The following is a 70292-nucleotide window of genomic DNA, read 5'->3' as shown; positions in this document are numbered from 1 at the left end:
ATCACCTGAGCCTGGGGAGGTCAAGCCTGCATTGAACTGTGATCGTGCTACTGCACTCCATCCTGGGTGACAGAGTGAGATCCCGCCTCAAAATAAAATAAAATAAATAAATAATAAAAACAAAGATGCTGAAGAGAGGATAAACCAGAGATCTTTGAACTGCTAATAAAAATAATGTTTCTGTCTGCTCAGATTTTTCTTATTCGAAAAAAATCTCAAGCGATCTTCCTGCCTCAGTCTCGCAAGTAGCTGGGACTTACAGGTACATGCCACCACACCCAGTTTTGTAGAGATGGAGTCTTGTTATGTTGCCCATGGTGGTCCTGAACTACTGGCTTCAAACAATCCTCCCACCTCAGCCCTTTAAAGTTTTAGGATTACAGGCGTGAGCCACTGCACCCAATTATACACTTTCAAGTATACTTACCAACAGATGTTTGAAGGGGGGCTCCATCTTTCGAACCAGAAGTTCTTCCCAGTTAATGTGTTTAAAGAATGGATGAGCCTAGGAAAAAAAAAATATATATATATATATATAAAGAAAAGTTGAGGGGAATAGACTTTGCTGGATTGATAAATTAATCACCTTTTTGAAGTTACAGTCACAAAATAAGCTAAAATTATAAGCAATTACATAAAACCCTCAGAAATACATAAAACTAACATTATCTTCCCCACAAAACACCAAACATGCCAATCCCTACTTGAACTTCTCCAGCGTCCCCAGGACCAGCTCCCAGATGAGAAGCAGCATTTGTTTTCAGCAGCTTGGAAGTGATTAAAAATAAAAAAAAAACAGCCTGGATAAAGAACATTAGTCAAACTGATTTTTTCCTTTTTAGACTTTGCATGTCTACTTTGCCTTGAGAAAATATAGTTTATTGGCTGGGCACGGTGGCTCATGCCTGTAATCCCAGCACTTTGGGAGGCTGAGGCAGGTGGAACACCTGAGGTTGGGAGTTCAAGACCAGCATGGCCAACATGGTGAAACCACTTCTCTACTCAAAGTACAAAAATTAGCCTGGCGTGGTGGGGCACGCCTGTAATCCCAGTTACTAGGGAGACTGAGGCAGGAGAATCACTTGAACCTGGGAGGCGGAGGTTGCAGTGAGCCAAGATCATGCCATTGCACTACAGCCTGGACGACAGAGCAAGGGTCTATCTCAGAAAAAAAGAGAAGAGAAGAGAAGAGAAGAGAAGAGAAGAGAAGAGAAGAGAAGAGAAAAGATAGCTCACTAATTACTACTGAATAATTGTTTAAGGGTCTGTAATCCCAGCACTTTAGGAGGCCAAGGCAGGTGGATCACCTGAGGTCAGGAGTTCCAGACCAGCCTGACCAACATGGTGGAATCCTGTCTCTATTAAAAATAGAAAAATTAGCCAGGCGTGGTGGCGGGGGCCTGTAATCCCAGCTACTCGAGAAGCTAAGGCAGGAGAATCGCTTGAACCTGGGGGACTGAGGTTGCAGTGAGCCAAGATCATGCCACTGTACTCCAGCCTGGGTGACAGAGTGAGATCCATCACAAAAAAAAAAAAGAATTAAAAAAAAAGAATATGAAAAGAAAGTCATTAAACAAATCTGTACTTCACCTTCAAAAACTGAAGCCTTTTTTTGTTCAATATATACTATTCAAAATATGCATTAAATTTTATCCAGTTAAATCCTAGTCATTGAATCTTACAGTGTCAGTGACCATTTAAGAACCTTACCTTTTTAAGCAGATCTCTGGCTTCTTGTGTGAGGTAGGGAGGCAAATTGAGTTTACATTTGAGGATGTTGTCAGTTGTTTTCTTTCTATTCTCCCCAGTGAATGGGGGCTAAGAGTAGAAGACAAGTGAAAAATATTAGCAGGGAGTGAAAAATATTAGCATATCAGAAGCAAATTTTAAATAACAATATTATCCATTTCCTGAATTCGTTATGCATGGAGATCAGAAATGTATGCTGTCAAATGGGCTAACTGCTAAAGACCTTTATTTTGTTTTAGAGACAGGATCTCGCTATGTTGTCAAGGCTAGATTCTATTACTAATCCTTAGCTCAAGTGATCCTCCCACCTCAGCCTCCTGAGTAGCTTGGGCTACAGGCACGCACCACTGTGCCCGGCAGACGTGCAGTTTTTAAGCAACAGGACAGAGGAAGTAGCAGTGTCCTGGAAGGAAGCCTGTGTTTCCACCATTAACTTGCTGTGTGATAAGTGAGCTATGTGATTTTATGCTTCAATTTCTCCATTTATAAAATGAGGGCATTATCTGTTCAACATCTATTTCACAGGCCTGCCATGACATAGATCATTTAAATGAAAATGTTTCTGAAAGTATGGGATCCCATATAATCATACAGCATTATTAGTGTTAAACTGCTAATAACAAATCTCTGGGCTTTGCAAACTCCATTGGTAACATTTTCAGAAAGCACAGGACAGGTCTCTTGCTACAGTGACTCAGCACAGACCATAATACACGCAGCTTTTAACTGTGCACCTATGACTCCAGTCAGCATGTCATACATTAATGCTCCCAAACTCCACCAATCCACAGCACGATTGTGGCTCCACTTCTCATCAAGATTTCAGGGGCCCTACAACGAGAAAAATAATATGCTTAAAACTTCACCCATCTGCATATCATCTGAATTAGAATTCTAAAAACAATATACAGAGTCAATGAGGGTACAGAAAACAGATACTATTCCTTAAAACAGGTCAAATTAGCTATTACCTTCAAACCAATTATGTTTAACATGCAGCTCACATGTCTTCTATTGTTCCACAAAATGTGTGTGTGACTGTTCCACCATGAACAGATTCTTTGCATAGCCCGAAGTCTCTTAGTTTCACATGACTTACAGTGAAAGATTACAGCGCGATTATTCTCAGAATTCCAAGTACGTGCACTGTTTGGACATGTCATATAACACCTTAATCTATCCTTTCATTTAACTTTTCTTGCCTCAAACTTTTCTCGCAGATGTCAAGAACAAGGTACCATCCACGAAATGGGACGCTAACTGTTTAAGGTTAGGGTGAAGTCACCTTTTGCCAATGATATAATCTATCTAGTAAAGAGAAAATAAAGATAGAGAAAAAAGTGAAATCACCCGTCTAAGGCTCTAGCTTTAAGTATACACAGAATCCTCTACCATCCTGAAAAAGAAAAATCCTGGGAAAACTGTTTTATGAAGTCTAGTTTAAGTACACAGACACTAATAAACATATTCTGTACCTTTTAAACAAAGGTGTGGGATAGTACTTCAAATATCTAGCTTTTATCACAGTGAACTGTGAAGAGTTCTGAAAATGGTCTCAGAAAGTCACTATAACAAGGTAACTCATTCTGCCCAATGCTACCGATTAGAGGAAAGAAATAAAATTGCCAGACGGTATGAATCAATCATCGCTGACCCAGAAAGTAAAAAGCTTACCACCTTATACAAAGATCATTTCAGTTCAAGTTTAGCTTTCTTTACTGGACTGTCATAACAAGTGGTTCAACAACCTCAGGGACTCTAGTATTTGAGGTTCACTTCACAGAAAAGGCACAATGACCTATTGATTCAAATGTAAATATATACTACACTCTGATACAGAGGAAGTATGGCCTTTATTTTCACAGAACCATCTGATACACTCAACCTTATAAATCAAAGAAGAAGTTAACTATTCCATCGCTCCTCTTTTCTATCCTGTGACTTAGAATTCAGACCAGAATCCAGGTTTTGGGGAGTGACAAGGTGTTGATGAGAGGAAGGAAGAGACACTGATTCCCATGATATATTTAGTTAAGTATATCATTTCTCCTTAAAAAAAAAAAAAGGAGGGTGGAGGAGTATAATCTGGAATGTTTCTATGAGCCTCGATTGTTCATACATCATTTTCTAAGAGTTTGAAGCAATTAACTACCTCATGGATTATTCTGCAGACATCTAAGGATTAGCAGCTGCTACCACCTTCTAGATATCCTGGGTCAGCTGGTTGCTCCTCTGGGGTGTGAATTGCCAAGTCTACCCACAGCCCAGATTAGCGTAAATTGAGCTGTCTGTAGCAGCATGCGGTTGTAGTCAAGGCTCACTGTGCTGGATCTGTAGTTGTATAGATTATCAGTCTCTCTGATGTTTATGTTTGTTGTTGCAAATAAACAGCAAGAATAAACTGATTCTGGTGGGGGGGTGGAGGTGAGTTATGCCTGTAATCCCAGCAATTTGGGAAGCTAAGGCGGGCAGACCAATGTCACTTCAATGGTCCTGCCAAAATTGCATAACCTGAATCTAGTACTAGGGAAATATCAGCTACACCCAAAGCATTCTACAAACGAACTGGCCTGTACTAATCAAAAACGTCAAGATCATGAAAGTTAAAGAAAAACTGAGGAAATGTTCCAGATTAAAGGAAACTAAGGAGAGTTATAATTGCATCAATGTTAATTTCCTATTTCTGATCATTTTAGTATAGTTATGTAAGATACTGTCCTTGAGTTTAGAAAATATACACTGAATAGGCTAGGCACAGTGGCTCATGCCTGTAATCTCAGCACTTTGGGAGGCCGAGGTGGGCTGATTGCCTAAGGTCAGGAGTTTGAGACCAACCTGGCCAATGTGGTGAAACTCCATCTCTACTAAAAATACAAAACTTAGCTGGGCCTGGTGGTGGGTGTCTGTAAGCCCAGCTACTCGGGAGGCAGAGGTTGTAGTGAGCCCGAGATTGCGCCACTGCACTCCAGTCTGGGCAACAGAGTGAGACTCCATCTCAAAAAAAAAAAAAAAAGAAAGAAAGAAAGAAAACATACACTGAAATTTTAGGGGTAAAGGGAAATCATGTCTGTAACACTCTTAAACAGTTCAAAAAAATTGGCCAGGCGTGGTGGCTCATGCCTGTTATCCCAGCACTTTGGGAGGCCGAGGTGGGCAGATCACGAGGTCAGGAGATCGAGACCATCCTGGCTAACACGGTGAAACCCCATTTCTACTAAAAATACAAAAAAATTAGCTGGGCATGATGGTGTGCTCCTGTAGTCTCACCTACTTGGGAGGCTGAGGCAGGAGAATGGCATGAACCTGGGAGGTGGAGCTTGCAGTGAGCCAACATCGGGCCACCTACTCCAGTCTGGGCGGCAGTACAAGACTTTGTCTCAAAAAAAAAAAATTATGTATGCATGCGTATATATATGTATACACATATACACATATAGAAAGAAGGATAAAACAAAATAAATGTGGTGAAATGGCAACATTTGGGGAATCCAGGTGAGAAATATATAGGAATTTATTTTATTTTATTTTTTGTGTGTGTGACTGAGTCTCACTCTGTTGCCCAGGTTGGAGTTTAGTGTCTCCATCTCGGCTCACCACAACCTCCACCTCCCAGGTTCAAGCAGTTCTCCTGCCTCAGCCTCCCGAGTAGCTGGGATTACAGGAGCAGGCCACCATGCTCGGCTAATTTTTCTATTTTTAGTAGAGATGGGGTTTCACTATGTTGGCCAGACTGGTCTCAAACTCCTGACCTCATGATCCACCCGCCTTGGCCTCCCAAAGTGCTGGGATTATAGGCATGAGCCACTGAGCCTGGCATAGGAATTCTTTATACTACTCTTGAAACTGTTTAAGTATGAAATTATGTCAAAATAAAGTTTTTCCGGGCAGGCACAGTGGCTCACACCTGTAATACCAGCCCTTTGAAAGGCCAAGGTGGGCAGATCACCTGAGGTCAGGAGTTCAAGACCAGCCTGGCCAACATGGTGAAAGCCCGGCTCTACTAAAGATACAAAACAATACCCCGATGTGGTGGCGCATACCTGTAGTCCCAGCTACTCGGGAGGCTGAGGCAGGAGAATTGCTTGAACCCGGGAGGCAGAGGTTGCAGTGAGCCAAGATCATACTATTGCACTCCAGCCTGTGTGACACGAGCAAAACTCCATCTCAAAAAAAAAAAAAAAAAAGAAAAAAAGAAATAGATATCTGTGATCTAGAAATGATACGGAAGCAACAAGTTCCTACAAGGTGGTAAGCCCTGGGAAATGTGGATGATCTCCATTGTAAGCTACATACCCCATCACTAAGGCTACATTAAACTAAAAAGTCTTGTTTCAACACTCAATTCCAAAAATAATCAGTATGTTAAATAATCCTCCCAATTATTTAAATTACAGTATCTTACCCCAGTACAATTTGATGGCTCTGCATCACTTAGGTATTTGTTTTTCTGTTAAGTGAATGATTATAAAGGAATTAAAATAAAATTTTACAGATGAGGGAAAAAAATCTTTAGTTTCCTCCATATTTGTCTGCCAATAGAAACATGTGATCACATCTGAGTTATGTCCTTCAGTGTACTCATTAATTTTAAGCACTATTTGCTCATAATGGGAAAAAGTATTTTTCTATTGAAAAATAACCTTTTGACCCAGTTTCTGGAGCAAATGCAAATAATTACACCAAACTCTGTGTACTGACCACTGAGATGCTCAAGGATGAGATAGAGCTTTCCACCAGTCTGAAAGGCATATATTAAATCCACTTTACTTCCTCCAGAATATTCCATTCTGTTTTTGTGAGAGCTCTGTCTTTGGCATTTCTTACTATCATTGCCTAAATGAAAAGAGATAATCTATAAGAACAAAATAGTGAATACTTTTATTCTATAGTAACTGGAAAATCTATTTTGTGTTTTTCTTGCCAATATTGAACTATTAACCATAGTTCCCACTAGAGAGTGAGATGGGGTAATGGAAGACGTTCATTTTATATATGCCTCTGAGCAGCTTGGATTTTTTGCAGTGAACATGTAAATGAATACCTAAAGAGACTTTTTTAAAAAGAAATCTGTAATCAGATCAAGTTTATTCATATATTCACAAACTATTGAGTGTCTGCTATGCTCCAGGCTGTGCTAAGAAAGCAGAACAGAAGGAATGCCCTGTCCATAGGAGCCCAAAAGTCCATAGGAGCCCAAAGTCTCAGGGAAAAAAAGACAAGTCAATGTAGGTAAGCGCAGGATGGTGAGGGTAAACAGGGGAACTACATCTGACCTAGCAAAACGTCTTGGTTGAAACTTATTAAAATGAAATGTGGCCTGGATGCGGTGGCTCATGTCTGTAATCCCAGCACTTAGGTGGGCAGAGGCAGGAGGATCGCTTGAGCCCAGGAGTTCAAGATCTGCCTGGTAACAAGCGTGACTCCATTGTCCACACAAATGGCAAAAAAAAAAAAAAAAAAAAAAGAAAGAAAGAAAGAAAAAAAGAAACAAAGAAAGAAAGAAATGTAGAAGGTAAAAAAGAGGCATTCCAGTGCAAAAGAGGATTGATAGAACAGGATATGTTTGGGGAATCTGCAAGTAGTTCAGTATGGTTAGAAGTAGTTAGAGATGAGGCTAGAGAAGTAGGTAGAGGCCAGGAAATGGAAGGTCTGGGCAAAGGAAGGTCTGGGTGAAATGAACAAACCTTTTGCTTTACGAAAGACACATCTAGTAGCAGTAGGGAGTATTAGGAAAGAAATGAGACTAGTTAGCAGACTAGTATAATAAACCAACTAAGAAGATCTATAAGAAAATGAAGGTAGAATAAAATGAAAGGCTAAGAATGCATAATTTGCATTTGCCGACAAACTACATATGAGAGGAAATGATGATCCCTTTATTTCTGCGTAAGTAATAGGATAGATAATGGTGCCACTCAACATCGGCAAATGAAAGTGAAAAAGTTTTGGGAGGACGATGCCCTGTTTTAGACATGCCAGGTGTAAGTTCCAGAAGTTCCCCCAATGGTACATCTCCATAAGCAACATGGAAAGCAAATACACAGGTTATTGGTTGCAGCATTATCTGTGAAAGTGAAACACTGGAAACAGCCTAAATACTCAGACACAGGATGTTGGCTGAAAACCTATGGAATCTACACAACATGTAACAAAGCTATAAAAATCAGAAACATCTCTATAAAAACAAGATGCAAAAGAATATTTAAAAGTACAACAGCATGGATACTACACTATCTTTTGTACAAGAAAGGGGAAAAGAAAATATATAATACATATATAAAATATGTATCTGCTTATACCTGCAAAAATGAAGACAACTAAGATAAACTAAAAGCTAATGATAATGGAAGGGAAAGACAAGAAATAAGAATTTTGAGTATGACTTCTGGGTAAAATATTTTATCATCCACTTTTTTCTTTCCTACATCAAATATTACTGCAATTATAAAATGTAGATTTTTCTTTTTGAACCATATTAATGTTTAATATATTCCAAAAATAAAATAAAATCAACAAAGATGAAGGGTGGGAAGTACAACTAAATACAGTAGGAATACATCAGTTTAATTGACTATTACACCAATAGCTTTACCACAGAAAGAGAAAGAGAAAAAATACATAAGAGAAAAAGATATATATTTTTTTAGATGAAGTCTCACTCTGTCACCCAGGCTAGAGTGCAGTGGCGTGGTCTTGGCTCACTGCAACCCCCGCCTCCCAGGTTCAAGTGATTCTCCTGCCTCAGCCTCCCAAGTAGCTGGGACTACAGGTGCCCACCACCGCACCTGGCTAATTTTTGTGTATTTAGTAAAGACGGGGTTTCACCATGTTGGCCAGGCTGGTTTCGAACTCTTGACCTCATGATCCACCCACCTTGGCCTCCCAAAGTGCTGGGATTACGGGTGTGAGCCACTGTGCCTGGCGAGAAAAAGATGCTTAAGTAATTTTAGACTGCACGCCCTTAGTGGCCTATGTGTAAGCACACAAGAAATTGCAAAGAAATATTAAATCAAACTTAGTAGGTTTGTAGCTGGAAATACTATTGGTATTAAAATTTTCATTATGCATATACTGTACAACTGAACAAATGAGGGCATTCATTTATGTTGTTACTGGAGTTCTCACTGCAGAATAAAAGGAGATCCAAATATGAACTGAAAGAAGAATGTGGCCGGTACAGTGGTTCACGCCTGTAATCCCAGCACTTTGGGAGGCCGAGGCGGGTGGATCACAAGGTCAGGAGTTCACGACCAGCCTGGCCAAGATGATGAAACTCCATGTCTACTAAAAATACAAAAATTAGCTGGGCATAGTGGCAGGCACCTGTAATCCCAGCTCCTCAGGAGGCGGAGGGAGAGACTTGCTTGAACCCGGGAGGTGGAGGCTGCAGTGATCCGAGATCGCACCACTGCACTCCAGCTTGGGGGACAGATGGAGACTCCGTCTCAAAAATTAAAAAAAATAAAATAAAATAAAGAAGACGAATGCTATGGAATTGGGCTAGAATTAGGGCTAACAATACGAAGCACTTTGGGAAGCCAAGGCAGGCGGATCACCATGTTGGCCAGGAGTTTGAGACCAGCCTGCTCAACATGGTGAAACCTCATCTCTACTAAAAATACAAGAATCATCCAGGTTTGGTGGTGCACACCTGTCCTCCCAGTTACTCCAGAAGCTGAGGCATGAGAATCACTGAAACCCAGGAGGCAGAGGTTGCAGTGAACTGAGGCAGCCTGGGGTCCAATGCTGTGATGAGCCATGATCACGCCACTGCACTCAAGCCTGGGCAGCAGAGGAAGACCTTGTCTCAAAACAAACAAACAAACAAAAAAGGGCAAGGTGCAGTGGCTCACACTCATAATCCCAGCACTTTGGGAGGCTGAGGCAGGCAGATCATGAGGTCAGGAGTTCAAGACCCGCCTGGTTGACATAGTGAAATCCCATCTCTACTAAAAATACAAAAATCAGCCGGGTATGGTGGCACACACCTGTAATTTCAGCTACTTAGGAGGTTGAGGCAGGAGAATTGCTTAAACCTGGGAGGCAGAGGTTGCAGTGAGCCAAGACCGTATCATTACACTCCAGCCTGGGTGAGTGAACCTCCAACTCAAAAAAAAAAAAAAAAAAAAATTAAAAAAGTAGTATAGGGCCAGGTACAGTGGCTCATGCCTGTAATCCCAGCACTTTGGGAGGCCGAGGTGGCCTGATCAATGGGTCAAGAGATCGAGACCATCCTGGCCAACATGGTGAAACTTCGTCTCTACTAAAAATACAAAAAATTAGCTGGGCGCCGTGGCACATGCCTGTAGTCCCAGCTATTCTGGAAGCTGAGACAGGAGGATTGCTTGAACCCGGGAGGCAGAAGTTGCAGTGAGCTGAGATCACACCACTGCACTCCAGCCTGGCAACAAACAAGACTTCATCTTAAAAAAAAAAAAAAAAAGAGTATAAAAAATCTTTACAGAAGAATGACAACATAGAAAAAAAATAGAAAAAATAGGAAAGTCTCCATTTTATAATCACTATAGTAATATTTGATTTGGGCAAGAAGCAATCCAGATGAAACCATTAAGTAAAGATTATTATGCAACCGAATATTCACAATGTTTCTATCATTCTATAGATCACTTGTTAATTACAAAAGGAAAAAGAGGCCAGGAATGGAGGCTCACCTCTGTAATCCCACTTTGGGAGGTCAAGGAGGGCAGATCACCTGAGGTCAGGAGTTTGAGACCAGCCTGGCCAACATGACAAAACCCCATCTCTACTACAATTACAAAAATTAGGCAGGCGTGGTAGCAGGCACCTGTAATTCCAGCTACTTGGGGGGCTGAGGCAGGAGAATTGCTTGAACCCAGGAGATGGAGGTTGCAGTGAGCCAAGATTGCACCACTGCACTCCAGCCTGGGCGACAGACTGAGACTCCTTCTCAAAAAAAAAAAAAAAAATCCCTTATTGTTAGGAGATATATAGAAGAAATTAGGGGTGAAGTGCTGTGAAATCTGCAGTTAACTCTCAAATTGTACAGGAAGAAAATTTATTAAAGTTAAAAAAATGAATATTCATAGATACACATATATGTGGGAACAGGTAGAAAGGGAGGGACACACAGACAAACAAAATATGGCAAAATGGTAACAACTGGTGATCACTGAACTATTCTTGCAACTATTTGAAAAGTTTAAAAAATGTCAAAGGTATATAATTTTTGAACTACTCAGGAGGTTTAAATTTTTGTTTTTAAAATAAGTAATCCATCGTGAGGAAGTCTGAGAAGCCACAGACTGAGATAAGATGAAAAATAAGTAAAGTAGAATCATAGTAATAAAAGGAACAGAGTTTCAAAATGCTGCAGTCAGTAGCTTCAATGCAAAAGAAAGTTAAATTAAGGACGAACTCAGTAAAGACAACTGGATTCAGCAACTGGGAAGTCAGTGATGACCTAGGGTACGGGAGCTTCGCTCAAACAGCAGAGTTGGGCCACGTGCCGTGGCCCACACGTATAATCCAGCACTTTGGGAAGCCAAGGTAGGTGGATCTCTTGAGGCCAGGAATTCAAGACCAGCCCAGCCAACATAGTGAAACTCCATCTCTATTAAAAATACAAAAATTAACCAGATACAGTGGCACGCCCCTGTATTCCCAGCTACTCAGAGGGCTGAGGCATGAGAACTGCTTGAACCTGGAAGGCAGACACTGCAGTGAGCTGAGATAGGGCCACTGCACTCCAGCCTGGGTGATAGGGCAAGACTCTGTCTAAAAATACAAAAAATAGGCCAGGCGTGGTAGCTCATGCCTGTAATCCCAGCACTCTGGGAGGCCATCAGTGCCCTGGCACCATGGTCCTCTGGTGAGAGTGCAGCCTGAGCGATCTACAAACTGCCTTCAAGGTCTCTCTTCCATTGTCCTGGTGAAGAGCACAGCCCTGATCCACACAGGCCTCCTGACCCACACCCTCGTGTTCTCTCCCAAACACACTTTCTTATCTGTTCAATATGGACAGGCTGAGAAGGCTAAAAATTTCCCAAATGTTTAAGTTCTACTTCCCTTTTGATTATAAGTTCTGTCTCTAAATCATTCCTCTTTTCTTTCATTTTCCTAGAAACATTCAAGAGAATGAAGCTGCTCCTTCAATACTTTGCTTAGATATTTCTTCTGCCAAATTTCAGGTTCATCACTCGCAAGCTCTGCCTTCCAGAAAACACTAGGAGCACAATACAGCCAAGTTCTTTGTCACTTTATGACAAGTGTCACCTTTCCTCCAGTTTCCAATAACATGTTCTTCATTGCCATCTGAGACTTCATCTGGATGATTTTACCCTTCCATGTTTCTATTTTTTTAAGAGACTGAGTCTCCCTATGTTGGCCAGGTTGGTCTTGAAGTCTCATCCTCAAGCGATCCTCCCGTCTTGGCCTCCCAAAGTGCTAAGATTCCAGGCATGAGACACCAGGCCTGACCCCCTCCATATGCTACCGACATTCTGTCCAGCTCTCCTCTTCTGAGCCCTCACCAGAGTCACCCTTAACCAAGAGTCACAGGGAGAAGACAGCCACCCACATGCCAAGAGACAGGCCTGGAACAGAGCCTTCCTGCACCGCCTCAGAGGGACCCACCCTGCTGACACCTTGGGGGTGGACTCATGGCCTCCAGGATTGCGAGACAGTAAGATCTGTTGTTGAGGGTGCCCAGTCTGTGGTCCTGTAAAACAGCCCTAGGAAACTAACGCAGCCTGTTAGCCCACAGATAGTGGAGAGGCGGAATGAAATAATACTAGAAATATATGTGAAATAATAATAGAAATAAAGCACACAATGAATGTAATGGGTTTGAATCATCTCCACATCATCCCTTCCCCTTCTCCCGGGTCCATGGAAGAGTTGTCTTCAAGAAACCTGGTCTCTGGTGCCAAAAAGTTTGGGGACCGCTGGTGTAAATGTTTCTAAAAATAGTTAAGCAACATAAGGTTTACCTGCTACAAATAATGCAGATTTAAATGCTAATAAAAATGGGTGCAAATGAAAACACTCTTTCTGTGGTCCAGGGAATCTTAACCATTCTATCAGAAAGACTTGTAGCTTGGAACTGCAGCTGCCTTCTCACATCCTGTCCACTGTAAAGCCCTGCAACACACACACATGCACACACGCACGCACACACATGCACACACGCACGCACACACATGCACACACACGCACACACATACCCTGTGCTTCATGCCCTCACCAGGGTGTCCTGGGAGAGAATGCATGTTTTTAGGAGAAATGAAGACAACTCAGGCCCCTCATTCTCCTGGTGATTGCACAAGTGCCTTCTCTGCAGACCATGCTTCAGTGCCTTTCTTGGTTCTCCCTCTTACTGAAAGAGAGAAGCAGAGACCCCTACCCCTGTCACCCACCACCTCCACCCCTAGGCTGCCCCAGGCCCAGGTTCCAGAAATCTCCCAGGATCCAGGAACTAAGGGCAACCACTGGGTTCCACAGCTGCTAGTCCATGGGTCAGGCGCCTTTCTGCGAGCTGACAAACCTTGGCTCTCATGCCCCACACCAAGCCAGCCACACCGCCGTCCCCCCACCAGCATTATTACTGCCTCCTGATGTTAGCCCTGACAACCCTACTTGCTGATAATCTTGCCCCTCACACGCTGGTCCAGGCAAGCCCAAAGGCTAGTACCCTCCACCCACCCTTCCTGGGGGCCACTCTACTTTCTGCTTGCCCAGATGTCTTCACCTGGCTTTACCAAGCTAGAACAGATAACAGGGATGAGCCCCCGGCCTCTACTAGGAAGATTTACCAAAATGCTCTCCATTTAGAAGAAGGAACAGTGATGGGGCCTACGAATGACCCCAGGATGGTTACCCAAGCAACAAGAAGGGCAAGGAGCCCAGTTTCCTGCCCTTTCCCTGGGAGGATGTGGCCAGGGCACCACAAGGCTCTGGAGACGGGTAGGTAGGAGAGCAGATCCAACCTCCTCTTGAGCTAGCAGCCACCACCCCAGGAAGCAGCAGATGGGGACGCACAGGCAGAGCCCCCAGTGCTGTAGAGAAGGGCCAGCAGATCTGTACTCAGCCTCAGCCCCAGGGAGCTACAAGACAGGCTGAGACCCTGATAGGTTTGGATCTGTGTCCTCACCCAAAACTCATCCCTCCTGTGTCAAGGGAGGAACCTGGTGTGAGGGGATTGGATCTGGAGGCAGTTTCCCCCGTGCTGCTCCCCTGAGAGTGAGGGAGTCCTCAGGAGAGCTGATGGTTTCAAAGTGTGGCACTTCCTCATTCTCCACTCACTCCCTCCTGCCGCCTTGTGAAGAAGGTGCCTGCTTCCCCTTCGCCTTCTGCCATAATTGTAAGTTCCCTGAACTGTGAGTCAATTAAACCTCTTTCCTTTATAAACTACTCAGTCTCAAGTATTTCTTTTTTTTTTTTTTTTTTAACAGAGTTTCAATCTTGTCACCGAGGCTAGAGTGCAATGGCACCATCTAGGCTCACTGCAACCTCTGCCTCCCAGGTTCAAGGGATTCTCCTGCCTCACCCTCCCGAAGTAGGTGGGATGACAGGCGCCCGCCACCACGCCCAGCTAACTTTTTTTGTATTTTTAGTTGAGACAGGGTTTCACCATTTTGGCCAGGCTGGTCTTGAACTCCTGACCTCAGGTGATCCACCCGCCTCGGCCTCCCAAAGTACTGAGATTACAGGTGTGAACCACCATGCCCGGCCTCAAGTATTTCTTTACAGCAGTGTGAAAACAAACTAAAACCCCTTCCCTGAGGTGCCTTCTGCTTAGGCAACCAGCTGCCCCATGCTCCTCCTCTGCCCCCTGGTCTTTCTGTTCCCCTGATGAGGGCCAAGTGATCCACATGGCCAGCCCCAGAGCCATCCTACTGCAGCCCGTGTGGCTGCTGGAGAGGCCGCGCTCCTTTCCTCACCCCAAGGGGCCCTGATACGCTCTTTGGATCCTGGAGGAAACTGATCCCCCATTCTCACACTGGTGCAACTTCTTCCAAGACCTCAAAGCTGGACAACGTGAGCCGGTCTTTTTAAATGTCTCCACTTGCTAGGGCTGTCACTGGGACAGCACTAGAGGGTGGTGCCAATGGATGAATGGACGGATGGATGGATGGACAGTAGTCCAGGGATGATGTCCCTGTCTGAACTGAACTGGGCCCTTCCTCAAATGAGCAGCCTTCCTGAGTGAGTTTATACAATTGTCCCTTGGTATCCATGGAGGATTAGTTCTAGGGTCCCGGGGATGCCAAAATCCATGGATGCTCAAGTCCCTGATATAACATGGCCTAGTATTTACATAAAAGCTATGCACATCCTCCAGTAGACATTAGACCATTACTAGATCATTTATGATATGTAATACAATGCAGATGCTACCTAAATGGTTGTGATACTGTATTCTTTAGGGAATGATGACAAGAACAAAGTCTGCACATGTTCAGTAGAGACATAACCATGCAATTTATTTTCTGAATATTTTCCATCTGCTGTTGCTGAATCCACAGATGCAGAGCTCCCGGATATGAGGGCCAAGTGTGCTTTGAGAGTAGGGTGGGTGAGGTTGCTAATGAGTACAGGGGAGCAGGTGTCGATCAGAGGTCCCTGCATTGAGGCATCTGGACGCCCTATCTTGGGACTTGAGACTCCGTTTGAGTGGCACAGGCAGACTGAGTCCAGGTCAAAGTTCACCCCTTGAAGCTTCATTTTATCCCAAGCTCTTTCTGGACCCTGGAATTTGGCATCCCCTAGGCCCTGGCAGGAAGGACAGATGAACCAGATTTTAGATAACATGTCTGGAATAGAGTGAGGCCCTACTGTGTGCCTGGCACTTTCCCCACAGGATCCTCTAGCTAGAACATTCAAGGGTCATGGTGAGAAATACCCAGTTAAAATATCAGAAATTTAAAAAAAAGATACCATTAGAGACACGAAAATACCATTAAGTAATAGCAGTAGCATTTGTATTCTGAGATTCAACAGTAGTGGTCACTTCCCTCCATCCTTATGTGTATCCCACACCACCCTGGGCGAGGAGGGCTGAGGTTAGGGAACACCCGTGGATGCTCTGATACTGGTCCTGGGCCTCAGGGGTGACAGTGATGAGGAACTGGGTGCACACATGAATGGGGAAGCCAGGCCTGGCCAGAGAAGGCACACACACGTGCACAAATGCGTTTACCCATGTACAGGTGTGCACGCATGCACACAAACACATCGCAGGCAGGCATGTGGCCGCCTCAGGCAGCGGAGGACCCTGACTCTGGGCCCTGCTGACCCGGGCAAGGCCCCACTGTGATGCGTGCCATGACCTCAGAATGTCACTGGTGCTTAGCACCAATCCGCTCTCCCGCCTGCCTCTGTGTTCTACGGCAGTTACCCACGCACAGTGGTATCAGCTACACACGCACGGTGGTATCTGGGACCAGTTTTGTGGACTCAAAGGTTTTCTACCTGAGAGGCATAACGCAGGCCAACTGATTCATCGGAATCAGGTGAGTGCGACCTGCTCTCTTCCCTCCAGGCTGACTTGGGGACAGTGGCTATGCTGTGGGTGGTGTTGGCCTCTGGGCAGCTACCGAGGAGGGTCATCCCTGAGCACTCACCGGTCGCCCGTTCTACACTGCCCGTGTAGACGATTGGCTCTTTTGTCCTCATGGTGGCTTCATAGAGTGAGTGCTGTTCCCTAGTGTACCCATTGGACAGGTGAGACGTCTGGGGTCAGGGAGGCGGTTACCGGCCTGGGAATCCAGACAGGACCCTGGGTTTTGATCTCAGCCCTGCCGTACGCTGTGCTGGAATTCAGGCCTGAACCCTGTGACCTCCCTGCCCTAGATCCCAAGTCTTCCCAGGTTTCCCATCCTGATGGGGCAGAGCCTGGCCCTGGCAGAGCCACTGGGATAGATCCACTGTGGGTGGGGGAATAGGAGGGTCCTCAGAACACCTCTGTGCCCTAAGCTGGGTCCTGATGGTGGCTGTGGGCCTCACTGAACACACATGGTCCCTTGTCCTGGGGAACCTTCTGTCCTTGGGTAGCTGTGGAAAATGAAGGAGCCCTGGAGGGCTGGCTGGGGGGAGACTATCTTCTCTTCTGTTCAAAGGGGTCCGGGCACTGGGGTTCTCTCCACATATTTCTTGCTCTGTCTGGTCCTTTCGAGGCCTCGCCCTCCTTCTGCCCCAAGTGTTCCCAGGAGGGATGGTCCATCCAGGTGTTCTCTGGGGCCAAGGACCCACTGTCCTTCCTCAGCGACCTGGGAAAATGAAGCCCCCTCCTGTAGGGACAGCTCAGAATGGTGGAGTCCAGTCCCTCCCCGAGTGAGGGTTTCCACTAGCACAATAGATCATTTTCATCCCCCAAACCGAACACCCTCCTGCTCAACTGGCATTATTCCTAAAGTGGCTTCACTGTTCAGACTCAACAGCCACGGGAGCCAAAGTGATGAGTGGAGAAGAACAGAGCAGTCAGGAGAGATCTTGTTCCCTGTAGGAAACTGGACATCTCTGTGGTCCTGAGCATCCCAGGAGGCCGATTGTACAGAGACCTCTGGTCGCTGACCCCAGTCTCCCTCCATATCCCTGGAATAGCCCATCATGGGCCCTTCACCCTTGGCAGGTGGACACTATTCAACCTGCTAGGGCAGGTGTGTCCCCATTTCATGGCATTTGGGGATGATGGGACTCTCTGTCGAGGTCGCACTGTCCTCAAGTCCTTGGGACGATGCCCACCCCTGCTTGGGACTGGAGACTGCAGAGACTCATGCATGTGTGGGACACTAGGTCTGGCGCCTTTTTACCTGGGGGCGGTGGTGGAATGGGGGTTACGCAGCCAACCAGCATCTGGGAGCCTGGCGGGAACGGTTCAGGTGTTCTCCGAAGGTCTCAAGTACAATGTAACTTTTAGATGATTTTGTCTCACAGGATGGTAATCGTAGAGGATGCAGATAGTTTGTGGGCACAGGAGCGAGAGAATATCATCATGAACTATGAGAAGGTACAGGTCGGTCTGCTCCTTGGAGGGAGGCCTCTTCCAGTGTGCCCTGGTCAAAGGGTCCTGGGCTCCCTAGGAGCACAGAGTGGGCACGGGTGGCCACTACCCCCAGGCCCTTGCACCCTTTGCCTTGGACCCCTCACCAAGCCTCCCTCTGGGTTACAGGGACACCGAGCCGGGCTGCCAGAGGACATGGGGCCTGAGCCTGTTGGAATCTACAACAACATTGATCGCTTTGGGATTGTGCAGTGAGTCCTCTGTGCTCCCCTCACCCCTGAAGCACCTTTCTCAGCTCAGGGATGGGTTTGCTTTCAGAAAGGCCTTTCTGAGGCAGGACTGCCTCGCCGGGTCAGGCCAACCTCCTTTCCAGGGTCAGAACTCCTCCCTGACTCCCCTGCAGGTCCAGCCCGAGGTTGCTGTTAGGCCAGAGGGGCGGGGCCCATCTAGGGAGCGAGTGGGAATGGAGACTGGCCTAGGTCAGGCCCCTGGACTCTCAGCAGTTCTGTCCCCAAGTTAGCACAAGAGAAGCGGGGTAGCCTGAGGGTCTGGCCATGTCTACTTGGAAACAACGCCAGTGAAATCCAAGGGTTGTGGCTACAGGGTGAGGGGACGCCTGGCCCAGCCTCAGGGCTGTTGTCCAGCAGGTCTCTGAGGGCCCACCTGCCCCTGTCCTCCCTCATTTCCCTAGAGCTACAGCCCTCACTGTCCCCATGGGGAAGGGGGAAAGGTATGGGAACGATGGGAGCGGTGGCCCTAGGAGAATGGGGGAGAAGATGGGCAGGGCCCCGTTCTGGGTATTTCATGGTGAGGCCAGGGAGGCAGCAGGGCTTGTGGCTAGAGACCCTAGGTCTGGTGCTGGGAAAGGACCTGGGGCCATGTAAGAGGAGCCCAGCCAGGAGTCCATCCCTTAGGGTTCATAAGATGGAGGGACAGAGGATCCCGGGGGAGGTAGGGTGGCAGGGAGCTGATGAGCCGTGCCACTTCTGAAAGGCAGGGTGTGTGGGTCAGGTGCAGGGAGAGGCAGGTGGAAACTGGGAGTCAGAACCTGCAAGGGCCTTGGGGCTGTTAAGTGGGATGGGGCCCTGGTACACCAGGAGTACACCGGGAAGGTCTCAGGGCAGGCTCCCTTGACCCTGGTGGTGTGATGTGGTCACTCCCTGAGGGACTCCTGTCAGGGCCCTGTCGCCCACCCTGGGCAGCCCCCATCCCACCTCAGGCCTGACCTTTCTCAGCTCCAGCAGAAAGCACCACCTCCAGTCCAGGACGGGCAGCCCCATTGTGCAGCCTGACCACCCCCCACACCAGGGGCCCCAGTAACCCCGGCCAGGCTGGCCCCGCACTCCCTCTTCTCCCAGGTCCTGCCCCTCCTGGGAGTCAGCCCCACAGGAAGGCCCTTGTCCTCCCTTCCCTGTGTCTTTTCCTGGACTGAGCGCTGAGCTGGATAGGGACAGAGCCTGTCCTTTCTGGGGGTTGGGTCCCAGTCTCGGGGAGCTCCAGGCCCTGTGCAGGTCCTCAGTTCTGCCTGGGTTGTCTTACAGTGAGACAGAGCTGCCTCCTGCCACTGCTCAGGAGGCGAAGGTAAGAGCCTGATGCATGGGGAGGGGGCTGGTCCAGGGATGTGGGGACTGGGTGGGTGGTCGGTGAGGCAGAGGAGGCAGCTGGCCGGGGCAGTGGCGGGTGAGGGCAACACGATGTCCCTGGGAGGGGCAGCACTCCCTGCTGGAACTGACCCCAGGTTGCTGTAACTTTGGCAGCTTGATAAGATTCCAAAGTGAGAACCACAGCTGTGGCTTGGGGGTGGCTGCCCGCCTGTGTCAGTACCCCACGTAGAGGCTGGGACCTGACCTAAGACTGGTGTGTCTGTGGCCTGAGGATGGCACGTCCCGGGGTCCCAAAGCCAGCCCACTGGCGCTCATTTGCTCAAAGGCTCTCAACCCTTAGGGTCTGCCCTTCCCTGGCTCTCTCCAGCTGGGTCCACCAGGGATCCAGAGCCCAAGATCCAGCATCCACGGGCGGCTCTGGGAAGCCTGGCAGCTCCGCTAACTCCAACATTCCCCATTTGACAGCAAATGCGGCGGGAGATAACACGAAAGAGCAAGTGGATGGAAATGCTGGGACAATGGGAGACATATAAGAACAGTGAAAAGGTAATGTGTGGAGGGAGAGGCCCCGGGAACCACTCTGCAGAGACAGGGGACGGGCACCCATGGCTGTGGCCTGGCACCGTCAGCCTCTCAGAGGGCGGGTGGCACACTGTCCTCACCCAGAGGACTGCAGGCCTGGTCGGTGATTTGCCTGCCTATTCGTGCAAGCGTCACCTTGCCGGGAGGGAATCTGAATCTAGGGCTGGGACCACCCGGAGCTCAAGGCTAGGGATGCCCTGGTGACCCAAAGGAAGGAGAATGTTCAGATCAGAGTCCCGACTCTGAGTGTCTATCCACTCTTTCAGTCCTGGGAAGGGAGACTGTCTCCCAGCTTAATGTCACCTCTAACGAGGAATCATGGGGCCAAAACCAACCATTTCCAGAATCCTCGGGCTCTGGTCCTCACTGGGGTCGCCCCGTGGCCTGTGACACCAGGTTGTTTTCTGCCCACAGCTGAGAGATCGAGTATATAAGGGCATTCCCATGAACATCCGGGGCCAAGTGTGGTCAGTCCTGCTGAACATACAGGAAGTCAAGTCGAAAAACCCCAGAACATACAAGGTACACTCAGCCGGAGCACGACAAACAGGACAGGCCGTGTCAGGGGCTCAGGTCTCCAGCTGGAGGGAGCATCAAGCCCAGGCTGGGGGGTGGGTAGGATGGTCAGATGCACATCCTGGGCACGGACGGTGACATAGTCGCCACAGACAAACTTGGCTCTGGTGACCCTCCCCGGCTTCAGTAACAAGCCAAAAAGCAGCTTTGTGCAGAAGGAAACCTTCCTGCTTTCCTTCCTTCCCGGAGTGCTGACTGTGGGCTGACTGCCATTTGGGGTTGGGAGTCTTCCATCCGTTCTGAGGCTGCTTCCTCCTCTTGGCCCTGCCCTACAGGTCATGAAGGAGAAGGGCAAGAGGTCATCTGAACACATCCACCAGATCGATGTGGACATGAGCAGGACATTAAGGACTCACATCTTCTTCAGGGATCGATACGGAACCAAGTAAGCCTATGGGAGCCACAGGGTCTCAACAGAGATGGAGTGAACGAAAGGGATGGGGGCTTCCCCGGAGAAGAGGCCAGGGTCACCCAGGAGGGATGACAGAGCTGCCAAGACCTCCCCTGACCCAGGGAGCAGCCGGCACCATGAACTGAGCACCTGGTTCCAAGCCCTGGGCCAGACTGGAACATGTGGGGCCAGAACCCAGGAGGATCCTGAGGAGACAAAAGGCAGCAAACAAAATCATGCACAATGGTGAAAGGTGCTCTCCCGGACCCACGGGGACCCATGGTAGGACTCACGGGAGGGTGGCAGGATGGAGGGCCCATGAGCCTCTCCAGGCAACACTGACAGCACCAAATGCTGGGGCAATTAGGGGTCCTGGAAACTGTCATCCTGGTCTGCTGGGAACAGGACATGGCACAGCCACTTTGGCAGCCAGTTTGGCAGTGACTCACAAAGCTCAATGGACTTGAACCACGTGTCCCCAAAGTATCACAAATATTGAACCCACTGATTTGAAAACTGATGTCCACATGAAACCTGCATGCCACGTCCGCTGCTTGATTCATCATCACTCACACAAGGAGCCTTCGGGGACAGTCTTCAACATGGGAAGGGGGAGAGCAAGGCTGGTCCTCCCTTCAAACGGAAGACCCAGTGAGAAAAGGGAATGAGCCAGTGATGCCCGCACGAACGCGGGTGGATCCTAGATGCATTTTGCTGAGGGAAAGAAGCCAGACCCAATAAGCTACCACGTAGGATTCCCATTCCTGGGCCATTCTGGAAAAGGCCAAACCATAGGGATTGAGAAGCAGTCTGGGTGGCCGGAGGCTGAGGGATCAGGGAGAGGCTGGGTGCATAGGGGCCACCCTGGAGACTTGGAAGATGAAGGAGTCACTTCAGGAGGGGCTGGAGCGGTCGCCAGGAGACTCTGCCCATTGGTTTACAACCGTGGAGGAACTGTACACCCAAAGGCTGAACTGGCGTGTATGCAAATTGAAAATAAATAAAGAAAATCATTCAGAGTGAAAAGGATCAGGCAAGTCACTGTACAACTGGGCTATCTGCATGTCACAGATGTGGATTTTCCTGAAACATTTCCTCAAAGTCAAAGGCCCTGAAGAGCTCACTGCTTATCTGGTGAATCATCTGAACCTAAAGTGGGATTTGTTGTTAGGCTTTGTAGACAAAGTGAAACTTACGGCATCTGCACAAAACAAACAAAAGCCTCATTTCTGTTTCCTAGGCAGCGGGAACTATTCTACATCCTCCTGGCATATTTGGAGTATAACCCGGTGAGTATTCCCGGCAGTGACGTTCCCGGGCAGTATTTCCCTGTTCACAGGAGTGGGTGTCTGGTGGGGGTGTCGCTGCTTCTTTTAAAATTAGTATTTGTGAGCCACCAGGATATAGGAGGTAGGACTCCGGCTCACTGCTGGCATAAACCTCTAAGCAAGGGGGTGGTCTCAAGGGGTCAAGCTGAGACACAAAGGAGTCGGGGCCTGGACTCCTGGTGTCACCTGGGTCTGACCACCACTTCTCAGAACAAGAAATGATGCCCTCCTCTTGGGGCTGCCCCAAAGCCCAGGAGCTTGGCAGGGTCGCATGCGGGATGGTGCCATCAGGAGACAGTATGGACAAGGTGCTGAAGTGCCTGATGGACTTGGCTCTTGTCATGAAATGAATTTGCATCCTGAGGAAGCCTCTTCATCAGAGGAAGCCTCCCCAGTCACCTCTGCCCTCTCCAATGACATGAGTCCTCCCAGGTGACCTTAGTCCTCCCAGGTGATATCCTTTCACGGTGACTCTGGCTCTTGCAGGAGGTGGGCTACTGCAGGGACCTGAGCCACATCGCGGCCTTGTTCCTCCTTTATCTGCCTGAGGAGGATGCATTCTGGGCACTGGTGCAGCTGCTGGCCAGGGAGAGGCACTCCCTGCAGGGTAGGTGAACAGGTGCCCAAGGGACCTCATGCAGTCAGACCCAGGGATGGCCACCCTGGCCAGATGATCTCAGCTTTCAGCCGAGGCACCTTCCTTGGCCAGCTCCTTGGGAGTCTTTAGGATGTCTCTGCTGAGGGTCCCACAGGGGTCCGCGGCTGACCCCAAAGCCCAAGTCAGACGCCTTTCATCCCCATCAGCGGAGGGCATCTCATCCTCCCCGTGGCCACCCTCTGTGTCCTGCTGCCACGCCCTCTGGATCTGATTGTGTAGCTGACTCTCCAATCCCTGAGAATCCTGCTGCCCTTGGTGCCCATGAATGGGCCGACCAATCCCAGGTGGCAGCATCTCCCCAACCCGTGTCCCCTGGCCTGAACTCACTTCCAGGAGACGACCAAGAGCCCAGCACCCACCCTGCTCTGGCTGCCGTGTGGTGGCCTCAAGTCATGTTTGCCCTTTTTGCACCCTGGTCCAGGAGGCGTCCAGGGGAACCTCCAGCCAGGCTCCAGGGGATGTTCCTGCCCCACGTCCCCAGAGCAAAGGCTGCATGGTGGGTCACCAGATGGGAGGGTGAAAGGCCTTGAGGTTTGGGGGCCTCTCCAGCTGCCCAGCTCTTCCTGCTGATGGCTCCACATCTTGGGGGAAGGCTCTGATTTCTTGATGGGCTGGGGGCTTCTCAGGATTCCACAGCCCAAATGGCGGGACAGTCCAGGGCCTCCAAGACCATCAGGAGCATGTGGTCCCCACGTCACAGCACAAGACCAGGTGGCATCTGGTGAGTTTATGGCGTCTGGTGAGCAAGCTTGGGCTCTTTCCCAGAGACTCTGCCTCCCGTGGCGCTGGAGGAACGGGGACTGGAGCCCCTGGTGGGGCTGGTGACTGGATGAGTCCAGCCAGGGCCTGACCTGGGACGTCGGGTTCTCCATGGGCTGGGAGTTGGATTCCTTTCCTGCCCTGGAGGAGACAGAGGCACAGGGATGGGGGCCCAGCTCCCGCAGAGCAGGGCAAAGGGCAGTGTGTCCACCGGGAGTGTGGGAAGGGGCCGGTGTTGTGGGGAGCCCTGGACACCGCCCAGTGTTCTGCACTAGGGGAAGGGTCTTCAGAGGCCCTGGAAGAGGGAGGTTTTTAGGGCAGCCCAGGGGGCCCTGAGCACCTCTGTTCCTCCCATCAGGACAAGGAAGGTCTTTGCGTGCAGGATTCCTCCTTAGGCTGGCTTCTCCAGACGTTGAATGACGGGGTAAGAAGGCACAGGGAGACCCTGGCTCAGGGACCCTCCTTGCCCTGCAGTGCCCTGCTTCCCCAGCCTGGGGGTCTGGCTCAGCCACAGCCCACAGGAGGCTCCGCCCACAGGGGGGGCCTCACAGGACACCCAAACCAAACCCTCTGCCCAAGAGGGGTCATCCCAGGGCAATGACTGGAGCTCAGGACCAGCCTTATAGGCAGACTGGGCCAAGACCTGACTTGGGAGGGATCAGGGAAGCCTCAAGCCCTGGGCAAGCCCCTCTCTCCAGGAGCCACACCCCCACTCCAATGAGTGCCCCCCATGAGGAGCTGCAAGACCTTGTCTGACCCAGCGCCCTGGAGGGCTCAGGAAACCCTCATGGGGAAGGTCACTGACTCTGGGGACTGAAGCCCCAGTGGGCTCAGTTCGAGCCACCAGCCCCAGCCTGGAAGGGCTACAGTCTCCCACACCTGCTATCCCCACAGATCTCTCTTGGGCTCACCCTGCGCCTGTGGGACGTGTATTTGCTGGAAGGAGAACAGGTGTTGATGCCGATGACAAGCATTGCCTTTAAAGTTCAGAGGAGTAAGTCTACATGTGCCCAGTTGGGCCTGGGGAGCCCTGGGGTCAGACGCTGACTTACCCGAGGGCAGCTTCCTCACACTGTCCTCATGATCCTCTGTTCTGGCCCAGAGGGAGGTCTGGCCAGGTGGGCTGGGCAAGGCACAGTGACACCGAGCCCGTCCCCCACATGACCCAGATGAATGTCGTGAGCACTTCCCTACCCAATTCCCCCAGCCACGGTCTCCTGTGCACATCCAAACCCCTGGGGTGGCCACAAAAGATTCCCGCATCGCCTAGTGGGAGACTGAAGTGGCCACGGGGTATCAGCTGTGCCCCCTCCCAGGGAACTCTCCTGACCTGATGTCCACCCTGTCCCTAGAGCGCCTCATGAAGACATCCAGGTCTGGCCTGTGGGCACGGTTTCGGAACCTGTTCTTCCATACCTGGGAGTTGGATGATGACTCTGTGCTCAAGCATCTTAGGGCCTCTACGAAGAAACTAACAAGGAAGCAAGGGGACCTGCCACCCCCAGGTGAGCTCCAGTGCCATGTTCCCCCCCATGTCACCCTCTGGGGCAGTCAATAATAGGGGAGTGCCCAAGACCCGCAACCCTACTACCTGGGCCTTCCTCTTCACCTTTTCTTCCTCCTCTTCCTCCTGGACTCTAAGAAAGTACAGGAGGCCCACCGGTCCTCACGGCAGGCGCTCAGTGCGTGTGTACTGGATGTGATGTGCCCGCAGGAGGGCGATGTGGGCAAGACCTTCCAACAAGCCGCCTCCCACATTCCACAGTGTCTCTGTCTCCCCATCACAAGGCCATCAAGGGCACTAAAGAAGCCAGACCCATTTATGGGAAACCCTGCCCCTCCCTGCAAGCACCCACCACCTCAGAGAGCAGCAGAGGCCCCTCACTCCTGCACGCTCCTCCAAGGTTTCCAGGACAACAAGCCTTGAGCCAGGGAGACAAGGGAATCGGGTGTCCCTGACCCCAGAGCATTCAGGGAGAGGGCACAGGCTGCACCCCAGGCGAGAGCCAGAGCCAAGAATTCAGCCAGATGTGGGAACGGTCAGTCCTGGCATGGACTGGGCAGCCCAGGAAGGCAGAGGGTGACCCACATCCAGGTCCAATCACCCACTGTGGAGATGGGTCCCCATGTGAGGTGACAAGGGGCTGGGTGACATCCAAGTCCCCTCCCACCTGAGTTCTCACTGGGGGCTGTATCCCTGGCCCAACAGCCCTGAGACGAGGGTGTGTGGTAGGAATCCCCCAGCCAGTCCGAACCCTGGGGGCAGTCCTAGGAGCTACCTGTCATGCCCTGATAGCTTCCCCATGCCAGGCGGCACACACCCCTCCCTCTGGGATCAGCAGACTACAGGCGTGTCCTCAGTGTCAAACCACGGGGCCACACAGAGATCCTGAGGACTCCAGAGACCCGGGCAGGTGGGGCCTGGCCGGGAAAGGCCTACATGGGCTCAGTGGAGACGCTGACCACGTCTGTTTTTCTTTCAGCCAAACCCGAGCAAGGGTCCTCGGCACCGAGGCCTGTGCTGACTTCAAGTGGCAGAATGACCCTCTGCAAGGGGGACAGGCAGACCCCTCCAGGCCCACCAGCCCGGTTCCAGCGGCCCATTTGGTTAGTTTCCCCACCATGGGCACCTCGTTCTTCCACATCTTGTCCTGGTGTGGCTGTCCGGGAAGACACCTACCCTGTGGGCACTCAGGATGTGCCCAGCCCGGTCCCGGCTCAGGGAAGACCTCAGGGTTCCTGGAGATTCCTGGAGTGGAACTCGATGCCCCGGCTCCCGACGGACCTGGATGTAGGGGGCCCTTGGTTCCCCCATTATGATTTCGAACAGAGCTGCTGGGTCCATGTCCCTTCTGAATGTGTCCTGGACAGCCCCGGGACTGTGGGACAGGGCCAGCTCGAGAAGCCCGCGGGGACCCTGACACCAGGCCCTGCCCAGGCCCATCAGGACTGAGGGAGGCCAGGAGATATCCCACTACAACAGGGCACCCCGTCTACGGACAAGAGACTTGCACCCAATTTCTACAATGGCACCGTATCCCAGGAAGACCAGCTGGCCACCTGCTGGCAGGCAGAACACCCTGCGGAGGGGGTGAGATTGGCTTTCACCGCACTGAGCCACAATGTGGACATGGACTTCCAGCCAGCCCTGCACTGCACCCAGCACTGATTCCAACCAGGACGGCTCCTTTACAGCTAGGGACGAGCAGCAGCGCGCTCCCACCTCAGGGCCTTGCCTCTGTCACCTCTACTTGGAAAATTCTCATTTCCCTCCAGGGTTCTAGAAGCATCTGGGGCAGGGCTCATGGCTGGATAACTTCCCAAGACTTAACAACCCAAGCAAACTTCACGTCCTCGTTTTATTTTTTGTTAAACTTATGAAAATTGATTAAGAAAGTGTGCAGCTCGAAAGACCTTCACAGATGGAACACACCAGCCCCCAGATCACAAAGCCAACCATGCCCAGCCCCTCCCAGCACCCCCAGCCGTGTGACCAGCTTTCTGAATTCCCACAACACCGTGTGCCTGCCTTTGTGTTTTCAACTCATAGATGATTAACCCCCTTCATGTTTTAAAATAAATGTTTTCTGTTGAAATTAGTTTAGATATAAAAGATTGAAAAGGCACTACAGTGGCCTCCTACACCTTCCATCCAACTGCCCCTAATAATGACGTTTTGCAGTTCCATGGCACATAACAAATTTAGACTGGGTGTGGTGGCTCACACCTGTAATCCCAGCAATTTGAGAGGTCGAGGCAGGACGTTCAGGTTCACTTGAGTCTAGAAGTCTGGGACCAGCCTGGGAAACACAGGTGGACCCTGTCTCTAGAGAAAAGACAAAGAAATTAGCCTGGCATGGTGGCGGGTGCCTATGGTCCCACTTAGGAGGCTGAGGCAGGATTGCTGGAGCCCATGAGTTCCAGAAAGCAGTGAGCCATGACTGCACCACTGCACTCCAGCCTGGGTGACCGAGTCAGACTTCCCCTCTTAAAAAAATTAGCAATTTAACGTGGGTACAATCCTATTAACTAAATAATAATGTGAACTATTATCTAAGGTTATTAAGGCTGGAATTATCCTATTTTTGCCTAACTTCTCATACCTGTCCCTAGATCCCACTTCGGACTCGCCCTCTGCCTTCAGCTCATGTCACCTCAGCTTCCTCCAGATGGTTCAGCAAACACACACCTGGGCTGAATGGTAGAGCTGATTGCTCGTACACAAGGGGAGACCTGTGGGCAGGGGTTTTCAAACTTATACAGCAAATGAGTTTTCCATGGTGTTCTGGAGAGCACCCTTTGAGAAACACTTTGACAGTGAATCCAGGCCCCAGTATCCATCAGCTGATGTAGTGAATTTTGTGGAAGCTCAGTGAACACCTGCTCTGCAGGGTGCATGTGAAAGGGGAGAGGATGAGTAAGCTGCAGATAAAGAAGACAGGACACAGGGGGTCTGTCGAAGCTCTATCCCCTGCCTTCAGCACTCACGGATCAAATCCAACTCTTAGGGAATGGTGGCCACATGCTGGGCCAGCTCCAGGCTCTGAGGATCTGAGAGTGAGTGATGCAGAGCCAGGCCTTGCCCTCGGGGAACTCTCCAGCGTACACCTCCCTCTACCCTCCCAGCGCCCTGCAAAGCAGGCGTCAATGTCATTGTTTATGCACAGAGGAGGAACCTGACTGTTAGACAGGTTCCTGGGTTTTCCAGGGTTGCAAGGCTTCTGGGAGACAGGTGTGACCCTGAGGACAGGGCACAGGCCAGTGTAATGCCAGGTTGGAATGAGCTGTGATCTGTACCATGTAGAGGCCTAGGCCAAGGTGGGAGTGACTGATGACCAGGTCAGCCAGGTGGCTGAAAACACTCTTGGGTCCTCACCTGCTGGCTCCCAGGAGTCTGGAACTGCCAGGAGGGTGGTGGCAGGTCCCCCATCCTCAGCTGGGTGGGCCCGGATAGAATAACAAGGCGAGGGCACATTTCCCCAGCCATTCCCTCCAGGCGCCGCTGTGACCTGCTCATTCCAATTTTGTGGAAATGTTTCCACACACACAGAATTGCAAGTAGCAGTGGATGTGGTGAGAGGCATTTGGACATGGGATAGGCAGTATTTTGGAGGCAGAGCCTCCAGGACTCGCCGATGGGTTAGCTGCAGGGCTTGAGCGGGGAAGGAGAATCGAGGATGATGTGTTCAAATCAGTCCATTCACTTCCTCTGTGCCACGCCTGTGCTGGGCACTGGGAGAGACAGATGAGCACAGGAGTCCCGGCCGGGGGGAGGTGTGGGAGGAAGCCCAGGGTGTCTACTGGGAGCTGAGGGCTTGTGTCCACCTCAGCGCCATCCAGGTTCTCTGCATGGACGAGTATAAGCTGAGCTGCCTGGAGGAGGAGGAGCTGCTCTTGATGGTGACCAGCATGTTCAGGAACGGAGACTCCTCTGGCACCGGAGAGGTTGGTGGCCTGAGGTCGGATGGTCTAGGGAGTGTTGGGGCACAGGAGGACCCAGGAAAGGGTCTGGGGGATGCAGGACGTCCTACGGACGGCGTTTGAAACTCAGTGCTCAGGTCACTCCGAGTCACTCAGGTCATTTGCCAGCGTCTGTCGTAATTATTGCCATATGAGAGTGCCACCTCTCCTATGACATGTTTTATATATTTCTGTGAATGGCCTACTTGTTTATATTTACAACTTCATGTCTAAAGGAAACTTCTATCACTCTCACAAATGGAAAGCCAGTAAAACATAAATTCTATGAAAACAAAACGAAGTCAATGAATTTTAGCTGGATACTATTCCCTGACCAAGGCCTGCTGGAGGTGGTACAACCAGGGTTTGAATTGAGATGTGCCAAGCTTCTGAGTTTCTTCTCTTTCCCCCACACCAGGGCTCCTGAGTACTGCATTACTGACATCAGGGGCCAGACAATTCTTTGTGACGGGGCTGTCCTGCGCCTGGCAGGATGTTTAGTAGCTTCTCTGGCCTCCACCCACTGGAAGCCAAGGGAATTCAGAAGAAGCTCCTCATTCTCCCATTTCATCCTCAGGACAATATATGACATAAATGTTATATCTTTTATTTTATAAATGAACAAAATGAGACTCAGAAAGGTTTAAGTGAGTTACCTGAGAACACACGGACAGCAAGAGGTAGAACTAGAAAGTGAACACAGGAGTCCACATGGGACAACAACAAAGTTCAGGTTCCAGCTTCCTTTGAGTCTCTCATTCCAACAATTACCATCGTCTGGATATGAGCTGAAGTACAGGAAACCTGGGGCTGAACTCTCCTCCCATCAGGCCTAGGAGCCCAGACCAGAGCCCCAGCCCATGGTCTCCCAGTCATCAGGCCACTGGAGTGAGCTGGCATCCACACTAGCCTGGTTTCCCAAAGCTGCAGGGATGCCAGTCTCACTGCGGAAGAACAAAATGAAGGGCATTTGCTTCTCCTGCAGGCTGCCAGGATTTCACACAGATTCCTTTTCTCGCTTTCCTCTCCTACAGCAGAAAACACAGTGGTGCACCCCCTCCCAGTGTCCCGAGGCTTTGCTGCGAGTTCTCTAATTTCTCCCACTCTCGCAGTGCACCCTACCCGCGTCTCCCTGGCAACCTTTCTGCTCTATCCCCTCGACACCTGGATCAGAACACCTGTGAGGCCGCTTATCAAGCTACATCCCAAATGATCATTCCTGTGTCCTCAGCCAGTGCCCAGGCCCAACTTGCTCTCCGGGGGTGACTTTCTTTCCTGCCCAATATGGTTCCATCATCTGTAAATTGGGGATAATTAAAGTCTTGATCCTGATATTTGACTCTCAAAGCAGAAGTAGCAAGCTCAGCCAAGTCACGTAAACAAGAGGAGACGTTCCTTGTGAACCGAGAGGGCACTGGTCACCAGGGCCGCTCCTTCTTCTCCCAGGGCTCTCCACCCGCCCTCGGCTCAGTGGAAGAGGAGACTCAGGCTGTGCTTCTGCGCATAGGCTCCCAAAGTGCTGAGACTACAGGTTTCAGCCAGGATGCCCGGCCTATTGAAGTGTTTTTCAGTGGGCAGCGGTATGTTTGGATTTGCATTTCTGAAGTTCGTTTTGTTGTGAAAAGTTCATTCTGCAGATTGGTGATAGTCGGTTAGAGTGAATATTAAGAGACTACAGTCATTTTCCATTATCTTCTGTTTTTCTTTCCTTGATTTTAGTTCCCCATGGTCAACCCCTCTGAAAATAGGTGAGTAGAGTACAGTGAGGTAGAATCACGTGTTGTGTAATGCGGGAGGGAGGTATGTTCTTAGAAATACCTCATTAGGTGATTTTGTCATTGCACAATCATCTTAGAATGTTCTCAAACAAAGCTATATTGTATAGCCTACTACATACCTAGGCTACATGGTATAGCCTATTGCTCCTAGGCTGCAAACTTGTACATTTCATTAGTGAATCCCGCAAGCAACTTAACATAATGGTAAGTATTTGTGTTTTTAAACATAGAAAAGGGACAGCTAAAATAATGGTATGAAAGAAAAAAAAATGCACTTGTATAAGACTTTAGCATGAATGAAGCTTGCAGGACTAGAAGTTGCTCTGGGTGAGTCAGTTAGTAAGTGGTGAGTGAATGTGAAAGCCTGAGACATTATTGTACATTCCTGATAGGGTTTGGCTGTGTATCCCCACCCAAATCTCATCTGGAATTGTAATCCCAATGTGTTGAAGGAGGGAGGTGACTGGATAATAGGGGCAGTTTCCCCCATCCTGTTCTCATGACAGTGAGTGAATTCTCTTGAGATCTGATGGTTTTGAAAGTGGCAGTTTTTTCCTACATACAGATTCTCTTTCTCTTGCTTGCTTCCATGTAAGACGTGCTTGCTTCCCCTCCCACCGTGATTGAAAGTTTCCTGAGGCCTTCTCAGCCAGGTGGAACTGTGAGTCAATTAAACCTCTTATCTTTATAAATTGCCCAGTCTCAGGTAGTTCTTTATAGCAGTGAGAGAATGGACAGCTACAACTACCGTAGACTTTATAAACATTGTGCACTTAATGTACACTACATTTAGTTTAAAAATTGCTCTGTCATGTTGCTATGGCTATCACATCACTACATCACTAGGCAATAGGAATTATTCAGTTCCATTTAATCTCATGGGACCACCATTGTGTATGTGGTTGTTGTTATGCAGACTGTATTTTGAGAGAGACCACATTCACATAACTTTTTCATAGTAGATTGTTAAAAAAATTTTTTAATCTTTAAAAATTTTTTTGAGGTGGAGTCTGTCTCTGTCACCCGGGCTGGAGTGCAGTGACACGATCTTGGCTCACTGCAACCTCCCGGGTTCAATTGCCGTTTCTGCCTTAGCCTCCTGCTTAGCTGGGACTGCAGGCGTGAGCCACCACATTCAGCTAATATTTTTGTATTTTTAGTAGAGATGGGGTTTCACCACGTTGGCCAGGCTGGTCTCGAACTCCTGACCTCAGGTGATCTGCCCGCCTTGGCCTGCCAGAGTCCTGGGATTATAAGTGTGAGCCACTACACCCGGCCTGTTCTATTTTATAATTGTTACTAATCTCTTACTGTGCCTAATTTGTAAATTAACATGTTTTATAGGTATGTGTGTATAGCAAAAAACAGAATTAAGTGATCAGTACCATTTGTCATTTCAGACATCCACTGGGGTTCTTAGAATGTTTCTCCCATGGATAACTGGGTGACTACTACATTTAGGAAGTGACTGAAGTGGTCCTGATGAAAGGCGATGCTGGCTTTAAGTAGGGTAACAGTGGACATGGAGAGAGATAGGCAGATCTCACCAGTATTGAGGAAGAGGAAGGGCACAATATAGTTATGGATGAAAAGTGAGGTTAGGGCCGGGCACGGTGGCTCACGCCTGTAATCCCAGCACTTTGGGAGGCCGAGGCGGGTGGATCACGAGGTCAGTAGATAGAGACCGTCCTGGCAAACATGGTGAAACCCCGTCTCTACCAAAAATACAAAAAATTTAGCCGGGCGTGGTGGCTGGTGCCTGTAGTTCCAGCTTCTAGGGAGGCTGAGGCAGGAGAAAAGCGTGAACCCAGGAGGCGGTGGAGCTTGCAGTGAGTGGAGATCGAGCCACTGCACTCCAGCCTGGGAGACAGAGCAAGACTCCGTCTCAAAAAAAAAAAAAAAAAAAAAAAAAGGAATAACCAGTTAAACCAGTAAGATTTGGATTTCTGACCCCCTAGCTGACCAAAAAATCAGCTGACCCCCTTCTGATCCTCTAGCTGACTGACAGATTCATAGGAACAATTGTTATTTCAAGCCACTGAGGTTTGGGACAATTAACTTTTGTTGCAGCAGCTGATTAAGACAATGCGGATTCTCATTAGTTGCATCACTTTGACAAGTCAGCCTAACCTCTTTCTTCTACCAACACCACCACGACCACCACTGCTGCCGCCCTCCACTGTACTCCTAAAGACAGTGGCTACTTTTGGGGATTCTTAATTTCTTGAAGTCGCTATGTGGAGGCCAAAGCAACTCCACGTTGGATGCTAATCTGCCATGTTGACTTCAGATTAACCTCTGCTCTGGGAAGATCATTAAGATTTCCAGTTTGTCTGTTATTCCTTGTGTAAGATCACATACTTACTGTAAATCCTGCTCTCAGGGTAAAACAGCTTTGCTGTTATCATACTTTAATTGTCCTACACATCACTTCTGAATCATGTATACCCTTTCCCTGTGGTATATCAGCCCTGGGTCTGCAGGGTAATGGTGCAGGGATCCACGATCTCATCTCTCCACCACCAGACACTGACACGGCTTCTGTTTGTAAGTCTCTATTAAATATTACTTTTGTTGTTGTTGTTGTTTTGTTGGTTTGTTTTGTTTTGTTTTTTTCAGATGGAGTTTTTCTCTTGTTGCCCAAGCTGGAGTGCAATGGCGTGATCTCGGCTCACTGCAACCTCCGCTTCCCGGGTTCAAGTGATTCTCCTGCCTCAGCCTCCCGAGTAGCTGGGACCACAGTCATGTGCCACCACGCCTGGCTACATTTTTGCATTTTTAGTAGAGATGGGGTTTCTCCATGTTGGTCGGGCTGGTCTCGAACTCACAACCTCAGGTGATCTGCCCGCCTCGGTCTCCCAAAGTGCTGGTATTACAGGCGTGAGCCACCGCGCCTAGCCACTTTCTAAGACATAGGATTTGTCAGTGGCTTTCTTCTGCCTCTCAGGTTCATTGTACTTTGGGGGTAGGCTAGCATAGATTTGCCCGCCGTGGAACAACTATGAATATTTTATGAAAGAATGGCGGTGTTACAGTTGTGGAATACCATAGCCATATTACATTCAGGGAGTGGCAGCCCATGCTGTGTTTCAGATGTAATTTCATTCCTCCCTACAGGCTGGTGAGGCCGGAAGACTTTGGGGTTACATCATTGTGCATTTTGTTGGCGTAGGAGAAGGTGATATTTGTGAGTCTTGGCGTTTCAGCATGAAACTGAGAAAGGGAAGCTCAGTGAAGAGGAGAACAATGGTAGAGTGAACACACTTTTTTTTTTTTTTTTTTTTTTTTTTGGAGTTGGACCAGCCTGAAATAAGTACGGATTTCTGGGCCACCAATGACTGTCCATGGCACAGATCCAAGCATACCAGTCAGAAAGCAGCCACTTCCCAGGGAGCATCATGTAGCTTTTAGGCTCTAGGGACACCACAAGCCACTGTCAGGTGAGAGGTACTTTTCACACAACCCAGCACAGAGGCCCCCTCTTTATTTCTCAAAATTTTGGGAGAACCCAAGACCCACAGCCTTTATTTTAGGGGCTGTTTAATGGGCTTGGCAGAGAAAGAGACTATGTAATTGACCCAAGTCTTTTGAGCTCTTAGCATTAACCGAGATCCTGTAACATAGGCAGATTTAGCCCTTTTGTTTCTATTTCTATATTTAATATAAATGTATATTAAATTTTTGCAAACATTTAGCTTTTGGCTAAAGTCAGCTTTCGGCCACATCTGTTGATCAGCAGGGAAACAGAAGGAGAAGAGGGATTTTCACACTTAGCAAGCAACTCATGTGTGCCAGTTGCACAAAAGAGAGGTTATAGTGAGATATCCAATTCCCATTAGAGAAACAAGGGAGCTGGAACTCAGAGAACATAAGTGATTTGCTGACAGTCAAGGTTTGTGAGTGGCGGTGCTGGGATTGGAGCCAGGCTCACTTGGCCCTGAGGTCCATGTTGAACAGAAACCTTCTCTATGATTCCCCAGCAGACACACATAGCCATGCCGTTTCAGGTCCACTCTCAGGTTGCTTCTGCTGGGGCCTTATGTGCCTGAGGGCAGAAACTCATAATCATTTGAGGACCCACGTGGTGTTGCAGTCCAGCATGACCATTTCAAACTCTAACCACTCCTGCATCTGCAAAATGGCATTTTCCCTGCTGGGTGTCTAGGGTAGGGTAGCATCCTACCCTGTATGGTTCCTAGCTGGGGCCCCTGTCACCAGGGAAATGGTGCTGGTTCTCACCCAGAAATAGATAAAGAGGAAGTGTCTCAGCTGAATAAGAACAGGTGTGCAAGCCTATCCCGACTCCCTGCTCCCTGAATGAAGCAGGGCCTCCTGGCATCGCTTGATATTTGTGACGCTATCCCAGGTTGTACTGGCAGCAGCCGGTACCAGGGTTTTCCAGAGGTTGAAGTCCAACACACGGTTAATGTCATTGCCTTTTCCTCCCTTCCTCGGGATCAGAGGAATAAACATCTCTTACTTAGAACTGTTCTATGCAGACTTAGAGTGGCAGAGGACTAACTTAACTTGTCAAAGGCTATTTTGAGCAAAAGTCACCTTGTGTCACTGAAGCTGTAGAACTGAGCCACGGTAGGAAACTGTTAAAGTCGCAGGGTCGAGGACTAGGTACCTATGTTATCCCAGCTGTGCAGAAGCACAGCCTGAGTCTCTTCTTCCGCTGAGCTGAGGGCGGGTGGAGAGCCCTGGGAGAAGAAGGAGCGGCCCTTGTGACCAGTGCCCTCTCGGTTCACAAGGAACGTCTCCTCTTGTTTACGTGACTTGGCTGAGCTTGCTACTTCTGCTTTGAGAGTCAAATATCAGGATCAAGACTTTAATTACCCCCAATTTACAGATGATGAAACCATATTGGGCAGGAAAGAAAGTCATCCTCAGAGAGCAAGTTGGGCCTGGGCACTGGCTGAGGACACAGGAATGATCATTTGGGATGTAGCTTGATAAGCGGCCTCACAGGTGTTCTGATCCAGGTGTCGAGACGATAGAGCAGAAAGGTTGCCAGGGAGACGCGGGTAGGGTGCACTGCGAGAGTGGGAGAAATTAGAGAACTCGCAGCAAAGCCTCGGGACACTGGGAGGGGGTGCACCACTGTGTTTTCTGCTGTAGGAGAGGAAAGCAAGAAAAGGAATCTGTGTGAAATCCTGGCAGCCTGCAGGAGAAGCAAATGCCTTTCATTTTGTTCTTCCGCAGTGAGACTGGCATCCCTGCAGCTTTGGGAAACCAGGCTAGTGTGGATGCCAGCTCACTCCAGTGGCCTGATGACTGGGAGACCATGGGCTGGGGTTCTGGTCTGGGATCCTAGGCCTGATGGGAGGAGAGTTCAGCCCCAGGTTTCCTGTACTTCAGCTCATATCCAGACGATGGTAATTGTTGGAATGAGAGACTCAAAGGAAGCTGGAACCTGAACTATTTTGTTGTCCCATGTAGACACCTGTGTTCACTTTCTAGTTCTACCTCTTGCTGTCCATGTGTTCTTAGGTAACTCACTTAAACCTTTCTGAGACGCATTTTGTTCATTTATAAAATAAAAGATATAACATTTATGTCATATATTGTCCTGAGGATGAAATGGGAGAATGAGGAGCTTCTTCTGAATTCCCTTGGCTTCCAGTGGGTGGAGGCCAGAGAAGCTGCTAAACATCCTGCCAGGCGCAGGACAGCCCCCGTCACAAAGAACTGTCTGGCCCCTGATGTCAGTAATGCAGTACTCAGGAGCCCTGGTGTGGGGGAAAGAGGAGAAACTCAGAAGCTTGGCACATCTCAATTCAAACCCTGGTTGTACCACCTCCAGCAGGCCTTGGTCAGGGAATAGTATCCAGCTAAAATTCATTGACTTCGTTTTGTTTTCATAGAATTTATGTTTTACTGGCTTTCCATTTGTGAGAGTGATAGAAGTTTCCTTTAAACATGAAGTTGTAAATATAAACAAGTAGGCCATTCACAGAAATATATAAAACATGTCATAGGAGAGGTGGCACTCTCATATGGCAATAATTACGACAGACGCTGGCAAATGACCTGAGTGACTCGGAGTGACCTGAGCACTGAGTTTCAAACGCCGTCCGTAGGACGTCCTGCATCCCCCAGACCCTTTCCTGGGTCCTCCTGTGCCCCAACACTCCCTAGACCATCCAGACCTCAGGCAACCCACCTCTCCGTTGCCAGAGGAGTCTCCGTTCCTGAACACGCTGGTCACCATCAAGAGCAGCTGCTCCTCCTCCAGGCAGCTCAGCTTATACTTGTCCACGCAGAGAACCTGGATGGCGCTGAGGTGGACACAAGCCCTCAGCTCCCAGTAGACACTCTGGGCTTCCTCCCACACCTCCCCCCGGCCGGGACTCCTGTGCTCATCTGTCTCTCCCAGTGCCCAGCACAGGCGTGGCACAGAGGAAGTGAATGGACTGATTTGAACACATCATCCTCGATTCTCCTTCCCCGCTCAAGCCCTGCAGCTAACCCATCGGCGAGTCCTGGAGGCTCTGCCTCCAAAATACTGCCTATCCCATGTCCAAATGCCTCTCACCACATCCACTGCTACTTGCAATTCTGTGTGTGTGGAAACATTTCCACAAAATTGGAATGAGCAGGTCACAGCGGCGCCTGGAGGGAATGGCCGGGGAAATGTGCCCTCGCCTTGTTATTCTATCCAGGCCCACCCAGCTGAGGATGGGGGACCTGCCACCACCCTCCTGGCAGTTCCAGACTCCTGGGAGCCAGCAGGTGAGGACCCAAGAGTGTTTTCAGCCACCTGGCTGACCTGGTCATCAGTCACTCCCACCTTGGCCTAGGCCTCTACATGGTACAGATCACAGCTCATTCCAACCTGGCATTACACTGGCCTGTGCCCTGTCCTCAGGGTCACACCTGTCTCCCAGAAGCCGTGCAACCCTGAAAAACCCATGAACCTGTCTAACAGTCAGGTTCCTCCTCTGTGCATTAACAATGACATTGACGCCTGCTTTGCGGGGTGCTGGGAGGGTAGAGGGAGGTGTACGCTGGAGAGTTCCCCGAGGGCAAGGCCTGGTTCTGCATCACTCACTCTCAGATCCTCAGAGCCTGGAGCTGGCCCAGCATGTGGCCACCATTCCCTAAGAGTTGGATTTGATCCGTGAGTGCTGAAGGCAGGGGATAGAGCTTCGACAGACCCCCTGTGTCCTGTCTTCTTTATCTGCAGCTTACTCATCCTCTCCCCTTTCACATGCACCCTGCAGAGCAGGTGTTCACTGAGCTTCCACAAAATTCACTACATCAGCTGATGGATACTGGGGCCTGGATTCACTGTCAAAGTGTTTCTCAAAGGGTGCTCTCCAGAACACCATGGAAAACTCATTTGCTGTATAAGTTTGAAAACCCCTGCCCACAGGTCTCCCCTTGTGTATGAGCAATCAGCTCTACCATTCAGCCCATGTGTGTGTTTGCTGAACCATCTGGAGGAAGCTGAGGAGACATGAGCTGAAGGCAGAGGGTGAGTCCGAAGTGGGATCTAGGGACAGGTATGAGAAGTTAGGCAAAAATAGGATAATTCCAGCCTTAATAACCTTAGATAATAGTTCACATTATTATTTAGTTAATAGGATTGTACCCTGTACCCACATTAAATTGCTAATTTTTTTAAGAGGGGAAGTCTCACTCGGTCACCCAGGCTGGAGTGCAGTGGTGCAGTCATGGCTCACTGCTTTCTGGAACTCATGGGCTCCAGCAATCCTGCCTCAGCCTCCTAAGTGGGACCATAGGCACCCGCCACCATGCCAGGCTAATTTCTTTGTCTTTTCTCTAGAGACAGGGTCCACCTGTGTTTCCCAGGCTGGTCCCAGACTTCTAGACTCAAGTGAACCTGAACGTCCTGCCTCGACCTCTCAAATTGCTGGGATTACAGGTGTGAGCCACCACACCCAGTCTAAATTTGTTATGTGCCATGGAACTGCAAAACGTCATTATTAGGGGCAGCTGGATGGAAGGTGTAGGAGGCCACTGTAGCGCCTTTTCAATCTTTTATATCTAAACTAATTTCAACAGAAAACATTTATTTTAAAACATGAAGGGGGTTAATCATCTATGAGTTGAAAACACAAAGGCAGGCACACGGTGTTGTGGGAATTCAGAAAGCTGGTCACACGGCTGGGGGTGCTGGGAGGGGCTGGGCATGGTTGGCTTTGTGATCTGGGGGCTGGTGTGTTCCATCTGTGAAGGTCTTTCGAGCTGCACACTTTCTTAATCAATTTTCATAAGTTTAACAAAAAATAAAACAAGGACGTGAAGTTTGCTTGGGTTGTTAAGTCTTGGGAAGTTATCCAGCCATGAGCCCTGCCCCAGATGCTTCTAGAACCCTGGAGGGAAATGAGAATTTTCCAAGTAGAGGTGACAGAGGCAAGGCCCTGAGGTGGGAGTGCGCTGCTGCTCGTCCCTAGCTGTAAAGGAGCTGTCCTGGTTGGAATCAGTGCTGGGTGCAGTGCAGGGCTGGAAGTCCATGTCCACATTGTGGCTCAGTGCGGTGAAAGCCAATCTCACCCCCTCCGCAGGGTGTTCCGCCTGCCAGCAGGTGGCCAGCTGATCTTCCTGGGATACGGTGCCATTGTAGAAATTGGGTGCAAGTCTCTTGTCCGTAGACGGGGTGCCCTGTTGTAGTGGGATATCTCCTGGCCTCCCTCAGTCCTGATGGGCCTGGGCAGGGCCTGGTGTCAGGGTCCCCGCGGGCTTCTCGAGCTGGCCCTGTCCCACAGTCCCGGGGCTGTCCAGGACACATTCAGAAGGGACACGGACCCAGCAGCTCTGTTCGAAATCATAATGGGGGAACCAAGGGCCCCCTACATCCAGGTCCGTCGGGAGCCGGGGCATCGAGTTCCACTCCAGGAATCTCCAGGAACCCTGAGGTCTTCCCTGAGCCGGGACCGGGCTGGGCACATCCTGAGTGCCCACAGGGTAGGTGTCTTCCTGGACAGCCACACCAGGACAAGATGTGGAAGAACGAGGTGCCCATGGTGGGGAAACTAACCAAATGGGCCGCTGGAACCGGGCTGGTGGGCCTGGAGGGGTCTGCCTGTCCCCCTTGCAGTGGGTCATTCTGCCACTTGAAGTCAGCACAGGCCTCGGTGCCGAGGACCCTTGCTCGGGTTTGGCTGAAAGAAAAACAGACGTGGTCAGCGTCTCCACTGAGCCCATGTAGGCCTTTCCCGGCCAGGCCCCACCTGCCTGGGTCTCTGGAGTCCTCAGGATCTCTGTGTGGCCCCGTGGTCTGACACTGAGGACACGCCTGTAGTCTGCTGATCCCAGAGGGAGGGGTGTGTGCTGCCTGGCATGGGGAAGCTATCAGGGCATGACAGGTAGCTCCTAGGACTGTCCCCAGGGTTCGGACTGGCTGGGGGCTTCCTACCACACACCCTCGTCCCAGGGCTGTTGGGCCAGGGATACAGCCCCCAGTGAGAACTCAGGTGGGAGGGGACTTGGATGTCACCCAGCCCCTTGTCACCTCACATGGGGACCCATCTCCACAGTGGGTGATTGGACCTGGATGTGGGTCACCCTCTGCCTTCCTGGGCTGCCCAGTCCATGCCAGGACTGACCGTTCCCACATCTGGCTGAATTCTTGGCTCTGGCTCTCGCCTGGGGTGCAGCCTGTGCCCTCTCCCTGAATGCTCTGGGGTCAGGGACACCCGATTCCCTTGTCTCCCTGGCTCAAGGCTTGTTGTCCTGGAAACCTTGGAGGAGCGTGCAGGAGTGAGGGGCCTCTGCTGCTCTCTGAGGCTGTGGGTGCTTGCAGGGAGGGGCGGGGTTTCCCACAAATGGGTCTGGCTTCTTTAGTGCCCTTGATGGCCTTGTGAGGGGGAGACAGAGACACTGTGGAATGTGGGAGGCGGCTTGTTGGAAGGTCTTGCCCACATCGCCCTCCTGCGGGCACAACACATCCAGTACACACGCACTGAGCGCCTGCCGTGAGGACCGGTGGCCTCCTGTACTTTCTTAGAGTCCAGGAGGAAGAGGAGGAAGAAAAGGTGAAGAGGAAGGCCCAGGTAGTAGGGTTGCGGGTCTCGGGCACTCCCCTATTATTGACTGCCCCAGAGGGTGACATGGGAGGGACATGGCACTGGAGCTCACCTGGGGGTGGCAGGTCCCCTTGCTTCCTTGTTAGTTTCTTCGTAGAGGCCCTAAGATGCTTGAGCACAGAGTCATCATCCAACTCCCAGGTATGGAAGAACTGGTTCCGAAACCGTGCCCACAGGCCAGACCTGGATGTCTTCATGAGGCGCTCTAGGGACAGGGTGGACATCAGGTCAGGAGAGTTCCCTGGGAGGGGGCACAGCTGATACCCCGTGGCCACTTCAGTCTCCCACTAGGCGATGCGGGAATCTTTTGTGGCCACCCCAGGGGTTTGGATGTGCACAGGAGACCGTGGCTGGGGGAAGTGGGTAGGGAAGTGCTCACAACATTCATCTGGGTCATGTGGGGGACGGGCTCGGTGTCACTGTGCCTTGCCCAGCCCACCTGGCCAGACCTCCCTCTGGGCCAGAACAGAGGATCATGAGGACAGTGTGAGGAAGGTGCCCTCGGGTAAGTCAGCGTCTGACCCCAGGGCTCCCCAGGCCCCACTGGGCACATGTAGACTTACTCCTCTGAACTTTAAAGGCAATGCTTGTCATCGGCATCAACACCTGTTCTCCTTCCAGCAAATACACGTCCCACAGGCGCAGGGTGAGCCCAAGAGAGATCTGTGGGGATAGCAGGTGTGGGAGACTGTAGCCCTTCCAGGCTGGGGCTGGTGGCTCGAACTGAGCCCACTGGGGCTTCAGTCCCCAGAGTCAGTGACCTTCCCCATGAGGGTTTCCTGAGCCCTCCAGGGCGCTGGGTCAGACAAGGTCTTGCAGCTCCTCATGGGGGGCACTCATTGGAGTGGGGGGTGGCTCCTGGAGAGAGGGGCTTGCCCAGGGCTTGAGGCTTCCCTGATCCCTCCCAAGTCAGGTCTTGGCCCAGTCTGCCTACAAGGCTGGTCCTGAGCTCCAGTCATTGCCCTGGGATGACCCCTCTTGGGCAGAGGGTTTGGTTTGGGTGTCTTGTGAGGCCCCCCCTGTGGGCGGAGCCTCCTGTGGGCTGTGGCTGAGCCAGACCCCCAGGCTGGGGAAGCAGGGCACTGCAGGGCAACGAGGGTCCCTGAGCCAGGGTCTCCCTGTGCCTTCTTACCCCGTCATTCAATGTCTGGAGAAGCCAGCCTAAGGAGGAATCCTGCGCGCAAAGACCTTCCTTGTCCTGATGGGAGGAACAGAGGTGCTCAGGGCCCCCTGGGCTGCCCTAAAAACCTCCCTCTTCCAGGGCCTCTGAAGACCCTTCCCCTAGTGCAGAACACTGGGCGGTGTCCAGGGCTCCCCACAACACCGGCCCCTTCCCACACTCCCGGTGGACACACTGCCCTTTGCCCTGCTCTGCGGGAGCTGGGCCCCCATCCCTGTGCCTCTGTCTCCTCCAGGGCAGGAAAGGAATCCAACTCCCAGCCCATGGAGAACCCGACGTCCCAGGTCAGGCCCTGGCTGGACTCATCCAGTCACCAGCCCCACCAGGGGCTCCAGTCCCCGTTCCTCCAGCGCCACGGGAGGCAGAGTCTCTGGGGAAGAGCCCAAGCTTGCTCGCCAGACGCCATAAACTCACCAGATGCCACCTGGTCTTGTGTTGTGACGTGGGTACCACATGCTCCTGATGGTCTTGGAGGCCCTGGACTGTCCCGCCATTTGGGCTGTGGAATCCTGAGAAGCCCCCAGCCCATCAAGAAATCAGAGCCTTCCCCCAAGATGTGGAGCCATCAGCAGGAAGAGCTGGGCAGCTGGAGAGGCCCCCAAACCTCAAGGCCTTTCACCCTCCCATCTGGTGACCCACCATGCAGCCTTTGCCCTGGGGACGTGGGGCAGGAACATCCCCTGGAGCCTGGCTGGAGGTTCCCCTGGACGCCTCCTGGACCAGGGTGCAAAATGGGCAAACATGACTTGAGGCCACCACACGGCAGCCAGAACAGGGTGGGGGCTGGGCTCTTGGTCGTCTCCTGGAAGTGAGTTCAGGCCAGGGGACACGGGTTGGGGAGATGCTGCCACCTGGGCTTGGTCGGCCCATTCATGGGCACCAAGGGCAGCAGGATTCTCAGGGATTGGAGAGTCAGCTGCACAATCAGATCCAGAAGGCGTGGCAGCAGGACACAGAGGGTGGCCACGGGGAGGATGAGATGCCCTCCGCTGATGGGGATGAAAAGTGTCTGACTTGGGCTTTGGGGTCCGCCGCGGACTCCTGTGGGACCCTCAGCAGAGACATCCTAAAGACTCCCAAGGAGCTGGCCAAGGAAGGTGCCTTGGCTGAAAGCTGAGATCATCTGGCCAGGGTGGCCGTCCCTGGGTCTGACTGCATGAGGTCCCTTGGGCACCTGTTCACCTACCCTGCAGGGAGTGCCTCTCCCTGGCCAGCAGCTGCACCAGTGCCCAGAATGCATCCTCCTCAGGCAGATACAGGAGGAACAAGGCCGCGATGTAGCTCAGGTCCCTGCAGTAGCCCACCTCCTGCAAAAGCCAGAGTCACCGTGGAAGGACATCACCTGGGAGGACTGAGGTCACCTGGGAGGACTCATATCATTGGAGAGGGCAGAGGTGACTGGGGAGGCTTCCTCTGAAGAAGAGGCTTCCTCATGATGCAAATTCATTTCATGACAAGAGCCAAGTCCATCAGGCACTTCAGCACCTTGTCCAAACTGTCTCCTGATGGCACCATCCCGCATGCGACCCTGCCAAGCTCCTGGGCTTTGGGGCAGCCCCAGGAGGAGGGCGTCATTTCTGGTTCTGAGAAGTGGTGGTCAGACCCAGGTGACACCAGGAGTCCAGGCCCCGACTCCTTTGTGTCTCAGCTTGACCCCTTGAGGCCACCCCCTTACTTAGAGGTTTATGCCAGCAGTGAGCTGGAGTTCTACCTCCTATATCCTGGTGGGTCACAAATACTAATTTTAAAAGAAGCAGCGACACCCTCACCAGACACCCACTCCTGTGAACAGGGAAATATTGCCCGGGAACATCACTGCCGGGAATACTCACCGGGTTATACTCCGAATATGCCAGGAGGATGTAGAATAGTTCCCGCTGCCTAGGAAACAGAGAAAGGAGGCTTTTGTTTGTTTTGTGCAGATGCCGTAAGTCTCACTTTGTCTACAAAGCCTAACAACAAATCCCACTTTAGGTTCAGATGATTCACCAGATAAGCAGTGAGCTCCTCAGGGCCTTTGACTTTGAGGAAATGTTTCAGTAAAATCCACATCTGTGACATGCAGATAGCCCAGTTGTACAGTGACTTGCCTGATCCTTTTCACTCTGAATGATTTTCTTTATTTATTTTCAGTTTGCAGACACGCCAGTTCAGCCTTTGGATGTACAGTTCCTCCACGGTTCTAAACCAATGGGCAGAGTCTCCTGGCGACCGCTCCAGCCCCTCCTGAAGCGACTCCTTCATCTTCCAAGTCTCCCGGGTGGCCCCTATGCACCCGGCGTCTCCCTGATCCCTCAGCCCCCGGTCACCCAGACTCCTTCTCAATCCCTATGGTTTGGCCTTTTCCAGAATGGCCCAGGAATGGGAATCCTATGTGGTAGCTTATTGGGACTGGCTTCTTTCCCTCAGCAAAATGCATCTAGGATCCACCCACGTAAGTGCGGGCATCACTGGCTCATTCCCTTTTCTCACTGTGGCTTCCGTTTAAAGGGAGGACCAGCCTTGCTCTCCCCGTTCCCATGTTGAAGACTGTCCCCGAAGGCTCCTTGTGTGAGTGACGATGAAGCAAGCAGTGGACGTGGCATGCAGGTTTCATGTGCACATCAGTTTTCAAATCAGTGGGTTCAATATTTGTGATACTTTGGGGACACGTGGTTGAAGTGCATTGAGCTTTGTGAGTCACTGCCAAACTGGCTGCCAAAGTGGCTGTGCCATGTCCTGTTCCCAGCAGACCAGGATGACAGTTTCCAGGACCCCTAATTGCCCCAGCATTTGGTGCTGTCAGTGTTGCCTGGAGAGGCTCATGGGCCCTCCATCCTGCCACCCTCCCGTGTGTCCTACCATGGGTCCCCGTGGGTCCGGGAGAGCACCTTTCACCATTGTGCATGATTTTGTTTGCTGCCTTCTGTCTCCTCAGGATCCTCCTGGGTTCTGGCCCCACATGTTCCAGTCTGGCCCAGGGCTTGGAACTAGGTGCTCAGTTCATGGTGCCGGCTGCTCCCTGGGTCAGGGGAGGTCTTGGCAGCTCTGTCATCCCCTCTAGGTGACCCTGGCCTCTTCTCCGGGGAAGCCCCCATCCCTTTCGTTCACTCCATCTCTGTTGAAACCCTGTGGCTCCCATAGGCTTACTTGGTTCCGTATCGATCCCTGAAGAAGATGTGAGTCCTTAATGTCCTGCTCATGTCCACATCGATCTGGTGGATGTGTTCAGATGACCTCTTGCCCTTCTCCTTCATGACCTGTAGGGCAGGGCCAAGAGGAGGAAGCAGCCTCAGAACGGATGGAAGACTCCCAACCCCAAATGGCAGTCAGCCCACAGTCAGCACTCCAGGAAGGAAGGAAAGCAGGAAGGTTTCCTTCTGCACAAAGCTGCTTTTTGGCTTGTTACTGAAGCTGGGGAGGGTCACCAGAGCCGAGTTTGTCTGTGGCGACTATGTCACCATCCGTGCCCACGATGTGCATCTGACCATCCCACCCACCCCCCAGCCTGGGCTTGATGCTCCCTCCAGCTGGAGACCTGAGCCCCTGACACGGCCTGTCCTGTTTGTCGTGCTCCGGCTGAGTGTACCTTGTATGTTCTGGGGTTTTTCGACTTGACTTCCTGTATGTTCAGCAGGACTGACCACACTTGGCCCCGGATGTTCATGGGAATGCCCTTATATACTCGATCTCTCAGCTGTGGGCAGAAAACAACCTGGTGTCACAGGCCACGGGGCGACCCCAGTGAGGACCAGAGCCCGAGGATTCTGGAAATGGTTGGTTTTGGCCCCATGATTCCTCGTTAGAGGTGACATTAAGCTGGGAGACAGTCTCCCTTCCCAGGACTGAAAGAGTGGATAGACACTCAGAGTCGGGACTCTGATCTGAACATTCTCCTTCCTTTGGGTCACCAGGGCATCCCTAGCCTTGAGCTCCGGGTGGTCCCAGCCCTAGATTCAGATTCCCTCCCGGCAAGGTGACGCTTGCACGAATAGGCAGGCAAATCACCGACCAGGCCTGCAGTCCTCTGGGTGAGGACAGTGTGCCACCCGCCCTCTGAGAGGCTGACGGTGCCAGGCCACAGCCATGGGTGCCCGTCCCCTGTCTCTGCAGAGTGGTTCCCGGGGCCTCTCCCTCCACACATTACCTTTTCACTGTTCTTATATGTCTCCCATTGTCCCAGCATTTCCATCCACTTGCTCTTTCGTGTTATCTCCCGCCGCATTTGCTGTCAAATGGGGAATGTTGGAGTTAGCGGAGCTGCCGGGCTTCCCAGAGCCGCCCGTGGATGCTGGATCTTGGGCTCTGGATCCCTGGTGGACCCAGCTGGAGAGAGCCAGGGAAGGGCAGACCCTAAGGGTTGAGAGCCTTTGAGCAAATGAGCGCCAGTGGGCTGGCTTTGGGACCCCGGGACGTGCCATCCTCAGGCCACAGACACACCAGTCTTAGGTCAGGTCCCAGCCTCTACCTGGGGTCCTGACACAGGCGGGCAGCCACCCCCAAGCCACAACTGTGGTTCTCACTTTGGAATCTTATCAAGCTGCCAAAGTTACAGCAACCTGGGGTCAGTTCCAGCAGGGAGTGCTGCCCCTCCCAGGGACATCGTGTTGCCCTCACCCGCCACCATCCAGGCCAGCTGCCTCCTCTGCCTCACTGACCACCCGCCCAGTCCCCACATCCCTGGTTCAGCCCCCTCCCCATGCATCAGGCTCTTACCTTCGCCTCCCGAGCAGTGGCAGGAGGCAGTTCTGTCTCACTGTAAGACAACCCAGGCAGAACTGAGGACCTGCACAGGGCCTGGAGCTCCCCGAGACTGGGACCCAACCCCCAGAAAGGACAGGCTCTGTCCCTATCCAGCTCAGCGCTCAGTCCAGGAAAAGACACAGGGAAGGGAGGACAAGGGCCTTCCTGTGGGGCTGACTCCCAGGAGGGGCAGGACCTGGGAGAAGAGGGAGAGCGGGGCCAGCCTGGCCGGGGTTACTGGGGCCCCTGGGGTGGGGGGTGGTCAGGCTGCACAATGGGGCTGCCCGTCCTGGACTGGAGGTGGTGCTTTCTGCTGGAGCTGAGAAAGGTCAGGCCTGAGGTGGGATGGGGGCTGCCCAGGGTGGGCGACTGGGCCCTCACAGGAGTCCCTCAGGGAGTGACCACATCACACCACCAGGGTCAAGGGAGCCTGCCCTGAGACCTGCCCGGTGTACTCCTGGTGTACCAGGGCCCCATCCCACTTAACAGCCCCAAGGCCCTTGCAGGTTCTGACTCCCAGTTTCCACCTGCCTCTCCCTGCACCTGACCCACACACCCTGCCTTTCAGAAGTGGCACGGCTCATCAGCTCCCTGCCACCCTACCTCCCCCGGGATCCTCTGTCCCTCCATCCTATGAACCCTAAGGGATGGACTCCTGGCTGGGCTCCTCTTACATGGCCCCAGGTCCTTTCCCAGCACCAGATCCAGGGTCTCTAGCCACAAGCCCTGCTGCCTCCCTGGCCTCACCATGAAATACCCAGAACGGGGCCCTGCCCATCTTCTCCCCCATTCTCCTAGGGCCACCGCTCCCATCATTCCCATACCTTTCCCCCTTCCCCATGGGGACAGTGAGGGCTGTAGCTCTAGGGAAATGAGGGAGGACAGGGGCAGGTGGGCCCTCAGAGACCTGCTGGACAACAGCCCTGAGGCTGGGCCAGGCATCCCCTCACCCTGTAGCCACAACCCTTGGATTTCACTGGCGTTGTTTCCAAGTAGACATGGCCAGACCCTCAGGCTACCCCGCTTCTCTTGTGCTAACTTGGGGACAGAACTGCTGAGAGTCCAGGGGCCTGACCTAGGCCAGTCTCCATTCCCACCCGCTCCCTAGATGGGCCCCGCCCCTCTGGCCTAACAGCAACCTCGGGCTGGACCTGCAGGGGAGTCAGGGAGGAGTTCTGACCCTGGAAAGGAGGTTGGCCTGACCCGGCGAGGCAGTCCTGCCTCAGAAAGGCCTTTCTGAAAGCAAACCCATCCCTGAGCTGAGAAAGGTGCTTCAGGGGTGAGGGGAGCACAGAGGACTCACTGCACAATCCCAAAGCGATCAATGTTGTTGTAGATTCCAACAGGCTCAGGCCCCATGTCCTCTGGCAGCCCAGCTCGGTGTCCCTGTAACCCAGAGGGAGGTTTGGTGAGGGGTCCAAGGCAAAGGGTGCAAGGGCCTGGGGGTAGTGGCCACCCGTGCCCACTCTGTGCTCCTAGGGAGCCCAGGACCCTTTGACCAGGGCGCACTGGAAGAGGCCTCCCTCCAAGGAGCAGACCGACCTGTACCTTCTCATAGTTCATGATGATATTCTCTCGCTCCTGTGCCCACAAACTATCTGCATCCTCTACGATTACCATCCTGTGAGACAAAATCATCTAAAAGTTACATTGTACTTGAGAACTTCGGAGAACACCTGAACCGTTCCCGCCAGGCTCCCAGAAGCTGGTTGGCTGCGTAACCCCCATTCCACCACCGCCCCCAGGTAAAAAGGCGCCAGACCTAGTGTCCCACACATGCATGAGTCTCTGCAGTCTCCAGTCCCAAGCAGGGGTGGGCATCATCCCAAGGACTTGAGGACAGTGCGACCTCGACAGAGAGTCCCATCATCCCCAAATGCCATGAAATGGGGACACACCTGCCCCAGCAGGTTGAATAGTGTCCACCTGCCAAGGGTGATGGGCCCATGATGGGCTATTCCAGGGATATGGAGGGAGACTGGGGTCAGCGACCAGAGGTCTCTGTACAATCGGCCTCCTGGGATGCTCAGGACCACAGAGATGTCCAGTTTCCTACAGGGAACAAGATCTCTCCTGACTGCTCTGTTCTTCTCCACTCATCACTTTGGCCACCGTGGCTGTTGAGTCTGAACAGTGAAGCCACTTTAGGAATAATGCCAGTTGAGCAGGAGGGTGTTCGGTTTGGGGGATGAAAATGATCTATTGTGCTAGTGGAACCCCTCACTCGGGGAGGGACTGGACTCCACCATTCTGAGCTGTCCCTACAGGAGGGGGCTTCATTTTCCCAGGTCGCTGAGGAAGAACAGTGGGTCCTTGGTCCCAGAGAACACCTCGATGGACCATCCCTCCTGGGAACACTTGGGGCAAAAGGAGGGCGAGGCCTCGAAAGGACCAGACAGAGCAAGAAATATGCGGAGAGAACCCCAGTGCCCGGACCCCTTTGAACAGAAGAGAAGATGGTCTCCCCCCAGCCAGCCCTCCAGGGCTCCTTCATTTTCCACAGCTACCCAAGGACAGAAGGTTCCCCAGGACAAGGGACCATGTGTGTTCAGTGAGGCCCACAGCCACCATCAGGACCCAGCTTAGGGCACAGAGGTGTTCTGAGGACCCTCCTATTCCCCCACCCACAGTGGATCTATCCCAGTGGCTCTGCCAGGGCCAGGCTCTGCCCCATCAGGATGGGAAACCTGGGAAGACTTGGGATCTAGGGCAGGGAGGTCACAGGGTTCAGGCCTGAATTCCAGCACAGCGTACGGCAGGGCTGAGATCAAAACCCAGGGTCCTGTCTGGATTCCCAGGCCGGTAACCGCCTCCCTGACCCCAGACGTCTCACCTGTCGAATGGGTACACTAGGGAACAGAACTCACTCTATGAAGCCACCATGAGGACAAAAGAGCCAATCGTCTACACTGGCAGTGTAGAACGGGCACCCGGTGAGTGCTCAGGGATGACCCTCCTCGGTAGCTGCCCAGAGGCCAACACCACCCACAGCATAGCCACTGTCCCCAAGTCAGCCTGGAGGGAAGAGAGCAGGTCGCACTCACCTGATTCCGATGAATCAGTTGGCCTGCGTTATGCCTCTCAGGTAGAAAACCTTGGAGTCCACAAAACTGGTCCCAGATACCACTGTGCGTGTGTAGCTGATACCACTGTGCGTGGGTAACTGCCGTAGAACACAGAGGCAGGCCAGACAGCGGATTGGTGCTAAGCACCAGTGACATTCTGAGGTCATGGCACGCATCACAGTGGGGCCTTGCCCGGGTCAGCAGGGCCCAGAGATGGGGTCCTCTGCTGCCTGAGGCGGCCACATGCCTGCCTGCAATGTGTTTGTGTGCATGCGTGCACACCTGTACATGGGTAAACACATCTGTGCACGTGTGTGTGCCTTCTCTGGCCAGGCCTGGCTGCCCCATTCATGTGTGCACCCAGTTCCTCATCACTGTCACCCCCGAGGCCCAGGACCAGTATCAGAGCATCCACGGGTGTTCCCTAACCTCAGCCCTCCTCGCCCAGGGTGGTGTGGGATACACATAAGGATGGAGGGAAGTGACCACTACTGTTGAATCTCAGAATACAAATGCTACTACTATTACTTAATGGTATTTTCGTGTCTCTAATGGTATCTTTTTTTTAAATTTCTGATATTTTAAATGGGTATTTCTCACCATGACCCTTGAATGTTCTAGCTAGAGGATCCTGTGGGGAAAGTGCCAGGCACACAGTAGGGCCTCACTCTATTCCAGACATGTTATCTAAAATCTGGTTCATCTGTCCTTCCTGCCAGGGCCTAGGGGATGCCAAATTCCAGGGTCCAGAAAGAGCTTGGGATAAAATGAAGCTTCAAGGGGTGAACTTTGACCTGGACTCAGTCTGCCTGTGCCACTCAAACGGAGTCTCAAGTCCCAAGATAGGGCGTCCAGATGCCTCAATGCAGGGACCTCTGATCGACACCTGCTCCCCTGTACTCATTAGCAACCTCACCCACCCTACTCTCAAAGCACACTTGGCCCTCATATCCGGGAGCTCTGCATCTGTGGATTCAGCAACAGCAGATGGAAAATATTCAGAAAATAAATTGCATGGTTATGTCTCTAGTGAATATGTGCAGACTTTGTTCTTGTCATCATTCCCTAAAGAATACAGTATCACAACCATTTATGTAGCATCTGCATTGTATTACATATCACAAATAATCTAGTAATGGTCTAATGTCTACTGGAGGATGTGTATAGCTTTTATGTAAATACTAGGCCATGTTATATCAGGGACTTGAGCATCCATGGATTTTGGCATCCCCGGGACCCTAGAACTAATCCTCCATGGATACCAAGGGACAATTGTATAAACTCACTCAGGAAGGCTGCTCATTTGAGGAAGGGCCCAGGTCAGTACAGACAGGGACATCATCCCTGGACTACTGTCCATCCATCCAACCATCCATTCATCCATTGGCACCACCCTCTAGTGCTGTCCCAGTGACAACCCTAGCAAGTGGAGACATTTAAAAAGACCGGCCCACGTTGTCCAGCTTTGAGGTCTTGGAAGAAGTTGCACCAGTGTGAGAATAGGGGGTCAGTTTCCTCCAGTATCCAAAGAGCGTATCAGGGCCCCTTGGGATGAGGAAAGGGGCGCGGCCTCTCCAGCAGCCACACGGGCTGCAGTAGGATGGGGCTGGGGCTGGCCCTGTTTATCACTTGGCCCTCATCATGGGAACAGAAAGACCAGGAGGCAGAGGAGGAACATGGGGCAGCTGGTTGCCTAAGCAGAAGGCACCTCAGGGAAGGGGTTTTACTTTGTTTTCACACAGCTGTAAAGAAATACTTGAGGCTGGGCGTGGTGGCTCACACGTGTAATCTCAGTACTTTGGGAGGCCGAGGCGGGTGGATCACCTGAGGTCAGGAGTTCAAGACCAGCCTGGCCAACATGGTGAAACCCCGTCTCAACTAAAAATACAAAAAAAGTTAGCTGGGCGTGGTGGCGGGCGCCTGTCATCCCACCTACTTTGGGAGGCTGAGGCAGGAGAATCCCTTGAACCTGGGTGGCAGAGGTTGCAGTGAGCCTAGATGGTGCCATTGCACTCCAGCCTCAGTGACAAGATTGAAACTCTGTTAAAAAAAAATAATAATAATAAATACTTGAGACTGAGTAGTTTATAAAGGAAAGAGGTTTAATCGACTCACAGTTCAGGGAATTACAATTATGGCAGAAGGCGAAGGGGAAGCAGGCACCTTCTTCACAAGGCGGCAGGAGGGAGTGAGTGGAGAACGAGGAAGTGCCACACTTTGAAACCATCAGCTCTCCTGAGGACTCCCTCACTCTCAGGGGAGCAGCACGGGGGAAACTGTCTCTAGATCCAATCACCTCCCACCAGGTTCCTCCCTTGACACAGGAAGGATGAGTTTTGGGTGGGGACACAGATTCAAACCTATCAGGGTCTCAGCCTGTCTTGCAGCTCCCCGGGGCTGAGGCTGAGTACAGATCTGCTGGGCCTGCTCTACAGCACCGGGGGCTCTGCCTGTGCGCCCCCATCTGCTGCTTCCTGGGGTGGTGGCTGCTTCCTCAAGAAGAGGTTGGATCTGCTCTCCTACCCACCCCTCTCCAGGGCCTTGTGGTGCCCTGGCCACGTCCTCCCAGGGTAAGGGCAGGAAACTGGGCTCCTTGCCCTTCTTGTTGCTTGGGTGACCATCCTGGGGTCATTTGTAGGCCCCATCACTGTTCCTCCTTCTAAATGGAGAGCATTTTGGCAAATCTTCCCAGTAGAGTCCGGGGGCTCATCCCTGTTATTTGTTCTAGCTTGGTAAAGCCAGGTGAAGACATCTGGGCAAGCAGAAAGTAGAGTGGCCCCCAGGAAGGGTGAGTGGAGGGTCCTAGCCTTTGGGCTTGCCTGGATCAGCGTGTGAGGGGGCAAGATGATCAGCAAGTACGGTTGTCAGAGCTAACATCAGGAGGCAGTAATAATGCTGGTGGGGGGACGGCGGTGTGGCTGGCTTGGTGTGGGGCATGAGAGCCAAGGTTTGTCAGCTCACAGAGAGGCGCCTGACCCATGGACTAGCGGCTGCGGAACCCAGTGGTTGCCCTTAGTTCCTGGATCCTGGGAGACTTCTGGAACCTGGGCCTGGGGCAGCCTAGGGGTGGAGGTGGTGGGTGACAGGGGTAGGGGTCTCTGCCTGTCTCTTTCAGTAAGAGGGAGAACCAAGAAAGGCACTGAAGCATGGTCTGCAGAGAAGGCACTTGTGCAAACACCAGGAGAATGAGGGGCCTGAGTTGTCTTCATTTCTCCTAAAAACATGCATTCTGTCCTAGGACACCCTGGTGAGGGCATGAAGCACAGGGTGTGTGTGTGTCGTGTGTGTGTGTCTGTGTGTGTGTGTATGGAGGTATATGCATGCGTATGTATGTATGTATGTGCATGCGTGTGCGCAGGTTTGTGCATAGGAATGTATTTATGTATGTGCATGTATGTGCGTGTGTGGGCGTGTGTGTGTGTGCGTGTGTGCATGTGTGTGTGTTGCAGGGCTTTACAGTGGACAGGATGTGGGAAGACAGCTGCAGTTCCAAGCTGCAAGTTTTTCTGATAGAATGATTAAGATTCCCTGGACCACAGAAAGAGTGTTTCATTTGCACCCATTTTTATTAGCATTTAAATCTGCATTATTTGTAGCAGGTAAACCTTATGTTGCTTAACTATTTTTAGAAACATTTACACCAGCGGTGCCCAAACTTTTGGGCACCAGAGACCAGGTTTCTTGAAGACAACTCTTCCATGGACCCGGGAGAATGGGAAGGGATGATGCGGAGATGATTCAAACCCATTACATTTATTGTGTGCTTTATTTCTATTATTATTTCACATATATTTCTATTATTATTTCATTCCGTCTCTCCACCATCTGTGGGCTAACAGGCTGTGTCAGTTTTCTAGGGCTGTTTTACAGGACCACAGACTGGGCACCCTCAACAACAGAATCTTACTGTCTCACAATCCTAGAGACCATGACTCCACCATCAAGGTGTCAGCAGGGTGGGTCCCTCTGAGGCGGTGCAGGAAGGCTCTGTTCCAGGCCTGTCTCTTGGCGTGTGGGTGGCCGTCTTCTCCCTGTGACTCTTGGTTAAAGGTGACTCTGGTACGGGCTCAGAAGAGGAGAGCTGGACAGAATGTTGGTAGCATATGGAGGGGGTCAGGCCTGGTGTCTCATGCCTGGAATCTTAGGACTTTGGGAGGCCAAGACGGGAGGATCACTTGAGGATGAGACTTCAAGACCAACCTGGCCAACATAGGGAGACTCAGTCTCCTAAAAAAATAAAAACATGGAAGGGAAAAATCATCCAGATGAAGTCTCAGATGGCAATGAAGAACACGTTATTGGAAACTGGAGGAAAGATGATGCTTGTCATAAAGTGACAAAGAACTTGGCTGCATTGTGCTCCCAGTGTTTTCTGGAAGGCAGAGCTTGCGAGTGATGAACCTGAAATTTGGCAGAAGAAATATCTAAGCAAAGTATTGAAGGAGCAGCTTCATTCTCTTGAATGTTTCTAGGAAAATGAAAGAAAAGAAGAATGATTTAGAGACAGAATTTATAATCAAAAGGGAAGCAGAACTTAAAAACTTGGGAAGGTTCTAGCCTTCTCAGCCTGTCCATATTGAGCAGATAAGAAAGTGTGTTTGGGAGAGAACACCAGGGTGTGGGTCAGGAGGCCTGCACGGATCAGGGCTGTGCTCTTCACCAGGACAATGGAAGAGAGACCCTGAAGGCGGTTTGTAGATCGCTCAGGCTGCACTCTCATCACAGGCCTATGGTGCCAGGGCACTGACAGCAGTACGGTTTCCAAGGAAGGCCCTGGGGCGCCCTGAGGACCTTGGGGCTTGCTGCCCAGCACTCCCTGACGTCACTGGTCCCCACATTCTGGTGTGGCACTCCTTGACTCCTCCAAGTGTTGCTTAATGGGCTCCTGTCCAGGGGAGAAGTGATGTCCCCCCTCCAGGGGACACAGGCAGAAAACCCTTCGGCAGCATCCATGTGGTGCTAATTCTGCAGGTGTACAGATTTTGCTTTTCTCTTATAGAAATGGTGGAGTCAATGAAGAAAGTAGCAGGGATGGATGTGGAGCTGACAGCTGAAGAAAGAAACCTCCTCTCTGTTACATTTAAGAATGTGATTGGAGCCAGAAGAGCCTCCTGGAGAAGAATCAGCAGCCTTGAACAGAAAGAAGGAAACAAGGGAGGAGAAGACAAGCTAAAAGTGATTCGGAAATAGCGGGAAATGGTGAGACTGTTGTACAATAGTCCCCCTTATCCGCAGTTTTAGTTACCAGTGGTACAGTACAATAAGATATTTTGAGAGAAAAAGAGATTACGTTCATATAACTTCTATTAGTGTATGTTACAGTTGTTCTGGTATTAATCTTTTACTGTGCCTGGTTTATAAATTAAACTTCACCAAGACTGGTATGTATAGAACAAAACATAGTATATATCAGGCTTGGTATTATCCATGGTTTCAGCATATCCACTCGGGGGTCTCAGAATGGATCCCTCTCAGATAAAAGGGAACTATTGTATTTTCAAGAAAAATGATGAGTGGTTTGGGTTAACTTTGTCCCATTCTTCTTTTTATTGAAAGACTCAGGTTTATTTTTAAATCCAATATCGTAGTTTTTAATCTTTGGGTTTTATACAACAGAAATTATCTGGGGGAAGGAGGTTGCTGTTACCTGAATATGTCCTAATTTTTGCCTTTTATTTTTATGGTTTTAGAAAATGTCTCTGAAAAGGGAGGCTTGTTTCTTTCGAGTGTCTGGCTTAGTTCTCAGGCTTATGTCTCTCAGTAATTTGGCCATAGGGATTGGCATTTGAGGTCACAGCCTAGTGCTCAGATGACTGCATATATAGTACACATTTTATATCTTGGAAGATTTTTATCTTTGATCATGTAGATTAGGCTACAGAATATTTCAGGGCAAAGGCAAATATCTTTTTCTCCTGGAAGCTGCAGTAGTGGGCAAAAAAGTGAGATCCTGTCCCTAAAAATAAAGTTGTAAGCTGGGATTGATGTTACCACTACCATGAAATATTTTGGGTCAAAGAATTTCGATGACCAATAGACAAGTTTTGTGTCCCAGAGGAATGAGGAAGTGAGAAAGCTGAAGGAGGTGAAGAAAGAAGTCCATGAGCTACACTGTGGGACTTGGGCTAGCTACGAAAGGGAGCAGGAAGCAAAGAGAGCAAGTGATACTTTGGGAGAAGATGTGAAAAGTTCGAGTCTGGATGTCTTAGATGAGAAACATGCAAAAGAAAGAAAGAAGGAAGGAAGGGAGGAAGGAAGGAAGACAGGAGGAAAGGAGGAAGGAAGGAAGGAAGGAAGGAAGGAAGGAAGGAAGGAAGGAAGGAAGGAAGGAAGGAAGGAAGGAAGGAAGGAAGGGAAGGAAGGACAGAAAGAAAGAAGAAAGAAGGAAGAAAGGAAGGAAAGGAAGGAAGGAAGGGAGGGAAGGAAGGAAGGAAAGGAAGGAAGGAAGGGAAGGAAGGAAGGAAGGAAAGGAAGGAAGGAAGGAAGGAAAAGAAAGAAAGAGAGAAAGAGTGTAGATGTCTTGATGAGTCCCTAAATAGAAACAAGAAGAGAAAAGGAACTAAAAGACAAAGCCATGGGCCAAGAGTGGAGCATTACAATGTAAGACTTCTAGGATGGAGCAGCACAGTTAGGGATACGGACAAGTGCAAGTCTTGGAGTAGAAAGCACAGAACTCTGTTGACTGGAATGTGGCCACACCATACCTTGGTGTGATCTCAGGTATTGGATAGGTTGGCTGAATGTGGGAGAGGGGCCTAGAGATCTATTGATGACAGAAACTGAGAAATAGAATGTAGAATATCGGCTTGTAAGGAGGAAGGGTTTGGAGTAACAGGAGAGGAGTCACTGAGTATGTGAAGAGCTAGGAGAACATGGAAACCTTTCGTCTCCTACAGCAGTCTCTATTTGAAAAGCCATCAGGGAGATAGTTGATTCAGAAAATAGTTTTGCTTAGCTAAGATAAGGATGCAATTACGGAAGAAAGGGTAAGCGAATGTTTTACAGTAGAAAGGAGGTTCCAGGAGCGTGAGAGGAACCTAGAAAGGTCCAACAGTAGTGCCAAGAGTTCATAGAAAATAGGAAGCAAGCGGCCGGGCGCAGTGACTCACGCCTGTAATCCCAGCACTTTGGGAGGCCGAAGCTGGTGGATCACGGGGACAGGAGATCAAGACCATCCTGGCTAACATGGTGAAACCCCGTCTCTACTAAAAATAGAAAAAAAAATTAGCCAGGCATGTTGGTGGGTGCCTGTAGTCCCAGCTACTCAGGAGGCTGAGGCAGGAGAATGGCATGAACCCAGGAGGCAGAGCTTGCAGTGAGCCGAGTTCGCACCACTGCATTCCAGCCTGAGGGACAAAGTGAGACTCCATCTCAAAAAAAAAAAGGAAAAAAAATACGAAGCAAGCTGGGTATATGCGTTTAGAGGTGCTGTACATTTTCAGCATTATAAATGAATAGAGATGAGTGACAATAGTTTTTTGGTCCATAGATTTTTGGTAGACTAGTTTTTGATCTCTTCCACTAAAGGGATTGCTTGTTGAACGTTGTTAGGAATGTAAGTACTGAAGGCAAACTGCGTGGGTTTGAATTTTATTCTGTCCCTTGCACCCTGTCTGAGTTCAAATCCTAGCTCTGCTTATTAAGTTCTTTTAAGGGGATGATCTTTGAGCAAATGTTGAGCTTCTGTTTTCCCAAGTAAATGGACACAATAGTTGCTACCTTGTGAAGGATTCGTGTAATTTACCAGCATTTACCAAGTAGCATCGGTGTTCAGTTTTAGTCGTTGGTGATTCTGTAGTTGGATTGTGAGGCGGTGCTGGGGTGGGAGGTGGTGTGTGCCTGTAGCACTTAATTGCAGGCAGAAAAGAAAAGATACTTTTGATAACCCAGAGGCAGCTTTTCTCTGCTTTTGTGTCAAAAGAGAAGAAGGAGTTTGGAGTGGGATAGGAATTCCCTTTAATACAAGCTCTCTTCCACAAAACCAGAGGTAGATAGAATGTGTAATAATTCACAGAATTTCTAGACTGAAACACTCTGATTTTTTACAATTTATTTTTTATTTTTTCAGGTTGAGACAGCTAAAGTTAATCTGTGGGGACGTTTTGGATGCACTGGACAGCAAGGTTTTCTATTACAAAATGTAGGTTCTATACTAGAAAGGAAAATGTAAGATTAAAAGTTGGCCTTTTTCGAATCATGACTTTCTTCTATGTAGGTTTCCAACTTTTATTTAAAAATAATTGTTTAATGTTAGAAGGATAGTTGATGTTGGAATAAAAAGATGGTCAGGCTATTATAAAAATGCATTAGCTTTTGCTTTAGTTATTTATATTCTTTTGCTTTCATGGGACCTATCTCATTTCCCTCCCCCAAACGGCCACACATTGCACAGTGCTGGCTGAATGTTTCATGCAGAAAGTTTATTTTATGATTAATACACTTGTGCCACTTCTTGGAACCACTTGCTTGTTTAATTCTAGTCTATCAAGTGATAATTTTGTTGATATTTAGAGGTTCCTCACGTAATTTCGGTGGGATTTTTGGTTATATTTAATAAGGAAAATAATATGAAATGTCTCACCAAAAAAAAAAAAAAGAAACAAAGTCAATTATTCCTGAAAGTGTTTAAAATTATTGAAGTACACTTGTTAATTGTTAGTGTAGAACCTACATTTCATAATAGAAAACCTTGGACTTGCCAGTGGTAGCTGCTGGAATGAGGTGTCTGTTCAGTACATCCAGAACGTCGCCTCAGATTAACTTTACCTCAGTCTCAACCTGAAAACATAAAAAATAAAATTTAAAAAATCAGATTGTTGAACTCTAGAAATTCTGTGAATTATTACACATTCTATCTACCTCTGATTTTGAGGAAGGGAGCTTAGTATTGAACAGAATTCCTTTCCCTCTCCCAACTCCCTTCTTCCCTTTTGACACAAAAGCAGGGAAAAGCTGCCTCTAGGTTATCAAAAGTATTTTTCCTTTCCGCATGCAATTATCTGCTAAACACACACACACACACACCACCCCCCACCCCAACACCCCCTCACAGTCCAAATACAGAATCACCAATGACTAAAACTGAACACTGATGCTACTTGGTAAACGCTGGTCAATTACATGAATCCTTCACAAGGTAGCAACTATTGTATCCATTTACTTGGGAAAACAGGAGCTAAGACGTTTGCTCAAAGATCATCACCTTAAAAGAACTTAATAAGTAGAGCTAGGATTTGAAGCCAGGCAGGGTGCAAGGGACAGAACAAAATTCAAACCCAGGCAGTTTGCTTTCAGTGCTTACAGTCCTAACAATGTTCAACAGGCAATCCCTTTAGTGGAAGAGATCCAAAACTAGGTAAGATACCACAATCTATGGACCAAAGAAACTTTTCATCTCTATTCATTTATAATGCTGAAAATGTACACCACCTCTAACAGCACATACCCAGTTTGCTTCCTTTTTTTTTTTTTTTTTTTTTTTTGAGATGGAGTCTTGCTCTGTTGCCCAGGCTGGAGTGCAGTGGCAAGACCTCGGCTCACTGCAACCTCCACCTCCCAGGTTCACGCCATTCTCCTGCCTCAGCCTCCGGAGTAGTTAGGACTACAGGCGCCTGCCTCCACGCCTGGCTAATTTTTTTTCTATTTTTAGTAGAGACGAGGTTTCACCGTGTTAGCCAGGATGGTCTCAATCTCCTGACCTCATGATCTGCCCATCTTGCCCTCCAAAAGTGTTGGGATTACAGGCGTGAGCCACCGCGCCCTGCCTTATTTTTTTTTTTTTTTTTTTTTTTTTTTGGTATTTTTGTTTGTTTGCTTGTTTTTGAGACGGAGTCTCTCTCTGTCGCCCAGGTTGGGGTGCAGTGGCGCCATCTCCGCTCACTGCAAGCTCTGCTTCCTGGGTTCATGCCATTCTCCTGCCTTAGCCTCTCTAGTAGCTGGGACTACAGGCTCCTGCCACTACGACCTGCTACTTTTTTTATTTTTTTTTTATTTTTAGTGCAGACAGGGTTTCACCGTGTCAGCCAGATGGGTCTCAATCTCCTGACCTCGTGATCAGCCTCCGTCGACTTTCCAAAGTGCTGGGATTGTAGGTGTGAGCAACCATGGTCGACCTACTCATTGTTTTTTAAACAGAACAGAACGTATCAGAGTGGGACATGCAAGGGGAAGAATGACTTAATGAAGTTTTTTCACATACCGTGTGTGTATATACATATAGAAAATGGTTCTTATTGTAGTCTTGCTCCAAAAACTTTGGTAGCCATCATTCTAGTGCAGCGGTTCTCAATTAGAGGTGATTTTGTCCTTCAGAGGACATTTGACAATGTTGAGAGTTACTTTTGACTGTCACAGCTTGGAGGGTGCTATTGACATCGAGTGGGGTGGAGACTAGGACGCTGACCATTCTACTACGCACAGGACAGTCCCCACAACGAAGGATGATTCTGCCCAAACTGTCAATAGCGCTGCTGTTGAGAAGCTGATTCTAGTGGAAGAGACAGGCGTGTAAACACATGAAAGAGAACACGGAAGGGAATTGCAGGGCAGGTGGAAAGGGAGCTTGGTAGGGAGAGGGCAAGGTGGGGGAACCACAGTTACTGGGCACTGTCCTGAGTGGGAAACTATTTGTATTATATATATTTGTGTAAGGTATTATGTGACATCTTTAAAATGGCACTGGAAGGGGTAGGTATTATCCCAACCTATGAATGCAGAAACCAGAGTTCTGAGTGTTTAAGTAACATACCTGAGGTCACATAGAAAGTTATGAATTGGGGCCAGGCATGGCAGCTCATGGCTGTTATCCCAGCACTTAGGGAGATGGAGGCAGGAGATGCCTTGAGCCCAGTAGTGGGCAAAAATGTGAGACTCTATCTCTAGAAATAAAGTTGTAAGCTGGGATTGATGTTACCATTGGATGTTACCACCCAACCTGAAATAGGCTGGGTGAAAGAATTTTGATGACCAATAGACAAGTTGTTGTGTCCCAGAGAATGAGGAAGTGAGAAAGTTGAAAAAGGTGAAGAAAGAAGTCCATGAGTTACACTGTGGGACTTGGGCTAGCCAGGAAAGGGAAGCAGGAAGCAAAGAGAACAAGTGATACACTGGGAGAAGATGTGAAAAGTTCTAGTCTGGATATTGTCCTGAGGATGAAATGAGAGAATGAGGAGCCTCTTCTGTATTCCCCTGGCATCCAGTGGGTGGAGGCCAGAGAAGCTGCTAAACATCCTGCCAGGCGCAGGACAGCCCCATCACAAAGAACTGTCTGGCCCCTGATGTCAGTAATGCAGTATTGAGGAACCCTGGTGTGGGGAAAAGAGAATAAACTCAGAAGCTTGGCAGATCTCAATTCAAACCCTGGTTGTGAAAGGAGCTAGGCACATTCCTCAGCCCTGGGCTCAAAACTCCCTGAGCCCAGTACAAACACCACCTGGAAAGTCTCCGATAAGGAGACAGCCGTTCAAGGTTACTGAAAGCGCGGGAGCCAAAAGAATTTCTTTGTTCCCCTGCAACTTTCGGGCTATAAAAAGCAAACGCTCGCATTGTTCGGGGCCCTCTTGTATACTGTGGAATGGAGGGACCAAGTTCGAACTTGTAAAGATCTTTGCCGCTTGGCTTTGACACTGGACTCTGGTGGTCTTCTTTGGGGAACAAACGGTCTGGGCATAACAGTTGTACCACCTCCAGCAGGCCTTGCTTGGTCAGGGAATAGTATCTAGCTAAAATTCATTGACTTCATTTTGTTTTCATTGAATTTATGATTTGTTGGCTCTCCATTTGTGAGAGTGAGACAATTTTCCTTTAAACACGAAATTGTAAATATAAACAGGTAGGCCATTCACAGAAATATATAAAATATGTCATAGGAAAGGTGGGACTCTCATGTGGCAATAATTATGACAGAGACCAGCAAATGACCTGAGTGACCCAGAGTGACCTGAGCACTGACTTCCAAACGCCCTCCATAGGACGTCCTGCATCCCACAGACCCTTTCCTGGGTCCTCCTGTGCCCTAAAACCCCCTAGACCATCCAGATCTCACGCCACCCACCTCTCCGTTGCCAGAGCAGTCTCCATTCCGGAACGTGCTGGTCACCACCAACAGCAGCTGCTCCTCCTCCAGGCAGCTCAGCTTATACTCATCCATGCAGAGAACCTGGATGGCACCCAGGTGGACATAAGCCCTCAGCTCCCAGTAGACACTCTTGACTTCCTACCGTGCCCAGACACCCTGGGCTTCCTCCCACACCTCCCCCCGGCCGGGACTCCTGTGCTCATCTGTCTCTCCCAGTGCCCAGCACAGGTGTGGCACAGAGGAAGTGAATGGACCAATTTGAACACATCATCCTCGATTCTCCTTCCCCACTCAAGCCGTGCAGCTCACCCATCGGCGAGCCCTGGAGGCTCTGCCTCCAAATTACTGCCTATCCCATGTCCAAACGCCTCTCACCACGTCCACTGCTACTTGCAATTGTGTGTGTGTGGAAACATTTCCACAAAATTGGAATGAGCAGGTCACAGCTGCACCTGGAGGGAATGGCCGGGGAAATGTGCCCTCGCCTTGTTATTCTATCCAGGCCCACCCAGCTGAGGATGGGGGACCTGCCACCACCCTCCTGGCAGTTCCGGACTCCTGGGAGCCGGCAGGTGAGGACCCAAGGGTGTTTTCAGCGACTCCCATCAGTCACTCCCACCTTGGCCTAGGCCTCTACGTGGCACAGATCACAGCTCATTCTGACCTGGCATTACACTGGCCTGTGCCCTGTCCTCAGGGTCATTCATCCCCCAGAAGCCGTGCAACCTTGGAAAACCCATGAACCTGTCTAACCATCAGGTTCCTCCTCTGTGCATTAACAGTGACATTGATGCCTGCTTTGCAGGGCGCTGGGAGGGTAGAGGGAGGTGTATGCTGGAGAGCTCCCCGAGGGCAAGGCCTGGCTCTGCGCCACTCACTGTCATATCCTGAGAACCTGGGGCTGGCCCAGCACGTGGCCACCATTCCCTAAGAGTTTATTTGATTCGTCAGTGCTGAAGGCAGGGGATAGAGCTTCGACAGGGCCCCTGTGTCCTGTTTTGTTTATCTGCAGCTTACTCATCCTCACCCCTTTCACATGCACCCTGCAGAGCAGGTGTTCACTGAGCTTCCACAAAATTCACCAGAGCAGCTGATGGATACTGAGGCCTAGATTCACTGTCAAAGTGTTTCTCAAAGGGGGTTCTCCTTTACAGTATAAATTTGAAAACGCCTGCCCACGGGTCTACCCTTGTGTATGAGCAATCAGCTCTACCATTCAGCCCAGGTGTGTGTTTGCTGGACCATCTGGAGGAAGCTGAGGAGACATGAGCTGAAGGCAGAGGGTGAGTCCGAGGTGGGATCTTGGGACAGGTATGAGAAGTTGGGCAAAAATGGGACAATTCCAGCCTTAATAACCTTAGATAATAGTTTGCATTATTATTTAGTTAATTGGATTGTACCTATGTTAAATTTCTTAATTTTTTTAAGAGATAAAGTCTCACTCTGTCACCTAGGCTGGAGTGCAGTGGTGCAGTCATGGCTCACTGCTTCCTGGAACTCATGGGCTCCAGCAATCCTCATGCCTCAGCCTCCTGACTAGGTGGGACTATAGGCACACGCCACCATGCCTGGTTAATTTCTTTGACTTTTCTCTAGAGACAGGGTCCACCTATGTTTCCCAGGCTGGTCTCAGGCTTCTAGATGCAAGCAAAGTCTAGACCAGCCTGGGCTAAGTCGGCCTGTGCCATCCAAAGAGAGTCTCAGGTCCTGAGACAGGGCGTCCAGATGCCCCAGTGCAGGGCCCTCCTGATCGACACCTGCTCCCCTGTACTCATTAGCAACCTCACCCACCCTACTCTCAAGGCACACTTGGCCCTCGTATCTGGGAGCTCTGCTTCCGTGGAGTCAGCCAACAGCAGATGGAAAATATTCAGAAAATAAATTGGGTGGTTATGTCTCTACTGAACATGTGCACACTTTGTTCTTCATTCCCTAAACAATATAGTTATCACAACCATTTATATAGCATCTGCATTGTACTACATATGATGAATAATCTAGAGATGGTCTAATGTCTACGGGAGGATGTGCATAGCTTGTATGTAAATGCTAGGCCATGTTATGTCAGAGACTTGAGCATCCATGGATTTTGGCATCCCCGGGACCCTAGAACTAATCCTCCATGGATACTGAGGAATGACTGTATAAACTCACTCAGGAAGGCTGCTCAGTGGAGGAAGGGCCCAGTTCAGTACAGACAGGGATATACTCCCTGGACTACTGTCCATCCATCCATTGATCCATTGTCCTCTACTCCCACGCCCATCTATGATTGTCCCAATGACAGTCCTAGCAAGAGGAGACAAGAAAAAAGACCAGTTCACATTGTCCAGTTTTGAGGTCTTGGAATAATTTTCACCGGCATGAGAATAGGGGGTCAGTTTCCTCCGGGATCCAGAAAGCATATCAGGCCCCCTCGGGGTGAGGAAATGAGCATGGGCTCTCCAGTAGCCACACAGGCCTGCAGTAGGATGGGGCTGGGGCTGGCCATGTGGATCACTTGGGCCTCATGAGGGGACCAGAAAGACCAGGGGGCAGAAGAGCATGGGGGCAGCTGGTTACCTAAGGAGAAGGCACCTCAGGGAAGGGGTCTATATTGGTTTGTTTTCACACTGCTATAAAGAAAGACCTGAAATTGGGTAATTTATAAAGGAAACAGGCTTAATTGACTCGCAGTTCAGGGAACTTACAATTATGGCGGAAGGCGAATGGGAAGCAGGCACCTTCATCACAAGGCGGCAGGAGGGAGTGAGTGGAGAACGAGGACGTGCCACACTTTAAAACCATCAGCCCTCCTGAGAACTCCCTCACTCTCAGGGGAGCAGCACGGGGGAAACTGTCCCCAGATCCAATCCCCTCCCACCAGGTTCCTCCCTTGACACAGGAGGATTACAATTCTACATCAGTTTTGGGGTGGGGACTCGGAGCCAAACCTGTAAGGGTCTCAGTCTATTTTGCGACTCCCCAGGGCTAAGGCTGAGTACAGACCTGCTGGCCCTGCACTGCAGCACGCGAGGGCTCTGCCAGTGCGCCCCCATCTGCTGCTTCCTGGGGATGGTGGCTACTTCTTCCAGAGAAGGGTGGATTTGCCCCCCTGCTGCCCCTGTAGGGCCTTGTGAAGCCCCGGCCAAGTCCTCCAAGGGTAAGGGCAGTAAACTGGGCTCCTTGCCCTTCTTGCTGCTTGAGTGACAACCGTGGGGTCATCCCTAGGCCCCGTCACTGCCCCTGTTTCTAAATGGAGAACATTTTGGCAAATCTTCCTGGCAGAGGCGGGGGGCTCATCCCTGTCATCTGTTCTAGCTTGGGAAAGCCAGGTGAAGACATCTGGGCAAGCAGACAGTAGAGTAGCCCCCAGGAAGGGTGGGTGGAGGGTGCTGGCCTTTGGGCTTGCCTGGACCAAGGTGGGAAGGGGGAAGTTTACCAGGAAGTAGAGCTCTCAGGGCTGTGGTTAGGAGGAGGTGGTAATGCTGGTAGGGTGATGGGGCTGTGGCTGGTTTGGGGTGGAGGATCAGTGACAGCCAAGGTTTGTCAGCCTGCAGTGGGGTGACTGACATGGACTCGGGGCTGAGGAGCCCAGTGGTTGCCCTTAGTTCTTGGATCCTCGGAGACTTCTGGAGCCTGGATCTGGACAGCCTAGGGGTGGAGGTGGTGAGAGGCAGGGGTAGGGGTGGGAGGGGAGGCCTTGCATGATAGGTTGCAGGGCAGGAAGCCAGCCAGGGACTGGTTTGCAGTGGCTGTTCCCATCCCCATTCCCACCCCAAAACCCACCCCTACCCCCACCCTGGTGCAGGGTGTGTCCTGGGCAGGTGTCCTCTGGCCTCAGCAGATCCCAAGCTAGAAGCGGGCAGCCACATGGGCATGTCACTTGAGTCAGCTTTGTCCTGCACTTTGCTTCCTGGAGTGTGAGGCGCCCACCCAGGAGAGCACGGGCACACCCCACACCTCTCATTCTGAGGGTGCTGGGAGGTGGGGAACAAAGGTCCTGCAGCCCTGTGCTTGTGCCCTGAAAATTAGCCTAGGAGTCTCGTGTCCGCCCATCCATGTGGATCCCAAGAAGCGTGAACAGTGGCATGCAGTGAGATGAGGAGGGAGAGAGAAGTGGAAAAGAAGGAGAGAGAAAGAAAGATGGGGAGAAGGGAGTGAGACAGAGGAAGAGAGATGGCGAGAGAGACAGAGGAGGCTAGAGGATAAGGAGCGAGAGAGATGGGGAGAGAGACACAAAACACAAAGAGACAGAGAGAAACGTGCATGAGTAGGAGGTCGAGTTACTCTTGATGCCAGTTCCCAGTGAAAACTGTAGGCCACCATCACCTAACCACACATGCAATAAATCTTCTGCCTGCTGCTTAGAGCCCTGAGAACCCCTTCTCGTGGAGCATAAAACCTTTGACTGCAGCCCTTCCTCACTGCATTTTTGTTGTGTCTTCCGGTGAACCCTCATGTCTTGTCTATTGCCTTCCTGGACTCAAGGATCCACCAAAAACTGATGCCTCTTTTGGGGAGGATTTGCAGTGCCTTCAACTCACTAGGCTCCCCAGGAAGCTTGCGCACTTGGCTTGGGCCCTAAGCAGCTGGGTACATGCTGGGGCTCTGCTTCTCTGCAAAGCTCATCCCCCTCAATGGGGGACCCAGAGCAAGTGGTTCAAGAGAACTAAGAGAGAACCAGTTTTTAGTGCAAGGCCCCAGCTTCTCAAATCTTGGTTTTTGAATTTAAAATCACATACTTATGCTTATGAAAATCAAAGCACAAAGAATGGAAAATGAAAAGTAGAGATCCCCATTTCTTTTTTTTTTTTTTTTTTTTTTTTTTTTGAGACGGAGTCTCGCTCTGCCGTTCAGGCTGGAGTGCAGTGGCCGGATCTCAGCTCACTGCAAGCTCCGCCTCCCGGGTTGACGCCATTCTCCTGCCTCAGCCTCCCGAGTAGCTGGGACTACAGGCGCCCGCCACCACGCCCGGCTAGTTTTTTGTATTTTTTAGTAGAGATGGGGTTTCATCGTGTTAGTCAGGATGGTCTCGATCTCCTGACGTCGTGATCCGCCCGTCTCGGCCTCCCAAAGTGCTGGGATTACAGGCTTGAGCCACCGCGCCCGGCCCGAGATCCCCATTTCTTAAAAGTCATGGTTGCCAGGGAAATCACGTCTAATAGATTGGGATATATCACATCAAATGTCCTTCTTATGTTTATGTAAATATATAGCTTTTCCAAAGCAAATATTATTATATATACAGTTATATAATAAATATGTGATAATACAGAGATTGCTATAGGGATACACATATGGAATGTATATTCTATATACAAAATAGTTTTACATTAATATAGTATCATAATATATGAATATAATATCATAATACATTAATATCACCTTTCATTTCAGTATGTGTATCTACTTTATTATTTTCAGTAATGTCATGTTTATTATGTGGCTATACCATCATGGTTTAAACTATTCATATTTTAAAGAATTTATTTCTATTGGTTGTTTTTACAAATAGACCTGCAAACAACAGCGATGTGCCAACACTTTGTGTCTTTTTTTTTTTTGAGACAGAGGCTCACTCTGTCACCCAGGCTGGAGTGCGGTGGCATGATCTCGGCTCACTGCAACCTCTGCCTTCCAGGTTCAAGCAATTCTCTTGCCTCAGCCTCCCAGGTAGCTGGGATTACAGGAGTCTGCCACCATGCCTGGCTAATTTTTGTATTTTAGTAGAGATGAAGTTTCACCATGTTGGCCAGGAGTCAGTTGAACTCCTGACCTCAAGCTATCCACCTGCCTCGCCCTCCCAAAGTGCAGGGATTACAGGAGTGAGCCACCGTGTTTGGCCCTCCTTTGTTTCTTTATATAGTGTTTCTTGAAACAGATTCCTAGAAATAAGACAGATTGAAGAGTATGTAAATTTTAAATTTTTCTTTTCTTTTTTTTTTTTTTTTGAGACGGAGTCTCGCTCTGTCGCCAAGGCTGGAGTGCAGTGGCGCGATCTCAGCTCACTGCAAGCTCCGCCTCCCGGGTTCACGCCATTCTCCTGCCTCAGCCTCCCGGGTAGCTGGGACTACAGGGGCCCGCCACCTCGCCCGGCTAGTTTTTTGTATTTTTTTGGAGAGACGGGGTTTCACCGTGTTAGCCAGGATGGTCTTGATCTCCTGACCTCGTGATCCGCCCGTCTCGGCCTCCCAAAGTGCTGAGATTACAGGCTTGAGCCACCGCGCCCGGCCAGATTTTAAATTTTTCTACAGACTGTGTCATTGCTCTTCAAAAATGCTGATTACCAGAATGTCACTTTTTGATACTAAAATATAGATTATTTAAAACACACAAAGTAACTAGGGCTTATCAAAAAGTTAATATATTTTGCATTTCTCACAAGTATGTTGAATTTCTCCCCCTTGCATTTTACAGCAGGAATCCTGAGTCAGCCTTTCTTATACTTAAAAATGTGTATACTGGCCGGGCGTGGTGGCTCACGCCTGTAATCCCAGCACTTTGGGAGGCCGAGGCGGGCGGATCACAAGGTCAGGAGATCAAGACCATGGTGAAACCCCGTCTCTACTAAAAATACAAAAAATTAGCCGGGCGTGGTGGCAGGTGCCTGTAGTCCGAGCTACTCAGGAGGCTGAGGCAGGAGAATGGCGGGAACCTGGGAGGCGGAGCTTGCAGTGAGCCGAGATCTCGCCACTGCACTCCAGCCAGGGGGACAGAGCGAGACTCCGTCTCAGAAAAAAAAAAAAAAAAAAAAAAAAAATGTATATACTAAAACATAGGCCAGGAGTTAGCAAACATTTTCTATAAAAGACTAGATAGTAAGTATTCTTGTCTTTGTGGGCTATATAATCTCTGTTGCAACAATGTGACTCCACTTTTGTCTTGGAAAGCTGGGATAGATAATGTGTAAAAGGGTGGGAGTGGCTGTGTTTCAACAAAACTTGTTTACAAAACAGGGGTCATGCTAGATTTGTTCTGAGGACCATAGTTTCTTAACTCCAGTCCAGGCAATCCGTCAAATAATTCTGTATTCACAATAGAAGTCTCGTTGTGTGTATTGGCTGACTGTCTTTCCTTTCTCTAATGTTAACCACTGATTTTGTGGAGCATGAATTCTAGGAAATAATACCCAGGTTTGATGTCTATTACCATGTGCATCTTATTTTTAAAAGAGTGGTTAAATTCTCATTGAGGCCGGGTGCAGTGGCTTATGCCTGTAACCCCAGCACTTTGGGAGGTCGAGGCAAGTAGATCTCTCAAGTTCAGGAGTTCAAAACCAGCGTGGCCAACATGGTGAAGCCCCGTCTCTACTAAAAATACAAAAATTAGCTGGGTGTGGTGGCATGCACCTGTAATCGCAGCTACTTGGGAGGCTGAGGCAGGAAGATCACTTGGACCCGGGAGGCGGAGGTTGCAGTGAGCCGAGATGGCACCACGGCACTGCAGCCTGGGTGACAGAGCAAGACTACATCTCAAAACAAGTCAAAACAAAACAAACAAACTGGGAGACCAAGGTGGGCAGATCTCAAAGTCAGAAATTTGAGATCAGCCTGGCCAATATGGTGAAAACCCATCTCTACTAAAAATACAAAAATTAGCCAGGTGTGGTGGTGGGCGACTGTTGTCCCAGCCACTCGGGAGGCTGAGGCAGGAGAATCGCTTTCACCTGGGAGGCGGAGGTTACGGTGAGCCGAGATGGCGCCACCGCACTCCAGCCGGGGTGACACAGCAGGACTATCTCAAAAAAAAAAAGAAAAAAAAAAAAGTCTTATTGACAAATTCCGTAGTTTCTTGTCTTTAGTCTGCATGTGTATCACTTGGCGGTTTGGTAAAAATCCAGATTCCCACATCCAAACCCAGTTCTCTTGTGAGCATTTTAAACAACCATCCCAGGAGGTTCTGGGCTGCTCATAGGTTTGCATATTAGTTACACTATTTATTCGCTGCATGACTACGGACAAGTTGTTTTAACTCTCTGAGCCAACATTTCCTCTTCTATCAAATGGGAGTATTAATAGGACTTAGCCCTTGGAGACATTGTTAGAATTTGAAGGACAATGAATAATTTTTAAGAGATCTTGACTTGTGAGAAAAATAAACTTAAATGCATGAATATTTCAAGCATGAATTTACCTAGTGCATATGCATTATATACTGGGTGCATAATATTTCATAAAATAGTCATTGTTTTATAAAATAGTGTTTCATTATTTGGGGAGAGGCATTATTGTCATTTCCTTTCTGCTGACTTCCCCTCTTCAGAGTTTTCTACTCCTCCCCTCCCATCCCACCGCCTTGCTTTGTCACAAAACAAAGCCAATAGAATCACCAACAGTTTAAGACTG

The 70292-nt window shown here is 50.1% G+C and overlaps 2 protein-coding genes and 1 long non-coding RNA gene across 3 annotated transcripts; 1 reads left to right on the top strand and 2 right to left on the bottom strand.

Annotated features, from left to right (window-relative positions):
* Positions 1 to 16112: 16112 nt before the first annotated feature.
* LOC105467290 (TBC1 domain family member 3B-like) lies at positions 16113 to 26756 on the top strand. Its single transcript, XM_071082631.1, has 14 exons — positions 16113 to 16241; positions 17665 to 17737; positions 17900 to 17982; positions 19273 to 19312; positions 19801 to 19886; positions 20337 to 20439; positions 20769 to 20878; positions 22125 to 22173; positions 22699 to 22819; positions 23497 to 23591; positions 23988 to 24053; positions 24524 to 24623; positions 24982 to 25134; positions 26113 to 26756. Exons 2-14 carry the CDS (start codon positions 17666 to 17668, stop codon positions 26580 to 26582), a joined length of 1548 nt encoding a protein of 515 aa, XP_070938732.1. The 5' UTR covers positions 16113 to 16241; position 17665; the 3' UTR covers positions 26583 to 26756.
* A 12130-nt stretch (positions 26757 to 38886) lies between these two features.
* Positions 38887 to 41902, bottom strand: LOC139359511 (TBC1 domain family member 3B-like). Its single transcript, XM_071082630.1, has 3 exons — positions 41486 to 41902; positions 40975 to 41127; positions 38887 to 39998 (listed from the first exon to the last, which is right to left on the bottom strand). Exons 1-3 carry the CDS (start codon positions 41520 to 41522, stop codon positions 39529 to 39531), a joined length of 660 nt encoding a protein of 219 aa, XP_070938731.1. The 5' UTR covers positions 41523 to 41902; the 3' UTR covers positions 38887 to 39528.
* Positions 41903 to 45674: 3772 nt separating this feature from the next.
* Positions 45675 to 46837, bottom strand: LOC139359512 (uncharacterized). The gene is made up of 3 exons (XR_011615572.1): positions 46798 to 46837; positions 46229 to 46309; positions 45675 to 45778 (listed from the first exon to the last, which is right to left on the bottom strand). It is a non-coding gene; the product is annotated as an uncharacterized lncRNA (long non-coding RNA).
* Positions 46838 to 70292: the final 23455 nt, after the last annotated feature.

Source organism: Macaca nemestrina, chromosome 17, assembly GCF_043159975.1.
Source record: "Macaca nemestrina isolate mMacNem1 chromosome 17, mMacNem.hap1, whole genome shotgun sequence".
NCBI classification, from domain to species: domain Eukaryota; kingdom Metazoa; phylum Chordata; class Mammalia; order Primates; family Cercopithecidae; genus Macaca; species Macaca nemestrina.
The sequence above is the reverse complement of the archived record's forward strand: the minus strand, read 5'-3'. Positions and strand labels throughout refer to the sequence as shown.

Bases quoted from the DNA above. Each gene is read 5' to 3' on its own strand.
- LOC105467290 (XM_071082631.1), top strand. From the start codon at position 17,666: ATGGTAATCGTAGAGGATGCAGATAGTTTGTGGGCACAGGAGCGAGAG. The intron at 22,820-23,496 runs GTAGGTGAACAG...GGGGCTTCTCAG, and splicing joins GGAGAGGCACTCCCTGCAGG to GATTCCACAGCCCAAATGGC. The intron at 23,592-23,987 runs GTGAGTTTATGG...TCCTCCCATCAG, and splicing joins ACAAGACCAGGTGGCATCTG to GACAAGGAAGGTCTTTGCGT.
- LOC139359511 (XM_071082630.1), bottom strand. From the start codon at position 41,522: ATGCCGATGACAAGCATTGCCTTTAAAGTTCAGAGGA. The intron at 41,128-41,485 runs GTAAGTCTACAT...CCCTGTCCCTAG, and splicing joins TGCCTTTAAAGTTCAGAGGA to AGCGCCTCATGAAGACATCC. The intron at 39,999-40,974 runs GTGAGCTCCAGT...TTTTTCTTTCAG, and splicing joins AGGGGACCTGCCACCCCCAG to CCAAACCCGAGCAAGGGTCC.